The following is a 72,089-nucleotide window of genomic DNA, read 5'->3' as shown; positions in this document are numbered from 1 at the left end:
GGACAACAGGGAGCACAGAGTCAATCAACTCAGAGGTATGTACCCACAGTCTACACAGAACACCATTCATACACAAAATGTGGCCTGTATGTGTGTTTAGACTAGGCCTAGGTATGTGTGACGCAGTTGGTAATTAGGCCATGTGGGCCCCTGAAATGGCGGCTGCCTGACCTCTAAAGTGGGACAATGGGATGTGAGGTAAGTGCGCTGGCTTTGTACACGACACTATGATTATTATTATTAGTATTTTGTAACACTCATGACACAATGATCGTGCCAGTCCTTTTTCTAAAAAATATCTAAAAAATGTTTGAAAATGTTTATAAATATTTGGACCCGACTTTTATGACCAACGCTTACACTTTATGATCACAATCACAGTATTTGATTAGTGGTTTTTTGACTTTTTTGTTTATGTCGTTTTTGGGCAACAGACTTTCTCTTTTACAAAAGAATAGGTTCTGACATATGTTCTACTAACACTATGGATGTCGTGAACTGATCCTTTGACTGCTTTTCATTTGTGGATGTTTCTTTCTTATTTTTTGCCTTTGTACATTGCATCCAGTAATTGTCCGCGTCCTGTGAACGCACTTACCAAGGAGCCTGATCCTAATTTGGGGGCGGTAAGCTCATGTGCTTTGTTGGAAATATATTTTTCTCCCCCTTTTCTTCTCTTTTGCATACCACCATATAATATATATTTTTATGATACATTCGTTTGCATGTTGACACTTGTGACCACTGTTGGGTACATTGTGGTGTTATGTTGTATTATCTATTTCTTTTTCTAGGGCGACCTGACCACGACGTAGCTTGTTTACTATAATGTAAGTGACCAGCTGATATCCCTTTCTGTTTAGAACTTGTGCATTGTCACATGTTTAGGATTCAGGAGAAGAGCTGACTAAATTTTTGTATTGTATTTTTGGTCCTGATGAAGCGTCACCGGATCCCCTGGGACCACATGACGCGAAACATGTCGACCTAGTTCAGGGGACATCTAGAATGACATCCCCTTGAGTTTATTGTTTGTGAAAGCAATTGAGCATTGATACTCAACTGATGACTTTCCCTTGTTTTTAACCTTGGTCTCATCACTGGCTATTGATTAAAATTATGAAATATGCAGTGATGTAGAACCAATTTTATTTCGATTTCTGTGTTCTCTCCTTTGCGCGTCTGTGCCTGAATTAGACACAGTCGTCTAAGATAGCTGATATTTATCAGTTACCAGTTAGAACAATACGGCTGGCTGCTCCCTGATTGGGGAGCCCGTCAGGCATTGCATTGCCAGCCTGACGTGGAGTATTACCCGATGATGATGCGAGTCATCCATTGTGATGCTTGAGGGTTTCACTCCTGACTGTTCAGGTCTTCCTATTGTCTCTGATATGGAACAGTGTACTTTTCATGTTTATACGGTGGGTGCATAATGCCACATGGCAAGGATAGGGATGGGGGCCACTCACTTTGACGGCGCAGTTGGTAATGACTTCTCTTCTTCCCCTGTACATTTCATGTAGGTCAGCGCCCACCAGAAGAAGGATATTTGGCGTGCCATCGCCAAGGACGTCCGGACCCTGGGGCTCCATCACAGACGGAGCACCCACTGCGGGAAAATATGGGAGGACATTCGCCGCTGGAGCAAGAAGACGGCGGAGGCTCAGCTGGGGATGGCCTCCCAACGTGGGAGGGGTTCCCGTCGAACCATGACCCCCCTGATGTTCAGGATCCTGGCGGTGGCCTACCCTGAGTTGGATGGGCACTTGAGGGCATCACTGCAGACACAAGGGGGTGAGTACACTCTCATTCACCTCTCATTCACCTGACTTTGCGCACACTGGAGGTGTCTGGGTGGGGGAGGAGGGCTGTGGGTTTCCCTAGGCCAGGGCAAGTTCCGTAGGCTAGGCCCCTCCGTGAGGCATGGCCCTGTGGCCCCCCAGCCCACCTCTGTAGAGTGCCAAGTACAGCTATTCATGCACCTGTGTCATCTATGTGTGCAGATGTCGTCCATAGCCTTGTAGGCCATTTCCCAGGAATTGCACTGTAGAGCCCAACAGCGCGACGTAGTGCAGGGGGCTTCTGTGTCTGTCTTGTCCGCCAACGGTAGCGGTAATCCATGCACTCAACATGTCTTTCTTCTGTTCCCCCCCCTTTTTTTGTGGTCTCCCTGTTCTTGTGTGCATTAGCATCATCAGGCGGAGGAGCAGTGGCACCGGAGTACGAGGGAGCTGCATCCCACATGGCAATGGAGGGCCACACTACGGACTCAGAATACACCAGTGGGACGGAGGGCGAGGGGGGCACGTCCTCTGCTGGGAGCTCCCTTGTGGTGGTGGCAACATCAGTGCCCCCCGCACCTACAGGTACAGCCGCCACCCCCCCCTGTCAACACCAGGACAGTGCGCGCTCTAAAGGCATCTAGAATGCAAAAAAACAACACTCGCAAGATAATGTAATTTATGCATTGTGATGATATGTTATTGTTTAACCTTTTGCATTGCAGAATTCCATCCAAAAGATTCATTTTTAAGGTGCTTATAAATACTGCAATATAACAAAAGTACACTGTTCCATAAAGCAGAAAAAGAGTTAGAGAAGACCTGAAATATCAGGAGCAAGGACCCTCAAGCATCATAATAGATGTCTGGCATCATCATTGGGTAATGCTCCTCGTCAGGTCGTCAGTGCAATACCTGACGGGCTCCCCACAAGGAGGAGCACTGAACCGTAGTGTTCTGATAGTTACAGATGACCACGAACTATCTAAGGGGATCAGTATTATCATTTGAGCATCTGAACCCAGTGGAGAGAACAAGAAGGTTAAGGGTAAAATTGGTAAAACAGCCCTACATATATCATCATTTTAATCAATAGTCAGGGATGTAACCAAGATTAAAAACAGGGGAAAGTAATATAATGAGTATCAATGCTCCATTACTTTCGATAAGCAATAAACTAAGAGGAAAAACTACTAGGAATCCTCCTAAAGCAAGGTCAACATGTTTCGCGTCGTGTGGTCCCTGCGGATCCAATGACGCTTCATCAGGACCAAAATATTAATGTGCTCTTCTCCAATCAAACAAAATCATACTCACAAAATCGTTTGCTTGCTTAGTGGAGTAATAGGTTAAGTCACGGTCAGGTCGCCCTAGGAAATATAATTAGAAACAAAGCACCAAATTGTGCCCAATAGTGGTCAAAAAAATATATATAATAATTCATGCAAACATTGTGCAATCAATCAAGAAAAGAAAAACAGAGAAATATAAAAAGTTATGATGACAGTAAGATAGGCTTACCACCCCTAAGTCGGGAACGGGCTCCTTGGTAAGTACGTCCCCAAGACTCAGCTATCAGCTAGACATAGCAAGTAGGTGTCATTAGTACAAGTGTTCATCAATGATCTGGTGTAGAAGTTTACAAATGCATTGGAAAACAACATGTCGTTCTAAAAATCTTATTCAAGTATAGTAAATATTATTCACCGTTCATCTAGTAAAAGTAATATTAGTACTGTGTCGAGTTTATAATGAGCTGAACGCTATTAATATTAACGATGTGTAGAAAAACGGTTTATGACCACCAACGGTCAATGAAATATTCAAGCGTAAGTAGAAATGATGTTAATCGGTACGTAATAGAATCACCAAATCAGATAAAGTGCCATTCCGCTTGTAGAGGCATCGTCAATGCCTTAAATTAGTTTAGGAAATAGGGGCTCGTCCAAGAGAAAGCGCGTTCAAACAACAAGACAGGAGCGCGAGGGAGCCCGTAATAATATCACCAGGTCGAATGAAGTGCCATTCCACTTGTAGTGGCACTGTAAATGCCTTAAATAAATTAGAAAATTAGGGGCTCTTAAAAGGGAAAAACGCGCTCAAACAGTATGACAGGAGCGCGAAGGAGCCCGAGCGTGACATGTAGGTTAAAAAACCAGACCTCCACAGAGGTCTTACAATTTACTCACTGTGTGCGCCGAGAGTCCAGTATCTGGACCTACCCAACGGGACGTCAAACCGTAGACAAACGCGGTCAGACTTTCTCGGTGTATTTCAAAGTACCGGCGACCCGGAAGTGAGGTCCGGTCTTGAATCTCATAGAACTTCCCACAGTGGTAGAAATATAGTTGACATAGAAGAGGGCCTCAGAAAATTTGGCGGCCATCTTAAATGAGGAAAAATTTCGATCGTTTTTAGCCGAAGCAACAATCCCATACTGTAGGTCTATTTCAAATATAGATCGAAAAAAGCACTGACCATTACTGTTATCAGTCACCAAAGAGGCCTCTTTGAAAAAGCCTATTGTAAGTCCAGCGATGTAAGCTAGTGGGTCTGTAATAAAATATCTGGAAAAACAAGACAAAAAGCATCTAAATGTCTTCTGGATGCAGTATATGAAAAAACCGGTTACAGAGTGTGTGTCTATTAATCAATACATATAAAGATGTCGCAGGTACCTAAAAGGGCCAAACAAAATGTTAATGAGGTCGGAATAAATACATATGATTTATGCTAATGATGTCCATGGGATGTCATCATTAAGACCCCGTATGTTAGTTCCCAATTTGAAAACCCATCTTTGTTCTGTCCTAAAAAGATGTCCAGGATCGTTAGGTTTTATTTTAGGTGATTCCAAAACTAGCCACCAAAGGTCGTCAGGGGAATGTTTTACCACTAGGTAATGTGTACTAAGTTTTGTAGTGATCTTATTGCACCTGATGTTACTGCGGTGTTCATTAATACGGTTTTTAACCGGTCTAGTCGTCATGCCAATGTAGCGTAGATCACAAGGGCAAGTGATCATGTAGACACAATTCTTAGTGTTACAATTGGTGTGTTTTCTGAGGTGCCAAGTACCTATGGGATCTAGGTTTATTGATGATACATTCTTAGTCAATGCACAAACGTTACAGTTTCCACACGGGTGGTGTCCTATAACTGGAGGAAGCCCCCACAATGTCTTCTGAGTGTGGGTGTCGGTTGATGGTCGTGGACGGCTGTGAATGACCATATCCTTGACATTGGTTGACCGTTTAAACGCGAATATGGGTCGTGAAATGTCATGTCCACCACTGGTCAAAATAGACCATCGTTTGTTAATCAGTTTCTTGATTGAATTGGATAAAGGAGTGAAAGTTGAAACACAAGTAATTCTCGACTCGGGTGTTTTATCAAAAGTAGCCAGTAGAGACTCCCTATTATTATTTCTTGCCCGTTTTCGTGCCTGACTCACAATTCTGGAGGGATAGTGGCGTTCCAGAAGTTTATCTTGTAGAGTGTCAGCTTGGTGGTCAAATTCCAAAGAGGAGCTACAGTTCCGTCGAAGTCGTAAGAATTGACCAATCGGTAGATTATCTCGTAATGTTTTTGGGTGGTGACTTTCATACAATAACAGAGAGTTCCGGTCAGTGGGTTTATGGTAGATGGAGGTAGACAGTTTACCATGATGGATAGTGATCATCAAATCAAGGAACGGTAACTGAGTAGCAGAAACGGTAGACGTGAATCTGAGAAAAGGATCAAGAGTATTGATCCAGGTCGTGAAATGGTCCGCAAGAGACAGGGGACCATTCCATATGATCAGGATATCATCGATGTAACGGCGCCATAATGTTACATGGTTAGAGAATAAATTGAGCGATGACAAGATGAATTTTTTCTCAAAATCGTACATATATAGGCACGCCAAGCTTGGAGCAAAGGTACTGCCCATCGATGTACCCCGGACTTGATGATAGTATTGGTCATCGAATTGAAAGTAATTTTCAGTCAGAGCCAATCTTGCTAGTTGCATTATAAAGCCGACTGGAGTAGAAAGTGTATCAGATACATCATACAGGGCTGACTCTATAACTTGTAGAGTCGCTTCCTGTGGAATGTTGGTATATAATGCTTCAACATCCATAGTGATTATGCCTTGTACAGTATCAGAGTTGTTAACCGACTCAATCAAGTTCAGAACATCTTTGGTATCCTTCAAATAAGTGGAGGAATTCTTAACAAGAGTCTGTAGAAAATGATCACAGAACATTGATAATGGTTCTAAGACCGAACCTATCCCCGAGACAATAGGGCGTCCTGGTGGTGGTATAATACCTTTGTGAATCTTAGGCAGGCAATAAAAATACGGGACACGGGGATGAGAAGTGTCAAGAAAATCAGCCTCCTTAGGTGAGATCCACCCATTATTCTTAGCTTCTTCGATCAGGATCCTAATCCGAGTCTGTAGTCTGGTGGTGGGATCATCCCTAATCTTAACATAATAGGTGGCGTCACTTAACAAGCGTAAGCACTCTTGCTTATAATCAGACGTATTCATAATAACAATGGCGCCTCCTTTGTCAGCCTGTTTAATAGTGATCTGTGGATCAGAAGCTAGATCAAGTAAGGCCGTCTTCTCTTTATTGGGAATGTTAATGAATGGGTGTTTAGGGCATAATTTGTTTAAATCAGTAAGTACTGCTTTTTCAAAGGTTATAACTTCACTAGGCATAACCATTTGTGGAGGTACAAAGGTGGAAGGTTTTTTTAGACCTGAGTCACCCTGTATTGGTTCTGCTCTCTTGTCCTTAAAGAAGAAATTCAACCGGATTTTCCGGAAAAATCCAGCCATTTCAATATGTAGTCGAAAGAAGTCTTCCTCAGGTGTGGGGACAAAACCCAAACCCTTATTGAGTACGTCTGTTTCTGTAGATGTAAGTGGTCTAGATGATAAATTGACCACTAGGTTCTCACTGAGGGGCTCCTTGTTTGGCTCCTGGTCACCATTTGGGGTTCTTCTCTGGACCACTGAACCCGTCTGCCCCTTCCTCTTCTTCTGCCTCTGCCCGTGCCCCGGCCGTGGCCTAAAAAAGGCACATATGGCATCATGGGGCGGGGTTGAAAGAAGGGATAAGGAGGTTGCCAAGGCATAGGTTGGTGTACTGGATAAGGTGGATAAATATAGAAAGGTTGTGGTGAATTTTCATCCGTACTCCAACCATCTGAAGAAGAACCACTACTAAAAGAACGGGTTTTCTTGAAATTTGTTGTAGATTCATCAGAGGATCTGGACTGATTATCAGCCTCATAGTCATCCTTAATGTAAGGGTATACTTTTTCTCTACTGAATCTAACTATATCTTTTTGGAGTTTAGTTATTTTCTGTTGTGTCAAAAACTCCTTGGTCTCATTTAATTCTGTGGTAATTTCTGCAAGTCGGCTCTTAAACGCAGTTAATGATATGGTGGTCTTCAGACTGTTCTCAATCGTATTGATTTGAATGATGATTGTGTCAGCCAAACGCTTAGAGGTATTGATAATTAGGACCAACCAATCCCTGGTACATTTCCAGGCTATTTGAGCCCAGTCTCTTCTAAAGGCTAAATCTTGTAGAAATATTCGTGGTATATTGGAGACCAAAAGCCCATTGGGAGCAATAGTGGCTCGTAGGTATTCTGTCATGATGGTCCCATGCATGACAGTCTTTATAAGTTCTTTTTTCAAAGTTGAAAGTTTATCCCATTCCGGTTTTAGACTACCTGTTGAGGTAGACCCCTCATTGTTAAGGATTGAGGGTGCCTGTAGAATAGCTGATACCATGTCATCATCGTAGCTAAGGCCCTGAAAGTCTTCCATTGTGAAGTCTCAGGAGGTTAGTTTACAAAAATTAATAATGATAGAAGGTCCCACAGCAAGCAGCTGTACTAACGTATAATATAAGAGGGGGGGAGGGACCGGGAGATTGATTGGTCCAGTGTACACTCTCCCTACAATAATGCAATATAACAAAAGTACACTGTTCCATAAAGCAGAAAAAGAGTTAGAGAAGACCTGAAATATCAGGAGCAAGGACCCTCAAGCATCATAATAGATGTCTGGCATCATCATTGGGTAATGCTCCTCGTCAGGTCGGCAGTGCAATACCTGACGGGCTCCCCACAAGGAGGAGCACTGAACCGTAGTGTTCTGATAGTTACAGATGACCACGAACTATCTAAGGGGATCAGTATTATCATTTGAGCATCTGAACCCAGTGGAGAGAACAAGAAGGTTAAGGGTAAAATTGGTAAAACAGCCCTACATATATCATCATTTTAATCAATAGTCAGGGATGTAACCAAGATTAAAAACAGGGGAAAGTAATATAATGAGTATCAATGCTCCATTACTTTCGATAAGCAATAAACTAAGAGGAAAAACTACTAGGAATCCTCCTAAAGCAAGGTCAACATGTTTCGCGTCGTGTGGTCCCTGCGGATCCAATGACGCTTCATCAGGACCAAAATATTAATGTGCTCTTCTCCAATCAAACAAAATCATACTCACAAAATCGTTTGCTTGCTTAGTGGAGTAATAGGTTAAGTCACGGTCAGGTCGCCCTAGGAAATATAATTAGAAACAAAGCACCAAATTGTGCCCAATAGTGGTCAAAAAAATATATATAATAATTCATGCAAACATTGTGCAATCAATCAAGAAAAGAAAAACAGAGAAATATAAAAAGTTATGTTGACAGTAAGATAGGCTTACCACCCCTAAGTCGGGAACGGGCTCCTTGGTAAGTACGTCCCCAAGACTCAGCTATCAGCTAGACATAGCAAGTAGGTGTCATTAGTACAAGTGTTCATCAATGATCTGGTGTAGAAGTTTACAAATGCATTGGAAAACAACATGTCGTTCTAAAAATCGTATTCAAGTATAGTAAATATTATTCACCGTTCATCTAGTAAAAGTAATATTAGTACTGTGTCGAGTTTATAATGAGCTGAACGCTATTAATATTAACGATGTGTAGAAAAACGGTTTATGACCACCAACGGTCAATGAAATATTCAAGCGTAAGTAGAAATGATGTTAATCGGTACGTAATAGAATCACCAAATCAGATAAAGTGCCATTCCGCTTGTAGAGGCATCGTCAATGCCTTAAATTAGTTTAGGAAATAGGGGCTCGTCCAAGAGAAAGCGCGTTCAAACAACAAGACAGGAGCGCGAGGGAGCCCGTAATAATATCACCAGGTCGAATGAAGTGCCATTCCACTTGTAGTGGCACTGTAAATGCCTTAAATAAATTAGAAAATTAGGGGCTCTTAAAAGGGAAAAACGCGCTCAAACAGTATGACAGGAGCGCGAAGGAGCCCGAGCGTGACATGTAGGTTAAAAAACCAGACCTCCACAGAGGTCTTACAATTTACTCACTGTGTGCGCCGAGAGTCCAGATTCTGGACCTACCCAACGGGACGTCAAACCGTAGACAAACGCGGTCAGACTTTCTCGGTGTATTTCAAAGTACCGGCGACCCGGAAGTGAGGTCCGGTCTTGAATCTCATAGAACTTCCCACAGTGGTAGATATATAGTTGACATAGAAGAGGGCCTCAGAAAATTTGGCGGCCATCTTAAATGAGGAAAAATTTCGATCGTTTTTAGCCGAAGCAACAATCCCATACTGTAGGTCTATTTCAAATATAGATCGAAAAAAGCACTGACCATTACTGTTATCAGTCACCAAAGAGGCCTCTTTGAAAAAGCCTATTGTAAATCCAGCGATGTAAGCTAGTGGGTCTGTAATAAAATATCTGGAAAAACAAGACAAAAAGCATCTAAATGTCTTCTGGATGCAGTATATGAAAAAACCGGTTACAGAGTGTGTGTCTATTAATCAATACATATAAAGATGTCGCAGGTACCTAAAAGGGCCAAACAAAATGTTAATGAGGTCGGAATAAATACATATGATTTATGCTAATGATGTCCATGGGATGTCATCATTAAGACCCCGTATGTTAGTTCCCAATTTGAAAACCCATCTTTGTTCTGTCCTAAAAAGATGTCCAGGATCGTTAGGTTTTATTTTAGGTGATTCCAAAACTAGCCACCAAAGGTCGTCAGGGGAATGTTTTACCGCTAGGTAATGTGTACTAAGTTTTGTAGTGATCTTATTGCACCTGATGTTACTGCGGTGTTCATTAATACGGTTTTTAACCGGTCTAGTCGTCATGCCAATGTAGCGTAGATCACAAGGGCAAGTGATCATGTAGACACAATTCTTAGTGTTACAATTGGTGTGTTTTCTGAGGTGCCAAGTACCTATGGGATCTAGGTTTATTGATGATACATTCTTAGTGAATGCACAAACGTTACAGTTTCCACACGGGTGGTGTCCTATAACTGGAGGAAGCCCCCACAATGTCTTCTGAGTGTGGGTGTCGGTTGATGGTCGTGGACGGGTGTGAATGACCATATCCTTGATATTGGTTGACCGTTTAAACGCGAATATGGGTCGTGAAATGTCATGTCCACCACTGGTCAAAATAGACCATCGTTTGTTAATCAGTTTCTTGATTGAATTGGATAAAGGAGTGAAAGTTGAAACACAAGTAATTCTCGACTGGGGTGTTTTATCAAAAGTAGCCAGTAGAGACTCCCTATTATTATTTCTTGCCCGTTTTCGTGCCTGACTCACAATTCTGGAGGGATAGTGGCGTTCCAGAAGTTTATCTTGTAGAGTGTCAGCTTGGTGGTCAAATTCCAAAGAGGAGCTACAGTTCCGTCTAAGTCGTAAGAATTGACCAATCGGTAGATTATCTCGTAATGTTTTTGGGTGGTGACTTTCATACAATAACAGAGAGTTCCGGTCAGTGGGTTTATGGTAGATGGAGGTAGACAGTTTACCATGATGGATAGTGATCATCAAATCAAGGAACGGTAACTGAGTAGCAGAAACGGTAGACGTGAATCTGAGAAAAGGATCAAGAGTATTGATCCAGGTCGTGAAATGGTCCGCAAGAGACAGGGGACCATTCCATATGATCAGGATATCATCGATGTAACGGCGCCATAATGTTACATGGTTAGAGAATAAATTGAGCGATGACAAGATGAATTTTTTCTCAAAATCGTACATATATAGGCACGCCAAGCTTGGAGCAAAGGTACTGCCCATCGATGTACCCCGGACTTGATGATAGTATTGGTCATCGAATTGAAAGTAATTTTCAGTCAGAGCCAATCTTGCTAGTTGCATTATAAAGCCGACTGGAGTAGAAAGTGTATCAGATACATCATACAGGGCTGACTCTATAACTTGTAGAGTCGCTTCCTGTGGAATGTTGGTATATAATGCTTCAACATCCATAGTGATTATGCCTTGTACAGTATCAGAGTTGTTAACCGACTCAATCAAGTTCAGAACATCTTTGGTATCCTTCAAATAAGTGGAGGAATTCTTAACAAGAGTCTGTAGAAAATGATCACAGAACATTGATAATGGTTCTAAGACCGAACCTATCCCCGAGACAATAGGGCGTCCTGGTGGTGGTATAATACCTTTGTGAATCTTAGGCAGGCAATAAAAATACGGGACACGGGGATGAGAAGTGTCAAGAAAATCAGCCTCCTTAGGTGAGATCCACCCATTATTCTTAGCTTCTTCGATCAGGATCCTAATCCGAGTCTGTAGTCTGGTGGTGGGATCATCCCTAATCTTAACATAATAGGTGGCGTCACTTAACAAGCGTAAGCACTCTTGCTTATAATCAGACGTATTCATAATAACAATGGCGCCTCCTTTGTCAGCCTGTTTAATAGTGATCTGTGGATCAGAAGCTAGATCAAGTAAGGCCGTCTTCTCTTTATTGGGAATGTTAATGAATGGGTGTTTAGGGCATAATTTGTTTAAATCAGTAAGTACTGCTTTTTCAAAGGTTATAACTTCACTAGGCATAACCATTTGTGGAGGTACAAAGGTGGAAGGTTTTTTTAGACCTGAGTCACCCTGTATTGGTTCTGCTCTGTTGTCCTTAAAGAAGAAATTCAACCGGATTATAAATACTGTACATTTGCAATGTATTGCTGCAGACATTCAGAGTGTGTTAGGGTGTGGTCCCTTTCCAGGGCCTTCTAGAGACTTTCCCTGCAACATGCCTGGGCGTGGTTCTAGGCTGGGCAAAGACTCTAGAGTCAACTTCCAGTGCTCACTATTCAGAGGTCCCGGTGCAGAGCAGCAGCTTCTTCCTGAGCTCCTGTCCCGGCGGCCTATTTGGATTTTCCAGTCTTCTGCACTCATCTCTCATTGGTGATCACTGTTTCCAGGTGGTAAGACGGTGTTTGGACATTTTCCAACACCGTAATTGAGAATTTTCATATTCTTGATTTTAATTCTTAAATGAATAACAGATTACTTGTGCGCTGCCATTTTTTGACATTTGTATGGTGGTTTGCAAATAGGGAGGACGTGCAATTTATTCCATAAAGATTTGACTTCGTTATTACATTGTTGTTCATTGCGCGCTGATATTTCTTGACATTTACATGATGTTTTACGAGTTGGCAAGACGTGCAACTCGTTTCATGAGCATTTAATTTTGTTGTTCATTGCGCGCTACCTTTTCTTGACATTTACATGGTGGCTCACTTCTCGTGTGTAATTCATGCTGTTCATTGTGCGCTACCATTTTCTGGCATTTATATGGTGGCATTCGAATCAGCAACACGCGTGATTCTTTCCTTCAGTGTTTTTTCATGTTATTCATTCTGCGCTACCATTTCTTGGCATTTGCATGGTGGCATTTGAATCGACAAGACGCACAATTTTTTTCCTGAGTGCTTTTCATGTTGTTCATTTTGCGCTACCATTTCTTGGCCTTTGTATGGTGGCATTTGAATCGGCAAGACGCGCAATTCTTTCCTCGTGTATAAATAATGTAAATTACTGTGCGCTACCATTCTAAGACATTTTCTTGGCAGCATTTCAAGTTGACACGTCGCGTGATTTATTCCTTGAATCTACGTTGTGTGATTTCATGGTGCACAATCCTTTACGGTGTTTAATACTCATATAAAAATCTGCAATGTGCGCAATTTACTTTCCAATGTTTTTTCTGAGATGAACACAACAATACCAGAGTTCTAGATGTAATGCTGTGTGTTCCTGATATGTATTCTTAAAAGGAGATTCATATGGTTGTTTAGAAATTGCTCAGAGTGTTTCCTGATTCTCATGCTAAAGAAAGTACTTGAATCTGAAAGTCCTATTTAACTTTTCCTGTTTCCTCCTCAGGTATTCGGTCATCTAAAGCCTAGTCAGTTTTAAGACTATTCTAGGGTTGTTCATGTTTTTTCGGAAAAGACGAAGCTTAGAGTTGTAGAATGGTACTGATTTCATGAGATGTAATTTTTTTGGTTGTGTTTTAACCTTTTGCTTCCTACAGGTCTCCTTCCCAGCTGTTCCCGTCCTAATCCCCTTTTCCCCACTTGGACTCTCTTAGACTCTGTGATAAATCTAATCAGAGTATTGGAGCTGTCTTGTGGTGGAAGTGTTGGGAACGTGCACAGAACCCAAGGATCTGGTTACTCTGACAGAATAGTGAGCCCACAAATTATTATCCTCCTGGTTTGTGTATGTTCTCAGCATGACCACACTGGACGAGCTAGTCAAGGCTATCACCCAGCTCCAGTCAGAAGTGGTATCATCAAAGGATTTGACAAATAGTCTAGCTGAGAGGGTGAGTTAGTTACAGAATAAGGTTGAGAAGAAAGAACAAAGTCCCACAGGTGTGTCTTGGCCAGGTACTTCTTCTCAGACTTCTGGAGGTAATCCGACTAACATTTCCCTCAATGTTCCTTCAGCCATTCCTTTAGCTCCCCCAGAATGCTTCGCAGGTGATCCCTTGAAAGCACAATCTTTTCTGGTTCAAGTGGAACTTCACTTCACTTGAAGACCATATACTTTCCCCAATTCCCAGTCTAAAGTAGCTTTCTTGTTGTCATATCTGTCTGGAGATGCAGCTACATGGGCTATTCCTCTTGTGCGTAAAAATAGTCCCCTGTTGTACAACTGGAAAATTTTTGTTCGTGAATTTGAGAGAGTTTTCGATCGTAGAACTGTAACACAGTCAGCAGATCGTGAATTATTAGACTTACGCCAAGGGAATCAGGACTTAGGGGGTCATTCTGACCCCCGCGGCCGGCGGAAGCCGCCCGCCTGGCGGGAACCGCCAGAAGACCGTACCGCGGCCAAAAGACTGCGGCGGTCATTCTGACTTTCCCGCTGGGCTGGCGGGCGACCGCCAAAAGGTCGCCCGCCCGCCCAGCGGGAAAGCCCCAGCAACGAGGATGCCGGCTCCGAATGGAGCCGGCGGAGTTGCTGGTGTGCGACGGGTGCAGTTGCACCCGTCGCGATTTTCAGTGTCTGCCAAGCAGACACTGAAAATCTCAATGGGGCCCTGTTAGGGGGCCCCTGCAGTGCCCATGCCGGTGAAAACCGCCAGAAACAGGATGGCGGGAAGGGGGTCGGAATCCCCACGGCGGCGCAGCGTCGCCGTGGAGGATTCCCTGGGGCCGCGGGAAACCGCCGGTTTCCCTTTTCTGACCGCGGCAGAATGGCCCCAGAAGCACCGCAAGCCTGTTGGCGGTGCTTCCGCGGTCGTTGGCCCTGGCGGTCCATGACCGCCAGGGTCAGAATGACCCCCTTAGTGTCATATTTAGCCAATTTTAATCGGCTGGTCGCTGAGACATCCTGGCCTGAAGAAAAACAAGCGGCCTTGTTTTACAGGGGACTCAAAGAGGAGCTAAAAGACATCTTAGCGCAAATCGACCCACAACCTGCAAACTGTCAAGATTTAATAAACCTTGTCTTGAGGCTTGATCATCGTTTAAATGAACGAAAAGGAACGCGTAAAAAGACTGAAAAACATTCTTGGCATGCTCATGATAACAAAGACTCAAGAACTCCGAGAGAAAGAACGCCGGAACTGATGGAAATTGGAACCATCAGGAGACCTTTGACCAAAGATGAAAAGGACCTACGCAGAAAAAATGTGCAATGTCTCTATTGTGGGCGGAAAGGTCATTTCGCCAAAGATTGTCCAATCAAAACAAAGAGCAAGCGAGGCCCAGTTCAGAAAGTTGCAACCAATGCATCAGTCGAGTCGGAAAATCTAAAGCACCCAAGTTGCAGAGAAGGGTTGCTCTTGGGTGTCACCGTGGATCCTTCACAATCCAAACATCTAAAATTGGGAATAAGAGTTCAGGTCAAGAAAAAGACCTATTTCAAGAAGGCTCTAGTCGACTCTGGGGCTACCGGAAACTTTGTTGACGCCCAATTGGTTCGTGCATGGGGGATCCCATGTATTGAAAATAAGACCCCAGAAACCATCCAGGCAGTTGATGGAAAACTCTTGACTGGAGGTCCGATAACTCTTCAGACTGCCCCCTTGACAATAATTTGTGAAGGTAAAAATCAAAGAAAGGAACATAAAGAGGAACTCATCCTTGCCGTGATCCATGCTCCCCAGTATGGGATCATCTTTGGCTTGCCATGGTTAACTCATCACAGTCCAGAGATTAATTGGGCAGAACTAAAGATTGTGTTCTCATCAGTGCTATGTAAAGAACATTGTCTCCAAAGGACTCAAGAATCGGAAGTTCGCCATTCTTACATAGCTACCGCCGCAGAGAAAGAAGTTCAGTTGCCCAAACAGTATTCGTCTTATGAAGATGTATTTGATGAGAAGGAAGCAGAGAACTTACCTCCTCATAGATCTTATGACTGTCAAATTGATCTAGTCCCAGGGGGGATACTTCCCAACTGTCGTGTGTATGCCTTGTCAGAACATGAAAATCAACATTTACGAAAATTCTTGGATCAATTCTTAGAGAATGGTTTCATCCGCCCCTCTAAGTCTTCCACAGCTTCTCCTTTGTTTTTTGTTCCAAAAGCGAACGGAGAGCTTCAAACTTGTATCGACTATAGGGGTTTGAATAAAATCACCATCAAGAACAAATATCCTTTGCCTCTAATTCCGGTCTTACTGGAACAAGTAAAGAAAGCAAAAATCTACACGAAGCTTGATCTTCGAGGTGCTTACCATTTGGTCAGAATGAGAGAGGGTGACGAATGTAAAACGGCATTCAAAACAAGATATGGCCTTTTTCAATACACCGTCATGCCTTTTGGTCTGTGCAATGCTCCAGCAGCATTTCAGTTTTTCTTAAATGACGTTCTTAGAGAGTACCTCAATATCTTTGCCATAGTTTACATTGATGACATTTTGATCTACTCAGACAATGAGAATGAACATGTTCAACATGTCAAGAAAATTTTGGCAGCCCTTCGTAAACACCATTTATATTGCAAGCTAACCAAGTGTGAGTTTCATGTTACCACAGTTGGGTTTTTAGGGGTTATCCTTACCCCTCAAGGTATGGTGATGGCAGAAAGGAAAGTAAAATCCGTATCTGAATGGCCCATCCCAAAGACTGTTCGTGATGTACAATGTTTCCTGGGCTTTGCAAATTTTTATCGGAGGTTCATCAATCATTTCTCCCAGACAGTGGCTCCAATTACTAAGTTATTAAGAAAGAAAGAAAAATTTGTATGGTCCCCAGAAGCAGACCAAGCCTTTTCAACTTTGAAATAAGTTTTCTCCACTGCCCCAGTCTTGACTCATCCAGATGCGGATCGACCTTTCATAGTGGAAGCTGATGCTTCAGATGTGGCGATAGGAGCAGTCTTGTCACAACGAAACAAAGACACTGGTCAGCTTCATCCTGTAGCTTACATGTCTCGGAAGTTGAACAAAGCCGAACAGAACTATGAGGGTCATTCTGACCCTGGCGGGCGGCGGGAGCCGCCCACCTGGCGGGAACCGCCAAATGGCCGCTCCGCGGTCAGAAGACCGCGGATGACATTCTGGCTTTCCCGGTGGCCCGGCGGGAGACCGCCAAAAGTGCACCCGCCGGCCCAGCGGGAAAGGCCCTGCAACAAGGAAGACGGCTCCGAATGGAGCCGGCGGAGTTACAGGGGTGCGATGGGTGCAGTTGCACCCGTCGCGATAGCAGACAGTGAAAATCTTTATGGGGCCCTGTTAGGGGGCCCCTGCACTGCCCATGCCAGTGGCATGGGCAGAGCTGGGGCCCCCAGGGGCCCCACGACACCCGTTCCCGCCATCCTGTTCCTGGCGGTAAAAACCGCCAGAAACAGGATGGCGGGCCATGGAGATTCAGCCCATGCAGGGGAAATCCGGCGGGAAACTGCCGGATCCCCTTTTCTGACCGCGGCTTTACCGCCGCGGTCAGAATGGGCTGGGAAGCACCGCCAGCCTGTTGGCGGTGCTTCCGTGGTCCCAGGCCCTGGCGGTCTTGGACCGCCAGGGTCGGAATGACCCCCTATGTCATTGCTGAAAAAGAGCTTCTGGCGATTCGTGACGCCTTTAAAGAATGGAGACATCATTTGTTGGGAGCTAAATATACTGTCACAGTATATACTGATCATCGCAATCTTCAATTCATGAGTTCTGCCAGACTTTTGACTCCTCAGCAATTACGCTGGATGCTGTTTTTTGCCAAGTTTGATTTTGTGGTAACCTTCCGGGCTGGTAAAGATAAGCGCAAAGCTGACGCCTTGTCCCGCCAAGAGTCTACCACATTGCCTGCAGTTCAAACCTCCAGAGCTATCATTGCTCCTGACAAGGTCCTATGTATCATAAAAACTGAAGATTTCTTTGAAGACATCCGCAATTCATTCACTGTTGAAAAATGTCAGGCGTGGGCCCAAGCAGATCCGAAAAGATCAATCAAGCAAGGATTACCCTTTCACAGTGCTCGTTTGTTCGTGCCCACTACCAAACTTCGCAAGATAGTGTTTCATTGGTTGCATGTTATACCTACAGCAGGTCACCCTGGTACTCCTAAAACTCTTGAATTAATCCAACGCTATTTTTGGTGGCCTACCTTAACAAAGGATGTAAAAACAATGGTAAACAACTGCGAAGTCTGTGCTCGCACTAAAACAAGTCATTCAAAACCGAAAGGGTTGTTACACCCACTCCCAACCCCAAGTCGTCCGTGGGAACACATCTCTTTAGACTTTATTACAGGTCTGCCAGTGGTTCAACAGCATTCAGTAATTCTGGTGGTAGTAGATAGTCTCACGAAATATGGACATTTCATTGCCTGTAAGAAATTACCCACCTGTAGTGAACTGGCAACTATCTTACTGAATAGAGTGGTTCGTTATCATGGACTGCCAAAAGTGATCCTCTCCGATCGGGGATCGCAATTTGCCTCCAACTTCTGGAAGATGTGGTGTAAAACACTCCAAGTGACATCTACCCTATCTACTAGCCACCATCCTCAAACAGATGGGCAAACGGAGAGACTAAATCAGACTTTGAAGCAATACCTACGTGCTTTCGCTGAAAAAGCACTTAATTTATGGACATCAATGCTCTGGTTAGCTGAATTAGCCTACAACAACTCCTTCCACACTTCTACTGGCGTTACACCCTTCTTTGGTTTGTTTGGCTATCATCCTGACACCTTGCCCATCATAATTCCTCAAGAAAGTTCTCTCACTCCAGCTGTGTCAGAAATCATTCAACATTTGCATCAAACTCAGAAATCGATTCAACAACATTTAGAAAAAGCCAAACAAAAATACAAAAAGCATTATGACAAGAAACATTGTGAGGGACCGCAGTATCAACCTGGTGACAAAGTGTGGCTTTCCACAAAACATATAGACTTCAAGAAGAAGCACATGTTCAACCCCAAATTTATAGGTCCTTACACTGTTCTTCAGCAAATCAATCCTGTGACCTATAAACTACAATTGCCAAAATCATTACGGATTCATCCAGTGTTCCATACTTCCCTCTTAAAAAAGGCAGTCCAAAAGGTCCGCCCTCATCCAACTCCTGTTCTAGTACAGGGGAAGAAGAATATGAAGTCAAGAAAGTGTTGGACTCTAAACTGAGAGGGTGTAACCTCTGGTACTTAATCTCATGGAAAGGTTATAGCCCTGAAAGTAATTCATGGGTTTCCGCATCTGATGTTCATGCTCCAGTACTTGTGAGACGCTTTCATCGTCTGAATCCAGATAAACCAGGCTCTAGAGCGCGCCTGGGAGAGGGGAGTACTGTCAACACCAGGACAGTGCGCGCTCTACGGGCATCTAGAATGCAAAAAAACAATACTCGCAAGATAATGTAATTTATGCATTGTGATGATATGTTATTGTTTAACCTTTTGCATTGCAGAATTCCATCCAAAAGATTCATTTTTAAGGTGCTTATAAATACTGTACATTTGCAATGTATTGCTGCAGACATTCAGAGTGTGTTAGGGTGTGGTCCCTTTCCAGGGCCTTCTAGAGACTTTCCCTGCAACATGCCTGGGCGTGGTTCTAGGCTGTGCCAAGACTCTATAAGATAGAATCAGCCCAACTTCCAGTGCTCACTATTCAGAGGTCCCGGTGCAGAGCAGCAGCTTCTTCCTGAGCTCCTGTCCCGGCGGCCTATTTGGATTTTCCAGTCTTCTGCACTCATCTCTCATTGGTGATCACTGTTTCCAGGCGGTAAGACGGTGTTTGGACATTTTCCAACACCGTAATTGAGAATTTTCATATTCTTGATTTTAATTCTTAAATGAATAACAGATTACTTGTGCGCTGCCATTTTTTGACATTTGTATGGTGGTTTGCAAATAGGGAGGACGCGCAATTTATTCCATAAAGATTTGACTTCGTTATTACATTGTTGTTCATTGCGCGCTGATATTTCTTGACATTTACATGATGTTTTACGAGTTGGCAAGACGTGCAACTCGTTTCATGAGCATTTAATTTTGTTGTTCATTGCGCGCTACCTTTTCTTGACATTTACATTGTGGCTCACTTCTCATGTGTAATTCATGCTGTTCATTGTGCGCTACCATTTTCTGGCATTTATATGGTGGCATTCGAATCAGCAACACGCGCGATTCTTTCCTTGAGTGTTTTTTCATGGTATTCATTCTGCGCTACCATTTCTTGGCATTTGCATGGTGACATTTGAATCAGCAAGACGCGCAATTTTTTTCCTGAGTGCTTTTCATGTTGTTCATTGTGCGCTACATTTCTTGGCATTTGTATGGTGGCATTTGAATCGGCAAGACGCGCAATTCTTTCCTCGTGTATAAATAATGTAAATTACTGTGCGCTACCATTCTAAGACATTTTCTTGGTAGCATTTCAAGTTGACACGTCGCATGATTTATTCCTTGAATCTACATTGTGTGATTTCATGGTGCACAATCCTTTACGGTGTTTAATACTCATATAAAAATCTGCAATGTGCGCAATTCACTTTCCAATGTTTTTTCTGAGATGAACACAACACTACCAGAGTTCTAGATGTAATGCTGTGTGTTCCTGATATGTATTCTTAAAAGGAGATTCATATGGTTGTTTAGAAATTGCTCAGAGTGTTTCCTGATTCTCATGCTAAAGAAAGTACTTGAATCTGAAAGTCCTATTTAACTTTTCCTGTTTCCTCCTCAGGTATTCGGTCATCTAAAGCCTAGTCAGTTTTAGGACTATTCTAGGGTTGTTCATGTTTTTTCGGAAAAGACAAAGCTTAGAGTTGTAGCATGATACTGATTTCATGAGATGTAATTTTGATGTTGTGTTTTAACCTTTTGCTTCCTACAGGTCTCCTTCCCAGCTGTTCCCGTCCTAATCCCCTTTTCCCCACTTGGACTCTCTTAGACTCTGTGATAAATCTAATCAGAGTGTTGGAGCTGTCTTGTGGTGGAAGTATTGGGAACGTGCACAGACCCCGAGGATCTGGTGACTCTGACACCCCCCTACCAGCACCACCCTCCCAGCAGCCCCTCAGCCTTCGCCCGTGCCCACTCACCCAGGAGGGTGGGCATCACCTTCGCCCCAGGCACCTCAGCCCCTGCCCCAGTCACCCCTGCTGCCCTTAGTGAGGAGGCCATTGACCTCCTCAGGTCCCTCACTGTTGGGCAGTCTACCATTTTGAATGCCATCCAGGGTTTAGAAAGGCAGTTGCAGCAAACCAATGCATTCCTGGAGGGCATTCATTCTGGCCAGGCGGCCCTTCACCGAGCCTTTCAAACTCTGGCCTCAGCACTGATGGCAGCCATTGTCCCTGTGTCTAGCCTCCCCCCTCCAACTTCCTCCACCCAGACCCAATCCCCTGTACCTCTGCCCATCCCAAGCACACCATCAGACCAGCCTGCACACACCTCACCACACAAGGGAAGCTCAGGCAAACATAAGCACCACACATCCCACAGACACTCACGCAAGCATCACACACATACAGACACACCAACATCCACTGCCTCCACTGTGTCCCCCTCCTCGTCGTCTCCCTCCTCCCTCCCAGTCTCGTCTACACTCACACCTGCATGCATTACCTCTACAGCCACTATGTCCCGCACCAGCACACCCACCACCACACCCGCTCACATGCAGTCACCACCCCCACTACCATACACGCGTCCCCTGTGTCCTCTCCCAGTGTGTCTGTGACGCCCCCTCCAAAGATACACAAATCCAGGCACACACCCACCCAACAGCCATCCACCTCACGACAACCTCCAGCGCATACACCTGCACCCAAAGCCACAAAACGTACACCTCCTACAACCACCACCTCTTCCTCCACTCCCACACCCCCTCCAGCTACCTGTCCCAGTATGTCCAAACAACTTTTCCTGGCCAGCCTTAACCTATTTCCCACCCCCACCCCCCGACCAACTCATAGGTCTCGAACTTGCACCTCAGCCACAACATCTCTGGGACCAGTGCTGCCTGTGGTCACAGGTATGTGGAGTGCACCGGCCACCAGGACAGCCAGTGTGGCACGGAGCCACAGCACAGCCAGTCCCCCCCGTGAAGCACCAGAAGTTGGCCAGTGCCCGGCGGGAGAGGGGGAAGACTCCAGCCACCCAAGCCGCTCCCAGGTGGCCCGGTGGGAGTGTGGACTCAGCTGTGACTCCTCCCAAGGTGGGGAAGGGCCGCAAGAAACCCGGCAAGTGTGGGAGGAGCAGCACGGCGGAGAAGACCGCCATCATCCCCGCTGCCCAGGAGGGCCCCGCCAGCCCCATCCTCGCTGCCCAGGAGGCCAGCGCCAGCCCCATCCTCGCTGCACAGGAGGGCCCCGCCAGCCACAGCCCAGCTGCCCAGGAGGCCACCGCCAGCCCCATCCATCCTCGCTGCCGAGGAGGCAAGCGCCAGCCACATCTTCACTGCACAGGAGGCCAGCGCCAGCCCCATCCTCGCTGCCCAGGAGGCCAGCGCCAGCCCCATCCTCGCTGCACAGGAGGGCCCCGCCAGCAACAGCCCAGCTACCCAGGAGGGCCCCGCCAGCCACAGCCCAGCTGCCCAATGAAGGACTGCCAGCCACAGCCCAGCTGGGCAATGAAGGACCGCCAACTCAAGCACCGCTGAACAGGGCACCGCCAACTCAATCACCTCTAAACAGGGCACCGCCAACTCAAGCACAGCTGAACAGGGCACCGCCAACTCAAGCACCTCTGAACAGGGCACCGGCAACTCAAGCACCGCTGAACAGGGCACCGCCAACTCAAGCACTGCTGAACAGGGCACCGCCAACTCAAGCACCGCTAGCCCATGAGCGGCAGGGGCACTGATGTAACTGGGACCGTCACGGGGTGCGTGATGCACTCTGGGCACCAGTCCCCCTCCAGAACCAGTGGAGACATGCATCCACTCCGTCTGTCCTTAGCAGGATGAAGCACTCTGGGCACCAGTCCCACTCCAGAACCAGTGGAGACATGCATCCACTCCGTCTGTCCTTAGCAGGATGAAGCATTCTGGGCACCAGTCCCCCTCCAGAACCAGTGGAGACATGAATCCACTCCGTCTGTCCTTAGCAGGATGAAGCACTCTGGGCACCATGCCCCCTCCAGAACCAATGGAGACTGTTATCCATTTGAGAGACTGTGGCTTTGCACTCCCCAGGATGGAACAGTGGGCAACCCACCCACTGTAGAGACTTGTGAGACTGTGGCTTTGCACTCCCCAGGATAATGCAGTGGGCAACCCACCCACTGGAGAGACTTGAGAGACTGTGGCTTTGCACTCCCCAGGATAATGCAGTGGGCAACCCACCCACTGTAGAGACTTGAGAGACTGTGGCTTAGCACTCACCAGGATAATGCAGTGGGCAACCCACCCACTGGAGAGACTTGAGAGACTGTGGCTTTGCACTCCCCAGGATTGAACAGTGGGCAAACTACCCACTGTTGAGACTTGAGAGACTGTGGCTTTGCACTCCCCAGGATTGAACAGTGGGCATTGAGCCCCCTCGTGGATCTGGTGTCGTGTACTCATCCGGCTGAGGTGCCCCCCTTCCCTTCCCCCTGAGGTGCCTGTTGTATTTCTATCTGATGCCCCTGCAGTGTTCTCTCTGTTTTGATCGGGTATTGAGTGTGGGTCTCGCCCATGCATTTTGGGCCCAGTGGTCCACGGACTATAAATGGTGCAATACCTGGACTTGTATTATTGGTGTGTATATTTGTTTATAGTGTATATATATTTTTGAGTACTGGATTTTAATAGATTACAATGGTTACACTCATTTCCTTTTGTCTTTGCATTCTTCCGGAGGGCTTGGGGGGTGTAACTGTAATGTATCAACATGTATTAGTGTGTGTGTTGCAGTGGGTGAGGGTGGGGGTGGGGGTGTTGCGTGTGTGTGTCCCTGTTTTTTGCCTCCCCCCTCCCCTGTGTCGTAGGTGCAGTACTCACTGTGGTCTTCGCCGCTGGCATTCGTGCTCCTGGTAGAGGAGCAGGAAGACTATCGCAGGTAGAATTTGGAGTTCCGGTTCCATGGTGTCCTCGTTCCTCGTGGGGTGTGTAGAGGTGAGCGTTTTCCCTTAGGAATTCCTGTTTCCGCCGCGTTTTTATCCGCGGTGAATCGGCCCCGGAAAAGGTGGCGGATTGGCCTGTCATAATAGTGTGGGTGGTACATTGTCTCCCGCCTGTCTGTTGGCAGTGACCGCCGCGCTGTTTGTTTGTACCGCCGTGGTGGTCGGAGTGTTAAAGTGGCTGTCTTTGTTGGCGGTTTCCGCCACGGTCGTAATTGCATTTTTTTTACCACCGGCCTGTTGGCGGTCTTACCGCCGCTTTAACACCGTCCGCCAGGGTTGTAATGACCACCATAGTGTGCACAGAGTCCAGGGGTTCCCCAAGAGGCTTGGCAGAGGCAATAATGGATAATATTAATGCTCTATTTGGGGTAGTGTGGTAGGCTTATCAGAGGGTAGTGCTGGGGTTCCAAGAGATCCCTATGGGCTGCAGCATTTCTTTTGCCACCCATAGGGAGCTCTGACAATTCTTACACAGGCCTGCCACTGCAGCCTGAGTGAAATAACGTCCACGTTATTTCACAGCCATTTACCACTGCACATAAGTAACTTATAAGTCACCTATATGTCTAACCTTCACTTAGTGAAGGTTGGGTGCCAAGTTACTTAGTGTGTAGGCACCCTAGCACTAGCCAAGGTGCCTCCACATTATTCAGGGCAAATTCCCTGGACTTTGTGAGTGCGGGGACACCATTACACGCGTGCACTATACATAGGTCACTACCTATGTATAGCGTCACAATGGTAACTCCGAACATGGCCATGTAACATGTCTAGAATCATGGAATTGTCACCCCCAATACCATTCTGGTATTGGGGGTGACAATTCCATGATCCCCCGAGTCTCTAGCACAGAACCCGGGTACTGTCAAACTACCTTTCTGGGGTCTCCACTGCAGCTGCTGCTGCTGCCAACCCCTCAGACAGGTTTCTGCCCCCCTGGGATCCAGGCAACCCTGGCCCAGGAAGGCAGAACAAAGGATTTCCTCTGAGAGAGGGTGTTACACCCTCTCCCTTTGGAAATAGGTGTGAAGGGCTGGGGAGGGGTAGCCTCCCCCAGCCTCTGGAAATGCTTTCATGGGCACAGATGGTGCCCATCTCTGCATAAGCCAGTCTACACCAGTTCAGGGATCCTCCAGCCCTGCTCTGGTGCGAAACTGGACAAAGGAAAGGTGAGTGACCACTCCCCTGACCAGTACCTCCCAGGGGAGGTGCCCAGAGCTCCTCCAGTGTGTCCCAGACCTCTGCCATCTTGGAAACAGAGGTGTTGGGGGCACACTGGACTGCTCTAAGTGGCCAGTGCCAGCAGGTGACGTCAGAGACTCCTTCTGATAGGCTCTTACCTGTCTTGGTAGCCAATCCTCCTTTGTTGGTAGCCAAACCTCCTTTTCTGGCTATTTAGGGTCTCTGCTTTGGGGAATTCTTCAGATAACGAATGCAAGAGCTCACCAGAGTTCCTCTGCATCTCCCTCTTCGCCTTATACCAAGGATCGACCGCTGACTGCTCCAGGACGCCTGCAAAACCGCAACAAAGTAGCAAGACGACTACCAGCAACATTCTAGCACCTAACCCTGCCGGCTTTCTCGACTGTTTCCAGGTGGTGCATGCTCTGGGGGTAGCCTGCCTTCACCCTGCACCAGAAGCTCCGAAGAAATCTCCTGTGGGTCGACGGAATCTTCCCCCTGCTAACGCAGGCACCAAAAGACTGCATCACCGGTCCTCTGGGTTCCCTCTCTCCTCCTGATGAGCGTGGTCCCTGGAACACAGCAACTCTGTCCAAGTGACTCCCACAGTCCAGTGACTCTTCAGTCCAAGTGTGGTGGAGGTAAGTCCTTGCCTCCCCACGCTAGACTGCAAACCTGTCTACTGCGTGATTTGCAGCTGCTCCGGCTCCTGTGCACTCTTCCAGGATTTCCTTCATGCACAGCCTAGCCTGGGTCCCAAGCACTCTGTCCTGCAGTGCACAACCCGCTGAGTTGGCCTCTGACGTCGTGGAACCCTCTTTTGTAACTTTGCGTGGACTCCGGTTCACTCTTCTTCTAAGTGCCTGTTGGGGTACTTCTGCTGGTGCTGCCTGCTTCTGTGAGGGCTCTCTGAGTTGCTGAGCGCCCCCTCTGTCTCCTCCTACAAAAGGCGACATCCTGGTCCTTCCTGGTCCTCAGCAGCACCCAAAAACCTCAACCGCAACCCTTGCAGCTAGCAAGGCTTGTTTGTGGTATTTCTGTGTGGATACACATCTGCAAGCTTCATCGCGAAGTGGGACATCTGTTTTCCAAAGGAGGAGCTCCTAGTCCTCTTCTTTCTTGCAGAACTCCAAGCTTCTTCCACCCAGAGGCAGCTTCTTTGCACCTTCATCCAGGGTTTCCTGGGCTTCTGCTCCCCCTGGACACTGTCGCGACTATTGGACTTGGTCCCCTTGCCTTGCAGGTCCTCAGGTCTGGAAATCCGTTGTCAGTGCAATGCTGGTGTCTGTTGTTCTTGCAGAATCCCCCTATCACTACTATTGTGCTCTTTTGGGGTAGTAGGTGTACTTTGCTCCTACTTTTCAGGGTCTTGGGGTGGGGTATCTTGGACACCCTGACTGTTTTTTTACAGTCCCAGCCACCCTCTACAAGCTCACATAGGTTTGCGGTCCATTCGTGATTCGCATTCCACTTTTGGAGTATATGGTTTGTGTTGCCCCCATATCTATGCTTGCCTATTGCAACCTATTGTAATTCTACACTGTTTGCATTACTGTTCTTGCTCTTACTTAACTGATTTTGGGTTTGTGTACATATAACTTGTGTATATTACTTACCTTTTTACTGAGGGTACTCACTGAGATACTTGTGGCATATTGTCATAAAAATAAAGTACCTTTATTTTTAGTAACTCTGTGTATTGTGTTTTCTTATGATATTGTGCATATGATATAAGTGGTATAGTAGGAGCTTTGCATGTCTCCTAGTTCAGCCTAAGCTGCTTTGCCATAGCTACCTTCTATCAGCCTAAGCTGCTAGAACACTACTAATCTACTAATAAGGGATAACTGGACCTGGCACAAGGTGTAAGTACCTTTGGTACCCACTACAAGCCAGGCCGGCCTCTTACAGTACACACACAAGCAATAAACACACACTAAGGGGGTCATTCTGACCCTGGCGGTCTTGGACCGCCAGTGCGCAGAATGACGGAAGCACCGCCAACAGGCTGGCGGTGCTTCAAAGCCCATTCTGACCGCGGTGGTAAAGCCGCGGTCGGAAAACCGGGGCCGGCGGTTTCCCACCGTTTTTGCCCCGGCTGGGCAAATCCGCCAGGGCAGCGCTGCAAGCAGCGCTGCCCTGGGGATTCTGACCCCCTTACCGCCAGCCTGTTTCTGGCGGTTTTCGCCGCCAGGAAGAGGCTGGCGGTAAGGGGTGTCCTGGGGCCCCAGGCACTGGCATGGGCAGTGCAGGGGTCCCCTAACAGGGCCCCGGCCAGCTTTTCATTGTCTGCCTAGCAGACAGTGAAAAGCGCGACGGGTGCAACTGCACCCGTCGCACAGCCGCAACACCGCCGGCTCCATTCGGAGCCGGCTTCTGTGTTGCGGCCTCATTCCCGCCGGCCCAGCGGGAATGTTGGAATGCCGGCAGCGGTCTTTTGGCCGCATGGCGGCCGATTGGCGGTTCCCGCCTGGAGGGCCTAAATGACTTAACTCCAGGACACTAGGTTTTTACATAGAAAAATATACTTTTGTTAATTTATTTCCCAGTTAATTTATTTTTAGAACCACAAGATTCCGGTAAATGAAAGGCACTTTGCATAGCAATAGTTGGGACTTTGAATAGATTCAATATTGTACACAGTTTTCAATAAAATGTAAAAAAGCTATTTTACAAGTGGACACAGTGCAACTTTCAACAGTTCTTGGGGGAGGTAAGTACACTACAGTTTCAGAGGTAAGTACCACACTTATGGGTTCAATCACCTGGGTATAGGTAGACCTTCATTGGGGGTTCAAGGCAACCCCAAACACCCAGCACTAGCACTGCAGTGCCGGTCAGGTACAGAGGTCAAACAGGAGCCAAAATTACGTGGGCACCTAGGAGATAGGGGATACTCCGGTCCCAGTCTGCTGGCATGTAAGTACCCGCGTTCTCGGATGGCAGACCACGGGGGTTTGGAGGAGTAATGGATGCACAAAAACCACACCCTTAGTGGCACGGGGCAGCCGGGTGCAGTGTGCCAACAGGGCATCGAGTTCTCAAAAGAACTCTATGGAGGGGTCACTTAGGCGCTGCAGGCAGGGCACAGGGGGGCCTCTTGGGCAAGCCACTGACTGGGCAAGGATGAGGGCCGCCTGCTGGTCATTGCTGCACCATTGGTCAGTTTCTCACAGGCCTGGGGGCTGCAGGTGCAGTGCTTCTACCAGGCGTCGGATATCTTTGTTCAGGCATTCGCAGTCAGGGGGTTCCTTAGGATTCCCTCTGCAGGCGGTGTCGTGGGGGTGCAGGGAGGTCAGCCCAGGGTGGACATGTCGTCAGAGCCACCTGGGGGTCCTCTCTGGATAATTAGTTTCTCGGGACACGGGCCAGGGGCGTCGGGTGCAGAGTGTTGGGGACTCACGCTTCTTGAGAGAGATGGGAGTCCCTTTAAAGATGGTTTCTTCTTTCTTGGTTGGAGAGGTCCACTGTCAACGGGAGTTCTTGATCCTTCTTAGGTGCAGGATAGTCCTCTGAGTCAACAGAGGTCACTGGGCCCACAGGATGCATCACTGGTGCAGGTTCTCTGAAGTAGGAGACACGCCAGCAGGGCTGGGATCAAAGCAGTTGACGTCTTCCTTCTTCTCTGCGGGGTTTTTCAGCTAAGCACTCCTCCTTCTTTGCAGGTGACCAGGAATCTGAAGTCCTGGGTTCAGGGTCGTCCTTAAATAGTAAATTTAGGGGTGTGTTAGGGTTTGAGGGCAATAGCCAATGGCTACTGTCCCTGAGGGTGGCTACAACCTCCTTGTGCCCACTTCCTCTGGGGAGTGCACCACATCCCTATCCCTATTGGTCCTAATCCTCCAAAGCAAGATGGAGGATTTCTCAAGGAGGGGGTCACTTCAGCTGTGGTCACCTTAGGGGTGGACCTGGCTGAGGGGGTGACTCCTCCTTGTTTTTCTCATTATCCCCCTGGACTTGCCGCCAAAGTGGGAGCACGTCCAGGGGGAGGGCATCTCCACTGGCTGTAGTGCCCTGGGGCCATTGTAACACCAGGCCTGAGCCTTTGAGGCTCACCGCCAGGTGTTAAAGGTCCTGCAGGGGGAGGTGTGAAGCACCTCCACCCAGTGCAGGCTTTGTTTCTTGCCCAAGAGAGCACAAAGGCCCTCACCCTAGGGGGTCAGAAACACATCTCTCAGTGGCAGGCTGGCACAGACCAGCCAGTCCTGCACTGAAGAATTGGATAAAATACAGGGGGCATCTCTAAGATGCACTCTGTGTGCATTTTGTAATAAAGCCAACACTGGCATCAGTGTGGGTTTATTATTCTGAGAAGTTTGATACCAAACTTCCCAGTATTCAGTGTAGCCATTATTGAACTGTGGAGTTCGTTTTGACAAATTCCCAGATCAAATACTTAATATGGCCTGTAAGGAAATGGCTCCTTGGCATGGTTACCCCCTGACTTTTTGCCTTTGCTGATGCTAAGTTTTGATTTGAAAGTGTGCTGAGGCCTGCTAACCAAGCCCCAGCACCAGTGTTCTTTCCCTAACCTGTGCTTTTGTTTCCACAATTGGCACACCCTGGCATCCAGGTAAGTCCCTTGTAACTGGTACCCCTGGTACAAAGGGCCCTGATGCCAGGGAAGGTCTCTAAGGGCTGCAGCATATCTTATGCCGCCCTGGGGACCCCTCACTCAGCACAGACACACTGCTTGCCAGCTTGTGTGAGCTAGTGAGGACAAAACGAGTAAGTCGACATGGCACTCCCCTCAGGGTGCCATGCCAACCTCACACTGCCTATGCAGTATAGATAAGTCACCCCTCTAGCAGGCCTTACAGCCCTAAGGCAGGGTGCACTATACCATAGGTGAGGGCACCAGTGCATGAGCACTGTGCCCCTACAGTGTCTAAGCAAAACCTTAGGCATTGTAAGTGCAGGGTAGCCATAAGAGTATATGGTCTGGGAGTGTGTCATGCACGAACTCCACAGCACCATAATGGCTACACTGAAAACTGTGAAGTTTGGTATCAAACTTCTCAGCACAATAAATGCACACTGATGCCAGTGTACATTTTATTGTAACATACCACATGCCACACACCAGACAAGTTGCTGGCCACATGGGGAGAGTGCCTTTGTCACTCTGTGGCTAGTAACAAAGCCTGTACTGGGTGGAGGTGCTTCACACCTCCCCCTGCAGGAAGTGTAACACCTGGCGGTGAGCCTCAAAGGCTCACCCCCTTTGTTACAGCACCACAGGGCAGTCCAGCTAGTGGAGTTGCCCGCCCCCTCCGGCCACGGCCCCATTTTTGGCGGCAAGGCCAGAGGAGATAATGAGAAAAACAAGGAGGAGTCACTGGCCAGTCAGGACAGCCCCTAAGGTGTCCTGAGCTGAGGTGACTCTGACTTTTAGAAATCCTCCATCTTGCAGATGGAGGATTCCCCCAATAGGGATAGGAACGTGACCCCATCCCCTTGGGAGGAGGCACAAAGAGGGTGTACCCACCCTCAGGGCTAGTAGCCATTGGCTACTAACCCCCCAGACCTAAACACACCCTTAAATTTAGTATTTAAGGGCTCCCCAGAACCTAGGAACTCAGATTCCTGCAACCTAAGAAGAAGAGGACTGCTAAGTTGAAAAACCCTGCAGAGAAGACGGAGACACCAACTGCTTTGGCCCCAGCTCTACCGGCCTGTCTCCCCCCTTCTAAAGACACTGCTCCAGCAACGCTTTCCCCAGGGACCAGCGACCTCTGAATCCTCAGAGGACTGCCCTGCATCTAGAAGGACCAAGAACTCCCAAGGACAGCGGCTCTGTTCACCCAAGACTGCAACTTTGTAACAAAGGAGCAACTTTAAAACAACTTGCGTTTCCCGCCGGAAGCGTGAAACTTGCCACTCTGCGCCCGACGCCCCCGGCTCGACTTGTGGAGAACAAACACTTCAGGGAGGACTCCCCGGCGACTGCAAGACCGTGAGTAGCCAGAGTTGACCCCCATGAGCCCCCTCAGCGACACCTGCAGAGGGTATCCTGAGGCTCCCCCTGACCGCGACTGCCTGCTCTCAGATCCCGACGCCTGGTAAAGACTCTGCACCCGCAGCCCCAAGGACCTGAAGGATCCGAACTCCAGTGCAGGAGTGACCCCCAGGAGGCCCTCTCCCTTGCCCAGGTGGTGGCTACCCCGAGGAGCCCCCCCCCTTGCCTGCCTGCATCGCTGAAGAGACCCCTTGGTCTCCCATTGATTTCAATTACAAACCTGACGCTTGTTTGCACACTGCACCCGGCTGCCCCCGTGCTGCTGAGGGTGTACTTTCTGTGTGGACTTGTGTCCACCCCCGGTGCCCTACAAAACCCCCCTGGTCTGCCCTCCGAAGACGCGGGTACTTACCTGCTGGCAGACTGGAACCGGGGTACCCCCTTCTCCATTGAAGCCTATGCGTTTTGGGCACCACTTTGACCTCTGCACCTGACCGGCCCTGAGCTGCTGGTGTGGTAACTTTGGGGTTGCTCTGAACCCCCAACGGTGGGCTACGTTGGACCCAAACTTGAACCCCGTAGGTGGTTTACTTACCTGCAAAAACTAACAAACTCTTACTCCCCCCAGGAACTGTTGAAAATTGCACTGTCTAGTTTTAAAATAGCTATATGTGATTTATGTGCAAAGTATATATGCTATTTTGCTAATTCAAAGTTCCTAAAGTACCTACCTGCAATACCTTTCATTTGAAGTATTACATGTAAAATTTGAACCTGTGGTTCTTAAAATAAACTAAGAAAATATATTTTTCTATGCAAAAAACCTATTGGCCTGGAATTGTCTCTGGGTGTGTGTTCCTCATTTATTGCTTGTGTAAGTACAACAAATGCTTAACACTACTCCTTTGATGAGCCTACTGCTCGACCACACTACCACAAAATAGAGCATTAGTATTATCTCTTTTTGCCACTATCTTACCTCTAAGGGGAACCCTTGGACTCTGTGCATACTGTTCCTTACTTTGAAATAGTGCATACAGAGCCAACTTCCTACATGGCCACACTGTACTTACAATGTCTAAGAATGGACTTAGACACCGTAGGGGTATACTGATCATGCAGCTATGCCCTCACCTGTGGTATAGTGCACCCTACCTTAGGGCTTTAAGGCCTGCTAGAGGGGTGACCTACCTATGCCACAGGCAGTATTTTGTGTGCATTGCATCCTGAGGGGGATGCCATGTCGACTTTGCCTTTTTCTCCGCACCAACACACACAATCTGCAATGACAGTGTGCATGTGTTAGGTGAGGGATCCCTTAGGGTGGCACAACACATGCTGCAGCCCTTAGGGATCTTCCATGGTAACAGGGCCCTTGGTACCACTGGTACATTTTACAAGGGACGTATCTGTGTGCTAGGGGTCTTCCAATTGTGGAAACAATGGTACATTTTTACTGAAAGAACACTGGTGCTGGGGCCTGGTTAGCAGAGTCCTAGCGCACTTTCATTCAAGTCAGCATCAATATCAGGCAAAAAGTGGGGGGGTAACTGCAACAAGGAGCCATTTTCCTACATGGCCGTTATCCTGAAAACCAGGGGAAAATCGTTCCCACTTGTCAGTCTCTGAGTTACCTGCTGGGAGATGCACCTACCACCAAGCAATCAGATGGGCAAACTGAAAGCAATCAGAACTCCTGCTGTGGAGATGCCAACCCCAAAGACTCCTGAGATAACAGACGGGACAACACATGCCTTGCAACAAATGGAAGCCACCCTTCAGAATCACTCCTCTCAATTTGATAAAGTGTTGCAGGCCATATTAGACACTAAAATATCCCTAGAATAAAAAACTGATGCTGTCCCGCAGGATGTTAATTTACTATGAGCGGACCACCGTAAACTGGCCGCGATGGTCAGAGAAGACTAATCAGACATAGCAGTATGTCGCCCAACAATCCAGGACCTGCAGGACCACATGCGACAACTGAGCACGGAGGTGACTTCACTACAACGTAGAGCCGAAGATGCGGAAGGGAGATCAAGGTGCAATAATATCCGGTTGGTGGGGTTTCCGGAGCGAGTGGAAGGGCCTAACGTTGAACTGTTCTTGGAAAAAGGATCCTGCGAGATAAAGTGCCCAAGTTCTTCTCTATAGAAAGGACCCACATTGTGCTGGGCATACTGCCTCCACCGGGTGCCCACCTGAGACTGTTGATAGCTGCCTCCTTAATTATCGCGACAGGGACCTGGTGGTCCAACTCTCCCGGTCACATGGGCCATGGAACTTCGAAGGAGCAAACATTACTGCCTACCGTGATTTCACCGTGGACGTCTCCGTGACCACAATCTCAAGTATGCCCTTCTATACCCAGCAAAACTATGAGTACAAGATGGTGTAAAAACTCACACATTCACGACCCCTGAAGACGTCTGGACTTGGCTCCACGCCAGGGGCCTAGCCGAGCCTCCGCATAAGGAAGACAATGTGGAGCAATGGCTGACTCCCAAGAGGAAATGTAACTGCTTCACGGGGTCGGGAACCAAGCCCACGCCAGCACAAGTTGAGGAGGAACAATCCCACGCACTTCTCAAGACCACACAGCTTACCTCCAATCTGTTTGTGACACTGCGGGAGTCCCCGGATTCAGGCTCTGAACATGAGCTCACAGTGACTCAGAGAGCTTTAATCAGGGGCCACCACTCACTCCGCGATCAGCCAATGACCTTTGAGAACACATGCTCTTGTTTCAGCTCCAAGTTTGCTGGTGCCTGTCTGGTCAACCTCATGGAAGAAAAGCATGGACCCTCAGCTCGCCTGCATTGACATAAACCCTAGGGGAATGCTGATCCCCAGAGGTTGATGACGCTTTGTAACTGATTTGACGCGGACACCACTACATTATTTCATAGTGGATGCTCTGCAGCCTGAGGCGCATCCCCGGTAGCTGGCTGGTGTGATCCGGGCACCATAAATACACACAGAGGGGCAGGAGGGCTAAGCTCATTATTCACTGGGCTGAGCACTAGGGCCAGCATGCAGGGCAATCACTCTTTAGGGCCCTTGTTCGAGCATCCTTTGTACTTATCTCAATCTGTTGCTTTTATTTTGTAACTGCAGCCACCCACTACATGTGAATTGAGAGAGGGGAGAGTAGGAAGACACATGTTAAGGTGTAACGCATCATGTAGAGTGCAATTTATCATCATTAGAATTGAGCAGGGGAGGGGGCAGGTGAAATCAGGACACCTCTGGATCATTATACACACATGGATACACCAGCACAAACATTCACAACACATTGCAATGTGATGACATGGAACGTGCGGCAAAACGTATGGCAAAACGACGTAAAAGACATTGCATTCACACATATCTGAAACGCCATCAGGTCACATAGCCATGCTGCAGGAAACACACATCCTGCCACATCGGAGGCCACCCTCAAGAAGCTGCACTCCAAGCGGTACGTTGTAATTGAGGGCCATCTAGCTGGTGCACCCCCGACACTTGTAGGATTATACGTGCCCAATGTCAATCAGGAGAGTTTCCTAAACACACTGAGACCTGGTACGCTTTGCGATCCTGCTGGGGACAGTCTATGGGGAGGTGACTTCAACTGTGTACCTGATGTCATATTAGATCGTTCCTTCCCTCCACTACCGAAGAGATAACACTCAAAAGTTTACAGCCTGGAGGTCAGAAAGCAGATTATGTGGGTCATTACGACCTCGGTGGTCTTGGAAAAAGACCGCCCAGGCCGCGGGAGACAGAATACCGCCATTGCCGGCGGTATTCCTGGCTCCCTATTATGACATTTCCGCTGGGCAAGCGGACAGTAACAGTGTTACCGTCCGCTGGCCCAGCGGAAATGTCACATCAACATTGCTGCCGGCTCATAATAGAGCCGGCGGCAATGCTGATGTGCAGCGGGTGCAGTAGCAACCGTCGCGCATTCCACTGCCTGAAATTCGGGCAGTGAAATGCGCGATGGGGCTATGCCTGGGGGCCCCTGCACTGCCCATGCCAAGTGCATGGGCAGTGCAGGGGCCCCCAGGGGCACCCCAAGTCCCCTTACCGCCAGCCTTTCAATGGCGGTGTGTACCGCCACGGACAGGCTGGCAGAATCCTGGCGGGAAAGTGGAGGGGCCTGCGGTATGGCCGTGGCTTTTCCGCCAAGGTCATAATTGCTGGCGGAACACCGCCAGCCTGTTGGCGGTGTTACCGCCAACTTACCGCCGCCCGCCAGGGTCGCAATGACCCCCTATATGATTTATGGTGGCAGGGATACCCAAATGGACGTGAATACTCCTTCTACTCCCTGGTCCACAACCTACACACTAGAATAGATTTATTGCTTGCGCCGGCGAACATGATTCAGAGAGTACACTGCTCTGCTTATCTGGCTTGCACCTTGTCTGATCACTGCCCCTTGAGGGTGACTTTATGCTTGGGACGGACGATTTCGAAAATACCGACTTGCCGCTTGCGTGTGGAGATGTTAGCATACCCCCTTTCGTGGGGAACTAGCCAAATGCATATCCACATACTTTGCACAGAATAATAACTCGACACCCTGCCGTGCAATTGAATGGGATGCGTACAAGGTAGTGGTGTGTTGACACTGCATGGCTGCCTCCTTGGGCATTAGACAGGTATTGCTCCGCGAGGCGTCTGCATTGGAGGTTAAGCTGCACAACAAGGAGATGGAAATAGCCAACAGAAAAGATGACCCTGAGGATCTCCATGATATCAGAACTGCGTACAAGGAAGCAGATATTTGCCTGGGCACATATGACTACAGGCACTATCTGATGAAACAGTACGCAGAGGGAGCAAGATTGGGCCACCTGCTGGCATGGCTGTTGCAGGATACGCCACAGCGCTCCCCTATTAGGGCTATCAGACAGGACTCGGGCACACATAGGGGGCCATAAACACTGCCTTTTACACCCCTATCAATCACTATACGCAACTACCCCATCACCCACACCCGGGCAGATGTCTGCCTTTATAGAAACACTACCCCTTCAACGTTTACATCCAGGCCAGGCACAAGCACTGGACAAACCCATTAGTATAGAGGAGATCCGAACCGCTTTAGATTTAGAGCAAATGGCCTGTGACAAAGCCCCAGGCACAGATGGCCTGCCCTTCAAAAATGATGCAGCAAATGTGAACCACCTTTTGCAGTCCAGGCTTGATGTGTTTAGGGAGGCGCACACACTGGGCCGCCTCTCAGAGTCGATGCGTGAGGCCCTCATAGTAGTTTTACCAAAGGCTGGCCGCGACCCTCTGTATGTGCATTCTTATTGCCCACTCTCCCTACTTAACATAGATTGCAAAATACAGTGGAAAATACTGGCTAACAGACTTGTCCCCTTAATCCCTCATCTGACACATGAGGACCAGTCTGGCTTCATCCCTGGACGGAGAACCTTCCAGAATATGAGGAGACTGCTCCTTAGCTCCACAGGGACAAACTGCCACAGTGTGGCCACATCCCTAGACATCGAAAAAGCATTTGATATCCTAAATTGGACTTTCTCACCACAATCTTACATAGGATGGGCTTCGGTTCAGGGTGCATATCCTGGCTCACAACTCCATACTTAAACCTGATGGCTCGAGTCAAGATAGGGCAAATTACATCAGACAGATTTTCCACACACCGGGGCACCTGACAGGGGGTGCCCGCTCTCTCCCTTACTGTTCGCAATAACAATGGAACCCCTGTCAGCCCGGTTGCGGCAGAGTGCACGTCAATGGGGAATATCGGAACTGAATATGTTTCATATCATCTCCCTATACGTGGATGATGCCTTAATATATTTGCGGGACCACGCTGCCTCAGTCCCGGTGGTTATGTCCTTGTTGGACTCCTTTTCTGCAATCTCTGGGCTAAGTGTAAGCTGGACTAAATCTTGTATATTCCCATTATCATCTGTCCCAATGGATAGACAACTTACTCTGCCCAACTATAACCTGCAGTGGTGCCACACCACCTTTAAATACTTAGGGATACAAGTATATCACTCCATTAAAGACCTTAAGGAGGGCAACATTGATCGGACCACCTGCTCTATATGCGGCTCGCTCGCATTCTGGGGATCGTTACCGCTGTCACCCATGGCCAGAGTAGCCATAGCCAAAATGTTGGCTACTTTGAGGCCTACTTTGAGGCATTGCCCAAAATACTCCCTTGATCACTTTTTAAAACACTGCAGAACTTATTAACTGATCTCCTATGGGGTAAGGACAGACGACGTGTGGCGTTTGCCATGACGCAGTGTCCACAGGATAGTGGTGGTCTGAGCATGCCAAATCTTGAACACTATTATGCTGCTGCACAGCTGCAATGGCAGCTGCAAGCCAATTGCACAGCTCAAGAACGTTTAATACACAATTCCCTGGCACGGATACAGATATACACTTGGTTGACTGATAGGACACGGACCCATCTTAGTGTCAACATCCTAATGGATGCCGCCAAAACATGCTGGTTGAGATATATACACAGTAATCAGCCCAACATACCTTATTCATCACTGACATTAATATCCCATTTACCTTAGGCCCGCGCTGTGCTCGAGCATCACAGTATGGTTACGTGGAGGGCGGCAAACCTTGACAGGGCGGGGAATTCTTTTCAGCAAACACGCTACTGACGTCTGATGAGCTGAAGCACAACTCAGACTTACATGCAGGCACTTTTCTGACATACTGCGCAATCAGACACCTAATACAGGATACATGGAACATAGGGGACACGGAACCACAATCCTCCCAGCTACTCACACTGATACTAACCACAACTGAAACCAAACATGTGATATCTAGGCTGAACAGTGCTCTGTTGACCGTAGCTTGCCCGAGCTTAGAGCCAGCTCGAGCTTAGTGGGAAGGCGTACTCCCCACCCCCTTATCACAGAGGGCCTGGGCCGCGACGCTCTGTACCATTAAACACGTTTCACGCAACCCTAGGTTTCGCTAAACCCAATTCAATTATTTACATCAATCCTATCTCTCTCCACTAAGAATTAAGTGCATGTTCCCCAAGACGGATCCTACATGCCCCAGATGTACGGCACCAGAAGTAACTTTTTATCACATTGTATGGGACTGCCCACCACTGCTCACAGCTTGGCAACAAATAATCAAATGTACATCCGAAATAACTCATCACGCTCTAGTGTCCAGCCCGGAGTCCTGTCTACTAGGACTGCACCAACGTGCTAAAGGTGACAAGCAAATCCACAGATTCATTGACCTTGCATTTATCACATTTAAGCACCTGAAAGGCGCCACACACCCCAACCCATGTTAAATGGCTACAAGACTTACTACAATGGTCTCAGGCGCAGGCACAGACGCTGCGCCAATTGCAGTCTAGAGGCTTAACCAGAGGGAGTTGCAAAATGTGGAACACATTCATTGTAAAGTTGGAAGCCAAAAACGACATAAGCGCAACCACAACATATCCGGTATATATTATAGTAATTCGGTTGGTCAGGTACACACAAGCCCTCATCCTGCTATGTCACGGACCCCTGCTGCTAGCAGGAGAACCTAGTGGACAAGATCTAGATTTCCGAGACACTGTTGCACACGCTCCTCATGAATAGCAAGTAACACAGTGCGCTTACCAGATTTGTGCCTCCCAATGGGTATGGATCACGCAGCTTATAGTACGCTGCTGATTTACACACTCAGCTCTCCCTGACCACATAATCCTATACTTATGCAACAATCCTAACCACATAATCCTATACTTATGCAACAATCCATTGATGGTAATACTTTCTCTTACTACAGTAGTCTAACCATGGCGGCATTGTTCAATTGTATTGTCTATTGTATGTTTTTCCCTGTCATTGCATGTCACTATATGGATGCATTAAAACCAATAAAAAAAAGATTTTAAAAAAAAAAGACTTGTCTAGTGTCTAAATATAAATATGGAGTTATGTTTGCACCAAATTTACTTAGAATAAATGATGCAAATTAGTCACAAACATAGTATAAATATGCCCCTAAGTACTTTAAAAAGCACTTTAAAATATACTCATCAAAGTTACTACAGATCAATGCGAAATTATTTTAATCATGAGTTACGTTTATAGAATTGTAATTGCTCTAACCTGAAAAATCAATAGATTGCCTTCTTGCTGGTGCCAGGGACTCTATAAATAGGGAAACGGAGAAGGAGTAGCAAGCATTTGTAGCTGGGTCCTCTGCTATGTGTTCTATTTCTTGTGTTTGAGTGACACTAATCATATATTCCGCTCACTACATCAACAAACCTTTTTACCAGATTATATTGCGTATAATACTTCCTAGATGAAGCCCCATTGGTCCCTCCCACATGATTTTTGTAACTCATTTCACCGTAACCAATGTAACTTACCAAATGAGTCTTAATGCCAAGGTCCAAGTAAACTAAATGTGAGATAAATGTGAGGTGGGGAGTGAGTGCCAAACACCAAGAGACACTGGATCCTGAACTGGGGATTCAGCCTTTTAGAAACTGTCCACTACCGTCCCACCCAGCCATTATGTTTACAAAGCTGTTAATGTGGGGCCTAAGTGGGGCATTACCAAGTTTTGTAAGCATGGCTAGCTTGTTGTAAATGGTGTTTGGCCATTTGCCGTCTGAATAGACTTAGCGTTGGCAATAAACCCTTTAGAGATGATAACGTTTGAGCACTCCTGCAATGCCCTGGTGAATATGCAAATCCAGCAGTAGAACAATATCCACCTGCAGGAAGAGGACAATTACAAAAAGACGCTAGTCTATTCAATGGGGCCGAAATCTTGCCTTTAATGAATATGTTAATTAATGTGTTTAAATAATAAGCTAGATCTCATAAACCTTTGACAAGGGATAGCAGTAGAAATGAACAAATCTATTGCAATTGTGAGATCCAGCATCACTTCAGTTTCACCTGGGCTAACTTACAAATTAGTTTAAAACTAATGAGAAGATGTTTGACCAGAGTTCTATTGTGTGCAATAATACTACACTAATCTCCACATTGACTTTCAGCCTACTGTTTGATGGTGACTGATTATGGTCTAAGGGGGGCAAACAAGGAAATTGAAATATCAAAAAATGTCGCCATAATCTATTTACTGTTTTCTTTAGCAGAAACCATGAAAGATATGTTTTTAGACTGTGGTCACTAACCAGCTGTAGCTGCGAACTAACAAGGTACCAGGACTGCTCACATGGGAAGGACTGTGGCGAGGGAGATAAGACAGAGGTAATCTATTTATTTCTTAATTTAACAATTTTATAAAGCGCAACTGTATCAAGTGGTATTAGCACACTTTACATGAAACAACAAACATTCATAGGAATTAAGGGCCAGATGTAGCAAAGGTTTTTACCCATTCTGTGTCTATGGGAAAAAGTGTTCGTACATAAGGCCCTAAATGTCAGGTATGGCGTACGTGACTCAAATTCAGAGCTGCAGAAGGGGACCCAACAGTTATCATTGAGCAAAACATCACTTATTGTTACACACTTGCTGGTTAGGGAATGGATTTTAATTTCAAAGAACACAAGCTGTAGAGGTGAAAGTTAGTTTAAGTACATCTTAAAAAGATGAGTTTGTAATCTCTTTTGATGGAGAGTAGAGTGGATTAGATTGTCAACCGCATGGAGAGTGAGAGAGAGAGAGAGACAGAGAGAGAGAGGGGGGGAAAGAGAGAGTGACCCAACAGTTATTCTTTACTTTGAAAATGGTACACTTCTTTCTGGGGCTAAGGGAAGCCCGATAATATTAGGAAAACATTTGGGCCAGCATTGCTTATGTGAAGTTGTTGGAGAGAGTGCCAACTAATATCACATAAAGGTCATTGATCCCACGCCAGCAAGGTGCAGTGGGCTCTAGATGAATATTTAGAGAACGATCACACTGCAAGTAATATTTACGGGAGTGGAGCTAACGTTAGAAGTGGTCCTATAATTCATAACCACCAAGGCTTAGATAATAAGTTCTAGCAAGTCCCTAAAATGGCCTAACCAGGTCAGGCAAAATAGGCAATAATGGAGTATGGTGTCCAACGTATTTTTACAGAAATATCAGAGAGATGATTTGGGTCATCTCTCAACCCAATTTTTGTAATGTAAGAAACAGGGAGGAGTCCATGCTGAAATGTAAAAGAAAACATTTGCTATTCATTTTTATGCCCACCCCAAAGGAAATATGGTTCAACAGCCCAATTGGTCTTTGAAAGAAGATATTCCATAATTCTGAGCTTGTGTTCATGTTTTCATAATAATTGACCAGTAAACTACCTTGAATACTGATCCTTGAGGACAGAAATCACGTTGACACCTATTGACCAATAAGTAGCCCTGGGCAGAATTTTAAATTCCGCTCACAGAATTGGAGGAATTTGGTGAATGGGCTTTGCTCTACTAATGTGGGGTTCCAACCAAAATCCGCCAATCCCCGTGTGGTGGAACTATTTTCCTGTGGAACAATGCAAGGACAACTGGAACAATGCAAGGCTCCAGCAAGCAAGCTAGGCTTGGTGTCCCATAGCACGATTTCTGGTCACTAGTAAGCCTTCAACAAGCAATTGCAGCAGCGGTAGCAGTCAGGTGGCTGCTTCTCAAGTACATTTTCTACTAGAAGGGCAGCAAAATCAATTGTTTGGCTGCTCTATTTTTCACAGCTCATGTCATTTGTGCTGATTTTTCAGCACAGAACCATCTATCAGAACTAAATCCAAGTGCAACATGCATTTTTTTCTGTCCAGTGGCGGAACTCTGCAAAATCTCACAGAGTTGCTATGTAACTACACAGAATTTCACAGAGAGAAATTCTGCTACTTCCACCAACCCCTACTGATAATCAGTCAGTTTGAATGCCTAGGTTGAACAACATTGTGGTCAACAAAAAGAAACCAGAGTGAAAATAGGCATCTAAGGTCTTCCATGAGACCAAAAACATCTGACCTATAATTTTGGTTTGCAGGACCAATTCTGCACTTTACCCACTAGATCAAGGATTTATTGCTAGCTGTAGGAAATGGGTTCTTCCCATTTAATGCCCCTGGATTTTTCTCTTTCTGACTACCAGTTTTGAATCTTTACTATGAGTGAGTCTCACCAATTGAGTCTCAATCACTGTAAATTCTGTCTAAATGACCTGAGAGTGCTAACCACCAGTGCCTGCCTTTTAAGATAAAGCTGTAGTTGCACAACTGGGGTAAGAGGCTCTAGACTGCTAACACAAAAACATGTAAGCACACGCATATGCAACTGTGTGTGGGCTGAGCATGTAAGACTACAGTCTAACTCAGCTCAGTACATGTGCACAGGTATCCTATTGCAAAAAGGAACCTTCAGGGATTGGTTCTGATGTGGTATAGGCCTATGTGAGTCGGCGTTTGTGGTGTACGTCTGTGGTGCTTAACTATTAATAGTGGGTACTTCATTGAATTACAAATTATGGGCAAAATCTGTGCCGGACAACAGTTTCACTCCACTTACTCCTAGAGAGACGGGTCAGATATTACGATTAGGGTAAACATGTACCTTGAGTGCAGATCCAAAGTCACCGTCACCATATTTGTACCCATTATGGCATTTGGGGAATTTTCATATTTCCCTGGGTCAGCTCATAAGCAGATTCCAGGCCTTTGTCCAACCAACTGGGCCAAAGTAACTACTCTGCTGGCAAGCAGGATGATCAAATGCCTCCCCACACAAAAGACTCAATTGACAGTTTTGGAAATGGCCCTTTTTTCAGGGTTGTCCCCAAACGTTTTGCCTCTTCCTCCTATTTTTTCAGATCTGTTTTTGCTGGTTTATTGTCTCTGCATACTTTACCACTGCTCATCAGTGCTAAAGTGCAAGTGGTCCTTATGTAAATTGTATTGGTGATTAGTTTATCCATAATTGGCATATTTGATTTACTGGTAAGTCCCTAGTAAAGTGCAGCAGGGGTGCCCAGGGCCTGCAAATCAAATGCTACTAGTGGGCCTGCAGCACTGGTTGTGCCACCCACATGAATAACCCTGTGAACATGTCTCAGACCTGCCACTGCAGTGTCTGTGTGCTATTTTAAAACTGCCAGTTCGACTTAACAAGTGTGCCCACTTGCCAGACCCAAACCTTCCCTTTTTATACATGTAAGGAACCCCTAAGGTAGGCCCTAGGTAGCCCCATGGGGAGGGTGCAGTGTATGTTAAAGGCAGGACATGTACTGATGTGTTGTTACATGTCATAACAGTGAAATACTGCCAAATTACGTTTTCACTGTTGCAAGGTCTATCTCTCTCATAGGTTAACATGGGGCTGCCTTTAAATAACCTTAAAGTTAAGTTTTCCTTTGAGAGCAGATAGACATTGAGAGTTTGAGGTCACTGAACTCACAATTTTAAAAAACATCTTTTGGTAAAGTTGGTTTTTAAATTGTTTGTTGGAAAATGCCACTTTTACAAAGTGGCATTTTTCTTGCTGAAACCATTCTCTGCCTCTGCCTGCTTGTGTATTCCACGTCTGGGTCAGACTGACAGGTGGGACATGGGGTGTAGCCTGCACATCCTGATGGGCCATCTGGGCTAGAGTGGATGGAGGAGTGGTCACGCACACCTGAAAGGGCTGTGCCTGCCCTCACACAATGCAGTCTCCGACCCCCTGGTGTGTGTCTGGGACGAGGCCTGGGCAAGACAGGATCTTGTTTGCCTACTTTTGCCAAAGGCAGAAGGGGGTATAAGTAGTGGACCCAAAACCTTTCTGGATCAAGAGGAATCTCTGCCAAGGAGAAGAGCTGAAGAGCTGGAGGAGGAGTACTGTTCCTTTGCTGTGTTGCTTTGCTGGGTTGGCCTGCAGTTGCTGCTTCTGCCTTAAAAGAGAGCAAAGGGTGAACTTTGCTGTGTATCCTGCTTGAAAGAGTTATCCAAGGGCTTGGAGTAGAGCTTACTTCGTGTTGTAAGGCTCAGGGACTCCAAAGACTTCAGTTTCATGTGCCTACAGCACTGGGAACTGTGTGTTTTGTGCTGCTCAGGAAGAAAAAAGACTACGATGCCGCTAGCCTGCACCATGACCTGCCGATGATGAAGAGAGCCGCACTGCAACCCTGGTATCACCGATGCTGCCATCTGATACCACCACTGAGCCGCTGCTTGCACCGTGACCTGTGGGCCCTGCACTCTGGCATCTCCGATTCTCCTGCTGACACAGGCACCACTGCCTGCACCGTGGCCTGTGAACACCTCTTGTGAGGTACACGAAGCACCATCCCATACGCCCCACAGCCCTGGTCCACCGATGCCAGCACCATCGACTCCAGTGTCATCACTAGGCGTCCCTGTATACACTGCAACCTGTGGATGCCGCAAGGAGCCCGTCCTGTACTGGACCACCGACTTTGGCCTACCGTTGACAGCACTTCAGCAATGATGACACTGCTGTCTTCACTGTGACACCGCATATTGCACTGCCCCGCTTCACACCACGGCCCAGGTCTCACTGTCGCTGCTGGACGCCATCACCAAGCCGCTGCCTGCACCATGACCTATGGGCACCACACGTCCCATCGTCCCACTTCGCACTGCAGTCCCGACGCCATCCATGCCAGTACTACTGACTTCATCAGCCCGGAGTTCGATCTGCAACGCTTGTGATTTCAAGGGCCGATGGCCTAGGCACCAGCCTCTGGAACCGACACTGCAACTTCAGCGACACCGCTCTCCAGATCTCATCGTGAGAATCACAACAGCCTGCAATTCCAAAGGTACTGTTTGCAGGTCTTCCCAACACTGTAGCTGGCCCACGATGTGGTGGCTGGACTGAACTGTTGGTTTTGTTGATCACGACGTCGTGATAGCCCCAAGTGGAGCTATCGACTTCAAGGAACTGTCTTTTTAGGTAATTCTTGTAAAATGTGTATCTTATTTATTGTATGTTGGATTTTTATCATATTTCATCTTCTTTTATGTAGATACATATTGGCTATTTTTCAAAAACTGGTGTGGTGTTCTTTTGTAATGTTTTCACTTATTACTATGTGTTATGTGCAAATGCTTTACACATTGCTTCTGAGATAAGTCTGACTGCTCATGCCAAGCTACCAAGGGGGTGAGCAGGGATTATCTGAGCTGGGTATATCCCTTATCCTGACTACTGTAGAGTGAGGGTCCCTACTTGGACAGGGTGCAAACCGACTGCCTACTAGAGACCCCATTTCTAACATTGGTGGCTGCGGTGGGATAGGATTTGCATTTGCACTTGACCTACAGTGATTGGTGTACACTACTGCCATATCTCAGACCACTACGTGCCACATACAGATTTTTTTACATTTTTCCTTTGGTCTATTTTAGGGCTTGAGTGAACTCCAACAACATCATGTCTCAATCAAGAGCATCATCAGTTGCATCCCAGGATTTGGTTTTTGAGGAGGATAAGTTGGAAACCTACACTGTGAAGGAACTGAAGGCAGTTTGCAAAAACCTCAAAGTCCAAGTCAGAGGTCTCACCGACAAGGAAGAGCTACAAAAACCACTGAGGGCCTGAGTAGAAGCCAGAACTGCCAGTGGGCAGCCCGAGGATCCAATTGGGGAGTCAGTTGACCCAAATCTTAGGGAAGATGTGCTGAGGGTACAGAAGCTGCTGGGGGGGAGGTACTCTCCGGGTCCGGCAGCAGTGGTGGTTCTAAGGGCCTGACTCCAGAGAAGCTAAAGGACAGGAGAAAAGCCAGGAGGCACCAGATAGAGTTGGAGTGGTTAAAAAAGGAGGACCGAAAGGAGAAGCGGGCCATGGAGGAAATCAAGTTGCTTTTAGACCATGAGCTCAGAATGAAGGAGCTGGATCAGAGGAGTAGATCCAGCAATGATGGTGGCAGCAATACCTCATTGCAATCAGATAGAATCATACACATTCCCAAAAATGAAAGGAAAGAGTACAAGAAGGGAGATGATGTTCAAAGGTGGTTTCAGGGGTATTAGGCATCTATCCAAATGAATAGGGTCCCTGAGACGTATTTGGGAGAAGGATTGTGGAACCACTTCACAGAGGTTGGGAGGGGCATTTTCTTAGCTTTGGGTAATGGGTATAACCTCACCTATGCTGACATGAAGGAGGCCCTTCTCACCAGGTACAGTCTCACTCCTGAGAAGTATAGGGATCAGTTTAGAGGGAGTAAGAAAACTGAGTCCCAGACCTGGTTAGAATGCGTAGATTCTTTTTGCAGGGCACTGGATGGTTGGGTGAAGGGCAGTAATGTGACATATTTTCAGGTGCTATATAACTTAATTGCATGGGAGCACTTGTTTAGTCTGTGTTTTGAGGGCTGCACCAGCACTTGACTGATAGTAAGCTGGCTGACCCCAGCAAGCTTGCTGGGTGAATACCAGGGTCCACAAGAAGGTGTATGGGGGCGACTTTGCCAAAAGTGGGCAGGGTCCTCAACAGAAGACGGAGAGGGAGGTCAAGGGAGACACAGACAGGTCTCGGGATAGGGGAAGAAAAAGGGCCGCAGGTCCCTTCTGAGAGGAAGGAGGGCAGGTCTGGTGGGCAGTGGCCATGGGCACCCCATTTTCAACGCCAGTGCTTTGTGTGTTCCCAGTTAGGATACATGAAAGTGGGCTCTGTCCGTACTAAGACAACTCCCACTGGTGGCGCCTCTACTGAGGTGGCCAATGTGGCCTTAGGGGAGGTAACCCCCAGGGGTCAGTCATAGACCATGCCATGTTGAGAGGTGGACTCAGAGGGTGAGTTGGTGATCCCTGAGGATGGGGGTCTTCACTTCCACTAGGTGACAGTGAATGGGGTCCCAGTCACTGCTCTCAGGGACCGTGGGAGAAGCCATACCATGATGGTGGAAAGGCTTGTCTCCCCAGAGCAGTACACTGGCCAGGTGTTTAGGGTGACACTAACCCATGTACAGGACGTCTTCCACTCAATGGCCCTGGTATCCCTAGAGTGGGGGTGGGGAGGTGACCCAGAGGCAAGTCATAGTCAGTCCCCAGATGCCCATGACTGCCTTCTGGGGAATGAGTTGCCACAGGTGTCAGGGGAACAAGGAGGGGCGGCCCCAGAGGAGCCCTCCCAGATCAGTTGTCTTGGGATACCACTCTAAGGCACAAGGTACAAGGTCCCAGCAAAAGGGATAGGAGGAGGGAGAGCCTACCCCTGTCCCCTGCTCAGTCATAGGGTACAGATTCTAAGGTGAGTGGCTAGTCTCATGATAACACCCCTGAACTGGTGGGAGGTGAAGTGGAAAAAGGGTACAAGTCACCTGTGGTTAATGCCTCCCACTTTTTGAAACCACAGAGGCTAGAGACCCTAGGATGGCCTGGGGCCTCCTGCCACTGACAGCTGTCAGTGGCCTCTGAGGGTTGTTATCCTTTTGGTCAGAGTTTTCCTTGGGAGGGGAACTAAAGTCAGACCCCAGCGGTCGAAGGGGCCACATCACACTGTTGGCCATGGTGGTAGAATCTGCCTACTGGGATGCATCTGTGAGCAAGGTAACGTTAGGGCGTGCCCAGATGAAGTCTTCAGATGAGGAGAAGGGTTCCCCCAGGGTTAGGCCTGAGAGTGCTAACCGAGGGATCCACTTGGGTTCAGAGAGGCGTAATACTGGCAAGAGCCCCTGCAGTAGTGGGCCATTGTCCAGGTTCTAACGCCCTGAGCAGGGAAGTCCAGCAAGATATTGATTGGCCTACCTTGGCTTTAGGCTAGGAGGGGGTTGTGTCGGAAATGGCCTTTTTTGATGGGTTATCTGCACACTTTTTGTATCTTCCTCCTATTTTTTCAGATCTGTTTTTGCTGGTTTATTGTCTCTGCACACCTAACCACTGCTGATCAGTGCTAAAGTGCAAGTGTTCCCTATGTAAATTGTATTGGTAATTGGTTTATCCATGATTGCCATATTTGATTTACTGGTAGTTCCCTAGAACAGTGCACCAGGGGTGCCCAGGGCCTGTACACAGTGCTTGACCCTGTTCCTGGGAAAGTAATTGGTGGAAAGGAAATCAGCATGTATTAATTAGCTCTTCACACTGCACCTGGCTTACGAAGGCTCATTCCCACAGAAAGAAAAGAGGACAGCCAAACCTCTAGAGCCAAACACAAGAGATGTTCCACTTTGGTGTAGTTTTGGTGGGAAGAGGACAGGGGCTCTCATGGAAGCTCTTTTTATAGACTATTTCAAGTCACCATATTTAAATGCCCTAGAATGCTGTTCAAGGGGGTTGTGACAGTGGTGGAAGAATTATGTGTTAAGCTAGGATTGCACAGATTTGCCCAACTTCTGGAACTTTACACTCCCTCTTAAAAAACCATTCACAATGGAGAGACAGTTGAGAACTAACTGGAAATGGGGGCAATAACTGAAACAGAATGCTCACCTGGAATGAGAAGCCATCACACCACATCAAGAAGATGTACTGAAGGACTTTGACTACAACTGGCACCCAAGGACTGGAAGACTTTCTCCAGGGCCAGTGGCACTGGCCCCCTTATACTTTCTAATGGATAGCAGCGGGTTGGATCTTAACGGGAGACCCTGGATGGTTATCCTGGATCTCTTGGCACCCCTCCCACAAGCAAGAGCAGGAAATCCAACTTCAGGATTAAAAATGAAGTTTGAAGGCAGAAAAATGCTTCTGTTGAATGGAGCTCACCACCAGGAGAAAAACAACCCCTCCTCTGCCTAAATCAGCCCAACAGGACTTGAGAAGGCAAGGAAGATATCCTGGCCCCCAGTGGGATGGGTAGAAAACCAATTGTGTAGTGCTCTGTTGGATTTGCAGCATATTGCACAGGGAAGGGCTAAACCCCCATGGGTCGGTGAAACCTCAATTTTGTATTTTTAATGTGGAGGGATCATGTGTGGGGTCCCTTTCTCAAAGCATACCTTCACATCCGGTAGGCCCCATGCCTCAAGACAGCAACATACCAAGATGAACAATGTTGTACTCCAGCATCAAGGTGGTGTGCCTCCCCGCTCAATGTGTCTGTGTCTGGGGGAAACAGGGAGCACACCACCACCGCACCTGCATAGACGCAGACTGTAAAAGATAATGCAGCCTGCTCACTGTTCTTCCCAGATGTCAGTACATTCTAAGTGCCTCAACAGAGTGAGAATGAAAAAGTGAAGTAAATCCACAAATGAAAGGCATTCTTTTATTTCCCACAGCGGCTCATTTAATATCCATCCTTGGGACAAGAGCATCCCAGAGGCCTCTTTAGGGGTTCATATTTGACATATTGTGCCTTATGGCGTCCGAAAGAAGGCAGGGGAACCATAGATAAATTCAAAAATGTGTTTAATGGCTGTCAGTTTCATCCCCTTTCCCAAAAGTGTTTCCTCCAGAGGCAGCCTTCAGTCTCTCAGAGGAACTTATTCATTATCCGGGGGAGGATTTTCATGTTTTAATGCACACTTCATTCCTGGAGCTTGTGCTTTTGCACATGGCTTTAGCGTGTGGGGCTCCCTGTTAGCTGGTCCCAAAGCTGCAGTGGCATCCTGTTAAAAGTAGAACAGAAACTCATGTATACATTGATTTGAATTGGTAATGCTTTATTAACAATTACTATGTTTGCAATGGAATGCTATATGAGTTAATCAATGTCATTCTAAGGTTTATTGATAAGCAGAAAGGTAACAGTCAAACATTCTGTGTTTTTCAAGATGGTCATCGCCATGATCTGAAATGCTTTATTAAAAAAAACACAATTAACAGTTAATAATGAAAAGCCCTTAATGAATGTGATTGTGAGCTGGACCCCCCACCCCTATTCACTTCAGTGGTTCTGTAATGGTTTATTATGCTACTAAACGGAGAGGGACTGGGAGGATTAATGGTCCAGTATACGTACTCCCTACATATAGACCTATATAACAAAAGTATACTGTTCCAAAAGTGTCTGCCTACGCAAGTTTTCACGAGCGAGTGATGTCGTTAGGAGTACCCTCAAGCATCAATTCCGACGCTAGGCATCATCATCGGGCTAACTCCTCGCCGGACCGGCACTGCAATGTCCGACGGGCCACCACTCAAAAGGCGGTGGCTCTTTGACCGAAGATGGTATGTGATAACGTAAGGCGAAAAAAGGAGAGTAAGTGGCGTATTAAAATTGGCTCTGGACCCCAAATGTCTTTAATACTATACAGTATATAGGAGTCAGGCCAAGCTTAAAAATGAATCAAGGAGTCCAAAGGGGAATAATGTACCCTATACTCCTAACACGAAGTGAGGGAAGAAGGAGAAATACTCGATCCTAGCACTGAGAGGTCGACATGTTTCACGCCTGAACGGTCTAAAAACAATCCAGCGGCGTTTCTTCAGGACCTTAAAAAACAACTTCTCCTTGAAAACAGATAACAATAAGTGCTGGAGAGTCACTTACAGTATATGGACTAAATAGTCACAGTCAGTCATCTATTGGGTCGCCCATCCCATTTCGAGATAAGGCATCATGAGGACGCTCAAACCTCCGACCAGAGAAGGAACCATTCTGTACGTTCTCTGATCCGTTATGCACCTACCCTGGGGCGCGTCCTCGAGAACACCCCTTACTCTCCTTTTTTCGCCTTACGACACTAATGGTTTATTATGCCACACTTCTGCTTCTATTAATTTTGTTGACACACTGACAAAGCCAGTGGGCCTACATTTTTTATAACTACACCCCCCTATATTGAGTCTGGTATAGCTGAATGTAAAATATTATGAGAGTGTCACCCTAGGTATTTTGACCTGCCTCATTGAAGATAATTTTAAATTAATGTGTGGTATTTAGTAATGTGTGCTTAGTAAAGTACTTTTTTTAAATAAGAAAAATGCTAATAGGACAGTGCTTTACTGAGTGTTGTTTGTTACATACCATCAAAGTGGGGTACCAGTCCACACCACCTCTCCTGAGTAATCCTTGGACTGCTGTTCTTTACTACCATGGGAGAGTCAAGTGCTACAACGCACACCTTGGTTCCCAATAAAGGTACATTTGTGGACTTATTACATAGGAAGACTGATATCATTCTAAGAAAGGAAAGAGAAGTCTCAAAATAATCAGACAGAGTCTCTGGAGCAAAATGTAAAGTTGCCCGAAAAACCTCTCAAACCAGCAGTTTTTATACACAATTTATGCACAGTAATTAATAAAACTGCACATTCAGCACGGTATGGTCATGGTTAGGTCACATTGGCAAATCAAAAATAACTATGCAAGAATTAAAGTTTCTTAGCACTAACTCATTTTTTAAGGTAAGAGAAATCTTCTGTTTGTTTCCTCAGCAACTGCACTCCAGAGATATACAACATAATACGACATATTTCTCAAACAATAGCTCACTGAATTATGTTCTTCTGGACTGCTGCATTGGAACTTCCAATGGGAATTCTTTAAAATGATACATTAGGTACATGATGGAAGCTTCATTAACAATGCAAGTTTTCTAATACTATCACCTCCCCTTTTACGTCATAACATTCTGTATTACACGGAAACTGTGGGACCAATGACTTGCAGCAGTACACTGACTAGGAGAGGGAATGGTAGGAGCACCATAATCAAACACCAAAAACGGTGTCCATTTTAAATAAATGATATCTCACACGAAAATGTGGCATAACTAAAATACACACTTCTAAGCAAAACAATCAAATAGTTTCAAGTGCAACCTCACTGCACCTCAATCTCATAATTCTTTACTCACTGTATGCATCATAAAAAGGATTATTTCACACAAGTATTTTGCACATATATTTCATAAACAGTTATGCTCCTGGTTATATGTCTTTGCCCCATTGTCTGCATAATCAACTGCATTGTGTTACTGGAGAACATTACTAATCATAATTCAGTGTCATTGAATGGCAAGTGATATTTTAGTTCCATCCAAGTAGTCCTGCTGATTATCCTCCTCAGTAGTGATTGTTAACGCATATCAACATCCTTCTTTCCTTCGAAAAAGTGCAAATGTCCTTCCCACATTTATACTAGTCCAACCCCACCATTATAGAAGAATCACAAGGTATAACTGGATTATAGATATAGCAGAAGTGCCTGCAAGTAGGTAAATGCCACTCTCTCTGGTTTGAGCAAAATGCATATGGAAATGTAGCCCACTCTGCCCATCCCTCATCATCAACATGCCTAGCACCCTCCACCAACCTATATATAGGAGAGGTGCTTTCTTCAGGGTCCCAACCAAGCACAATGTGGTGTGTATTTTTCTACATAATGGCCCTGAGGACTGAAAGAAAAAGATAAACAGAGAACGGTGAAAAAACACCCAAAATGCACTGAAAATGTGGCCCTTCTTCAATTAGTACAGCAACATTAGCAGCTGTGTCATTCTATGCCCAGCTTGCGACTTCGGTCTTGCTGGTCATTATCTCATGTGATGCAGAACTGTGCAAACTATACTTTATACTCACATGGCAGACCTGTGTTGAAAGAGATGTTTATATTGGAGGGCACTGTGTTTATTTTATAGTGAAAGGGTAACCCTTCTGTAGCAAAGTTGCTTTATCTGCATCATTACCCGGGATTTTATGCCTTTTTCAGGGCCTTGTTTTTGCTGATTATTGGATTCTGTGCATTGTGAGACTGCTATTCAGTGCCACGTTCATGGGCCCTAGGCCTCAAATGGTATTGGTAAAATTGTAGATGGTGTAAATAAAACACCAATTGTATAAGAGTTTGCTTTTACAAACATGTCTTCCCACATGGCAAAGGCAAGTTTCCTTGCCATCTGTTTGCAGTGCCTTTAAACTGCTGCTCAGCTGAAGCAAGTTGTTGTTCCTGGCAACTATATATACTTGGCGCATATATATATATATATATTAGATAGATAGATAGATAGATAGATAGATAGATAGATAGATAGATAGATAGATAGATAGATAGATAGATAGATAGATAGATATCAGCCATACATAGTTGCCAGGAACAACACTGTTGCCAATCATTTTGAGACATTAGCTATCGGAGAGGGATGCATAGCAGCTGGCAGAACAAAGTGCAGCCGCAACTACTTTTTTGACTTGCCGATCCCTAATTGAGTTCATAGTATTTACTCACAATCATTTCAAGAGCCCTCCAAGACCATTTGACTCTAACCCCTTCAGGAGAAACAACCAGTTCTGACCTTTTCAGGCAAGAGTAGAGCTCATCTAATAAGGTTGTGGATAGGGAGCTGGAGAGAGGCACTTCAGGTGGCAAAAGTGTTCTGCCATCTTGAAACTAGGGCTCTCGGGTAATTTTACAGTAAGACAAAGAACAATAGGTGCAAAATGAGGTGTACATAGGGAAAGAAAGTAGCCAGGATTGGGTAGGGAAAATTCTACAATCACTGAATAGAGCACAGGATTAAACTGGTATGTCATCACTACCTCCTCAGAACATTCCTAGATCTGGAAAAACGACACTTAAAGAAGAAGGCCCTGTTGGAAGAAAGGATACTCCTGACTCCTGCAGGGCGAAGGTGGCTGAAGGACTCCTGACTGTTGCTGGCACCCAAATATTTGAACTTCTTTCCAAGTGTCTTGTGTCTTGAGTGATAAAATATATGAGATCATAAGAAGTTCATGGTGGGTGCACAGGTTATAGTTATTTCAGTAAACCATAACCAGAACAGGGTATTTTTTTTAGTTTAAAGTTTTTAGTTTAAAATAGTTTTTTCAACTAACATTTTCACCTAACTATAACCTCACTTTATCCTTTTTGTTTTAATATAAAATACGATATAGTAAACAGACCTAACTATAACACCACTTTATTCTCTGTTTCTTTCACTGAATGTTTAGGGTATTTTCTAACATAAAGTAAGGAAATATTACTACTCTCAACTATAGCTTGACATTGATGTTTTGCAGTGAATTTTTACAGTTTTTTTTTTCTTTAAAGTAAAATATTATTTACATACCGCTCTGTACATTGTATGCCATTGTCTACATAAGAAAGGAGTCTTGATTATGTGGTGTAGTGAGCTCACTATGGAGAACTGCACAGAGAGCACAGCCTCTCTGCAGTAGTTGCACAGCCACCCAATTAGGCTTCGGTGGTTCTCCATGAAGAGCAGTGCAAAGAGTGAAGACTATAGGCCAGACTTACAAGGCCCTAGCACCAATGGAGCATCACGTTTTGTGACGCTCCGGTGGGCTAACCACTTCTCCATATTTACACTGAGGTGTAACACCACTTTTTGTGACTTTATACCTCCTCATAAATATGGGCCCCTCGGCCTCAGTTTTCTGCGCCAAAAGTGCGCCATGGGTGTTGCAATGGGAGTTCTACCACAACACCCATTGCTTTTGGTGCTCCCCCAGATTTACAAGAAAATTTAAATCTGAGGTAGCGCCAAAATCTAATGCCACCCTAAGGGTGGCGTTACGATGGCGCAACAAGGAGGAATACTTTTATTCCTCCTTGTTTTTTGCTTTTTCTATGTGTGCTGCATTCTGCAGCACACATAGAAGAAGCAAAGTGCCTTGGATGATTATTTATGTGCAGGAAAAGACACGTTCCTGCACATAAACAATCACACCCCTCAACGCAGACACCCTTCCACTATGGTTCAAGGATGCCTGCATTGGTGCAAGCTGCTTAATTTAGTGCCGGTAATGGGGGAAACACGGGGATGCACCATATTCTTGTAAATATGGCACATCCATGCATTTCAAAACTGGTGCAGTGCTGCTAATTTTGGTGAGGCAATTTCTTGTAAATCTGGCCCTATGATTTATATAAGCTTTATCACCTAACGGTGCTTGGGTCTCTACAGGGAGTGGGCTCTAAACACAATCTGCACACTGAGCGGAGACTGTGTGTACTCGGAGAGTGCCCATCTATTAGCTCTTGCATGTGTAGAGAGAGTGGGCTCTACACACAGTTTATGAATTGAGCACAGACAGTGCACAGTAGAGGCTTGTCCACTTAATATGGCTTAATTATCTATAGGGATGTAACTATAACTACAAAGTGGTGACTGCAACTGTGTAGTACACTGAGGCCTGTGGGAGTCCTGTGGGACCATAGTGACATGTCTCAGCATCTCTCCCAACAATAATGTTTTACAAAGACCTTCACAAAACAAGTATTGCCAAAGCCAAAAGGCTGGCAGTTAATACTAGGCCGATTGACATGCCATAGCTTTTTTTATGTGTTTGGGTTTGATCATGTGCTAAGAGACCCCTTATGTATGTTAGGCACAGTCTCTCGTACTATGTTAGGAAATCATCGCACAAATCATCGTCAATCCATTTGTGTAAATATGCAGCCCATTACATGTAAACCACCTGGGAGGTGTGCACCTGGGAGGGTATTAACCTGCCCACTCTCTTAGGTTGTGCCTGTCAGTGCCTCCTCCCCATCCAAGTTATAGTTCTCTAGTAAACAGGAGTTCAAAAACCCTTGACCAACTAGGTTTACAAATGGTCTTTGACTCTTTACAGATCTGTGAGGACAGTTTCCGCTCACCTGAACTTCTTATGAGACATAGAATGTCTGATTGGATGAATGGGACAATGTACTCTAACAGTCTGTAAGTTTGGTATATATGAATGTGTATGGTGTTGACAGGTTATTGTAAGAAATTGGGTTATTGATTGAGAGGGGTGAAAATACTACTGAAGCAACAACCAAAATCTGTGTTATGGTGAACCAAAAAACTTACAAAATTAACCTGTGTTTAACCCTCTGGTACCTTGGTACAAAGGCAGTCAGGCTTAACTTAGAGGCACTATAATAAAGTGAATACAAAACACAAAAACATCCACATTAATTTAGTAAAATAGAGTAAATTTCTATAAATAAAATTACATAAAACCAAATTAAATCCAATCATTAGAACCAGAGTTATGAATTTCTAAAGTTTAAAAAAAAAATAGTGCCTAAAATATTAAAACACCAACCACAGGTATCTGGTCGAGCGAGATCAGGGTACATCATAAGTTAAAGCTGACCACAAAGGAGTGTCGCTAGATATACAAGATGATTGAGCCTGGTCTTGGCTTACCTTTGGACTTAGAATACATTTTGAAGAGAAATCATGGAGAAGGTAGACTTCATCAGGGCAAGGCAGCAGGCTGTGTTCGAGGAGGAGTCATTGTCAGGTGAAGCTGTAGATGATGGTAAGGAAAGGCTTCATACTGGAGAAACCAGACTTCCAGGGCATTGAGCCTGGTGAAGATTTTTCCCTTCAGACTTAGGCAACTTTTTGGACAATGCTGTGAACTGTAGAAAAGGAGGGCCCCACGAGACCAGGTACTGTTGCTTGGTGGTCCTGCTAAACAGGGTTTGTTGCTACTGTGGAGAACATAGCTGGAGCTAATGCAAAAATCGGCCCAACCGATGATGCATCTTGGGTAGATCAGCTGGCTAGTAGGTCCTAGTCCTGTTGGGTCTTTTGGCACTTTTTGGTGAAAATCTTTTTAAGTCCCATTATTAGAAATTGGGTTTCTGGTTGTTAGAGGTATGAACACTGTCCAAGCAGGAAAACCAAAATTCTAGTCAGGGTAAGTCAGATACACCCCATAAATTAACCTGTGCTCACACTCAGATAGCTTTGCACAGAGTAGGTAGGCTTAACTTTGTAACACTTAAAACAGCCAAAAAAACAAAAATACTACACAAACAATTACCTGGTTAGAAATATAGAGCTTAATTTAATAAATAAAACAACAAACCAAGACCAAAAATGACAAAAATGCAATAAGTAGAAGTCTAAATATGATTTTTTAAAGATTATTTTGCAAATATAGTGATTGACAGCAAAAGGTGCCAATCGGGGATAGCTGGTCGTGCTTGACTGATGTAAATCCAAAAGTTCAGATGGACCATTATGGAGTGTGGGCTGGCTACTAGGACCAACCGTGTCCCACTGAAATAGTACCTTGTTGAAGGTTTGCATCGAAGTTGAGTGGCTAGATGCGGGGAGCAGAGATGCATGTGTCACTTCCGATCTGTCAGGATTCATATGTGATGTATTATCGTCATAATGTGCACTCAGGAATGCATCGTCATCGAACAGCCCTGGACGTAGGTGTTGTCATCAAACTGCTCAATGTCCTTGTCCTTGGCGCAGCAGTGGTGATGTGTCAGCATCAAAGGGTGATGTGTCGTTTCTCACCGCTGCAAGAGGCAATGCAATGTCCTTGTCCTCAGCAGCAGCAGCAATGTGTTGGCATCAAGGGGATAGGCGTTGGTTCTGACCGGCTCAATCAGAGATGTGTAGGTTCTGGCAGTTGCAGCACTTTATACCCACTTCCAAGGTATTAAGACTGGATTGGCACCACTTGGTAGGGCAAAACTTGCAGCAAGCAAAGTCCAGGTGCTGTTGCAGGATGGAGTAAAGTATTTGCTATCCCTGACACATCAGAACAGCAGGCAAGCCAACAGGCCCTTGGAGCCACTTTGGTTCTTGTGCTGTAGAGATGCAGGTTCAGTCATTCCTACTCCTAGGCAAGGAGGGCAGCAGGCAGCAGGGTAGGTACCGCAGAACAAGAGTCCAGTTAAGTCTAACAGAGTCCATCAAAGTGACAGTCCCTTGAGCAGCACAGTAGTCCTTCTTGGCTGACCATCCTCAAGTCCAGAGAGTGTCTTGATTTGGTGGGGTAAGAAGTCCAGTTCTTATACCCATTGGTACCCTTGAAGTGAAGTAGGGGTGATTTCAAAGACAGACCTTTGAAGTGCATAGAGTCCTTGCCCGTCTTGCCTTAGCTCTAGTATCACTATAGGGGGTTATGCAGCCCTTGGTACGGGATCAGTACACAGCCCATTAAGGTGTGGGTGTCAGATTCTCCTTCCTATCCTGCCCCAGATGGCCACTCAGTCACACCTAAGCTTCCTTTGTGTGTTGCTGTCTGGAGGAAATGCACAAGAGCCCAGCTGTTACCCACCCAGACATGTATTCAGACACAGGCAGAATGCATTAGAAGATTTAAGTTAAGAAAATGTCAACTTTCTAAAAGTGGCATTTTCAGAATTAAAATCTGACTTTACCATCAGTTGTGATTTTCAATTGTGATTCCAGAGACACCAAACTTAAACTTATAAAATGCAATTAGCCAAGCCCAATGTTACTCTATGGGAGGGATAGGCCTTGCAGTACTGTCTTTCACTACCTGGACTTGTAAAACATAACCTTTCCAACATTTTAAATACACTGTATCCTGTCCTTGGGGCTGTCCAGGGCCTACCTTAGGGTTGACATATGTATTAAAAAGAAAGGTTTGGGCCTGGCAAGAGGTTTAACTTGCCAGTTCGACATGGGAGTTTAAAACTGCACACACAGGCTCTGCAATTCGCAGGTCTGAGTTATGTTTAAAGGGCTACTGAAGTTGGTGGAACAATCAGTGCTGCAAGCCCACCAGTAGCATTTAATTTATAGGCTCTGGGCACAGGTAGTGCACTTTACTAGAAACATATCAGTAAATTAAATACACCAATTGTGTACAAGCCAACATTACCATGTTTTAAGCAAAGAGCACCTGCACTTTAGTGCTAGTTAGCAGTGGTAAAGTACCCAGAGTCTTAAAGCCAGCAAAAATGAGGTCAGCAAAACAGGAGGTCAGAGGGTAAAAAAGGGAAACCACACCAAGGATGGCAGGTCCAACACACAGCTCTCTGGGTTAGGCAGGAGCAGCACCTCTAACACCACTTCCAAGATTCAGGACCTGGAGTACCTCTTTGGGGAGGTATTATGTTCCGATAGCTCACCCAGGAGGCCAGGCAATTAGATTTTGGAGTTACTTTGGTAGTCCTGGGTTCAAGGAGATAGTATTCTCTCCTGTAAGCAGCAGACCTCAAGAAGCAGGGCAGTCTTCTGAAGTCTTCCCCAGGTCCAGAAGTGTACTAAAGTGGTGGTTCAGGAGAACCAATATTTTACCTGGTGCCAGTCTTTAAAGTGGGGAGGACATGCTGGCTACCCGCAAATCTGTTTCTGGAAAGTTCTTCCCTTTCCCTGTCAAGGCTTGAAGAAGTCAGTGCACCCTGCCCTCGGGGCTGTTTAGGGCCTAACTTATGGGTGACTGGTATGTTTTTAGAAGAAAAACTAAGGGCTGGTAAAAGCTTTATTTTGCCAGATGGAATGAACAGCTTAACAACTGCACACACAAAGGCTGCCATGGCAGGCATGAGACTTGTTTTGGAGCTCTATTTGAATGGGTAGCACAATGAGTATTACAGGCCCGCTAGTAACATTTAATTTACAGGCCCTGGGTATTATGTAGTGTCACATGCTAGGGACTTACAAGTTAATTAAATGTGGCAGTTAGGTATAGGCTAATTGTAGCAGATCTTGGGGAGAGAGCACAAGCAGTCCTGGTTTTAAACATAAGGGAGCACTTATTTTCCTTCCTAGCATCATCCATGTTTCAACCTTGCTCAGGCACCCTGCAAAAAATTAAAACTTAGGTGAGGGAGCACAAGACAATTTTGAAGTTTCTCAGATCCCACAAATAACAATCCAAAAAGAGTTCTTTTGATGTCATGATTGAACCAAACTAGACACAGTAGGTATCTGGATGAGGACTCAATGAGGAAGCAAGCCACTAGAAACATCTAGTGGGTAAGAGTTGTTTTTAAATATAGAAAGGATTCTCCTCCAGAAGGGTTGGGGGACGAGTAGGATGATTTGAGATAAGTAACTCGAACAACCAGTGTGTTCTCTCTATATTGATTTGATTTTGAACAATGGAGTGCTAAACACAATAGTTAAAAGTTGTTCCCTCAATGTGAAAAGTGAAAGGCTGCAAGTCATCCCTTCAAAAGGATGATAAAGAAGCTATTTACCATGGGCCATGGGGGGGGCAAACACCCAAAAAAGGGAGGCCGTTGAAGAAAAAATAAAGAAATTAGAATGAAATAGAAGGTCCACCAATGGTAAGCAAGGGGCTGGCCTATCCAAACTAACTAGAAGTATTGTTCTTGTCCAGACCTTTGACTATTGACATTTATAGATGTATGTAGATGATACCAAAAAAGGAATGGGTACAGGCATGGGTACAGCATCAGACATAGAAAAGAAACAATGGAGACAAAGATTTTAAGGAAAATCTCAGAAAGGGACATCCCAGTCTGTTGATGTATGCCATTGCTAAACGATTCTCTAGCTGAACAAGAACATGGGGGTGTTTCAGAAAGTACTGAAAGGTCTTTAAGGTTATTTTAGACTGATGACATTTATTTCCAGTTTGGACTGCAGTTTCTGTTTCATAGTCCATCTTCCCTGAGCAATGTTATTTTCCAGAGTTGCCTCCCAAGCCTGCTACAGCTGGAATTGGTTGTTAGGGTATTGAGGCATGGGGTATATGGATGATTGGGATTCAACAGAAACCCCTGGTCAAAGAAGACATCCTAAGCCTCCATAGAAGTTGCATTAAGATCTTCATTGGCACTCAAAGATCTCGGTGATGGAGAAGAGCTATCAGAGGCATCCTCATTTATGTGTAAATATTGCTGATCCTAAACGGCAACACCTGGAAGTGATAACGAATGCAAAAATGCAGACCCACAGAAATCCATGATGCTTGGCTGCAATTGGAATGTGAAAATACACATCCATTAGAACCACTCTAACCATGAAATACCTTAGAGCAAAAAAAGTATTATATTTTAAGTTGCCTCCAGTGTATACTCCTTACCCATCTGGATACTTTCTTCAAATCTATCACTAGATGGAAGCCTCCCATCACTGTTGGAACCAGAAAGAATCTTGAGTACGACCCCAATCCTTGTTCTTGTTTCAGTACCTCCAGTGGTAGATGTTGACCTTTAAAAGTGGTGAGCCATAATCTTGGGCTTGCATTCCTGTAATCAAGCTTGACTTTTCAGTGGGGCTGGTACAGGAGCTACTTGCTCAGTCCCACTCTGACCTCTCACATGTACACTTACTTTCATTCTTCTCCACAGTAACACTGTAATCCTCCCTCATGGTTACCCTCACTGTAATTTGTCTTCACAGTAATACTTGAGAGCACACAGGTGCATGATGTACAATCTCCTATCTGATGGATATTTTTAAGTTGATTAAGATGCCAAGGGAGTTAACAATAATAAAACACAATAAGGGACAGGAGTCGGTGATTGAAGTTAAGTAATTGTATTTCAAATTAATAATCAGTACAATACTTAGGCATATCAGGAGAAAATTAAAAAGACACAAGGTTCAGTCTCAGTAGAATAAGATACAAAGCAATAGTAGCTACTGGAATACAAAAACAGAATTAGACATAGGCGGTCATTCTGACCGCGGCGGGCGGCGACATGCGGTTACCGCCGAATGACCGCACCGCGGTCAAAAGACCGCGGCGGTCATTCCAACTTTCCCGCTGGGCCGGCGGGCGACCGCCAAAAGGCCGTCCGCCGGCCCAGCGGGAAAGCCCCTGCAACGAGGAAGCCGGCTCCGAATGGAGCCGGCGGAGTTGCAGGGGTGCGACGGGTGCAGTGGCACCCGTCGCGATTTTCACTGTCTGCAAAGCAGACAGTGAAAATCTTTGTGGGGCCCTGTTAGGGGGCCCCTGCACTGCCCATGCCAGTGGCATGGGCAGTGCAGGGGCCCCCAGGGGCCCCACAACACCCGTTCCAGCCATCCTGGTTCTGGCAGTGGACACCGCCAGAAACAGGCTGGCGGGAAGGGGGTCGGAATCCCCATGGCGGTGCTGCAAGCAGCGCCGCCATGGCGGATTCCCTGGGCCAGGGGAAAACCGGCGGGAAACCGCCGGTTCCCCTTTTCTGACCGCGGCTTTACCGCCCCGGTCAGAATAGCCCAGGAAGCACCGCCAGCCTGTTGGCGGTGCTTCCGCCACCCTCCGCCATGGAGGTCATGGACCGCCAGGGTCGGAATGACCCCCATAGTGTTCTATTAAGAAACTCCAGTTCTCGTCCCTAAACATGAAATGATTCTAAAATAATCTAATCAGAGTTCTAATTAAGGAATGAGGATGGTTTGAATGAAGTCTGAAAATGCAAGAAGGTGTAAGCATAGTGAAAACTCGGGTAGAAGTCCTCAGAATTGGAATATGTGTTTATCATGAAGCTCCACAAAGCTGAAATGATTGTACCCCTCAAAGTCTAAGGGAATCTGCCCTAACGTCTGACAAAGTGAACATGAATTAAAACAAACAGAACCTTCAGCAACTATTGTATTTATTTTCACCCCACCAAGAACCAATTATTTCACTTCCTGTAGCATACATTTGCAGCATCACCTGAATTCCGCATCCCACAGAACTTGGACAGTTACCGCAACCTTGAGCATCCCCTGTTCCTGGCACACAACGAATAGGAGGCTTCCATCTGCTCATTAGGTCTTCCAGTTTCTTGTAAAGATTTCTCTTCTCAGGCCTTGCTATCAATAAAGTAATACCTACAACAATACTCCTTTCTCTAACACATGCAGCCTAGAGAATGCACCTACAAAAAATGCCCATGCTAACCAAGCAAAATACATTTCAAACTGAAGGCCGTTAGTCAGGCTAACTTTAACTAATCATTTGGGCCCATAGTTATACTTTTTTGCACCACATTTGCGTAATTTTTTGACGCAAAAGCAGAGCAAACTTACAAAATACAATGATATTTTGTAAGTTTGCATCGCTTTTGCGTCAAAAAAATGAAGCAAATGTGGCATAAAAAATATAAACATGGGCCTTAACGTGCATTTTTGAATATATGAGTACACATGCACATATGTAACTTTCACAATAAATGCAAAGCATGAATGAAAGAAGTGTATGTTACTTCTGCAAATATCACTTAAAGTGTGAATGTGAAAAGTAAATAAATATAAGCATTTTAAGAGAACATTATTGCACACGTCTCTAAAGCTTCAGATTCTAAAAATGTGCTTAAATGTTCACACACTTTAATAATAAGGTACACTGTAAACATGTCAAAAATAAATGTAAAACTGTGCAATGATGATGTGTAAAAGGATGGAGTCTAAATTGCGCTACTCCAAACTCACTGTAATTCTACCTCACAGTTACACTCAATGTCCTTCCTCCGCACAGTTACACTCAGTGTTATTCTCCCTCATTCACTTTCACTCATTCTCGCTCATTATCACTCTTCTTGTCTCTCATTCTCACCCACTCACCACATCCACTGATTCTCTCACTTTCTGTCTAACACACACATAGCACATGCACCTGTTCTTCCTCAATGATACACAATTACCCAAAAGCACACACTCTTACCCATATGCTCACACCATTTAAAAGATGTAAAGCTTTTTTTCTTGCATTGCTGCAGGTCCCATTTGGACTTCTGCTCTTTTCAGATTCCGGCGCTTGGGTATGAAACTGAAACTTTAAACCTGCTCTGCTACAGGGACCAGGTTTCAGTCTCTTTTTCACCCCATCCTTTCCAAACTCTGTGACGAGTTGGTAAAGGGTGGGGTGACAGGCTGATTGGCATTTAGTCACAGGCATTACACGGCTTATATCTGCAGCATCCATGTCTACCTTTAGCAGTGACTCTTAGCATGTCACAAATGGGGAAAGCACAGAAGCCTATCAGGGCTCCAAGGCCAGGGATGGGATTTTTCTAGCCCTAATAATCTCAAGAAGGCTGGTGCAGGGGCCTTGTGCACCTGCACCAGCTATCAAGCAGAGACTTGCTGGACCCAAAGCAGGTCAGCATTTTTATTATACCAAGAGTGAATCATAGATTATCATATACTCTTGCTTTTAATAAAAACAAATAGACCTGAAAACAAGGTGAGCTTAGTCCCTGAGCCCATTTAGAGGAGCTGCTACTGAGTACCTCCTTAGAGAATTCCTGTGGATCTATGGATGGATTGATGCTCTCGGCGAACCCGATTCTTGCTTGCAGGATGGATTTTACATATGAATGGTCCCAGTATCTGGGAAAAGCATTTCTTTACTATTTGTAAGATCTAGAAGTCTGACATGCATTCCTGTCAGTACCTGCTAAATCCTTCCTCCAACTGCCCAACCTGAAATATTTTTAGGTCTCGCCTACACAGTGCATGTGCTGAGCTTGCAAGGGGTTTTGTTTTGCAATAAAGGGCTTGGAGCCTGCCTTTGCTTCCCATTTGTTGGCTCCATTGTTCCTCTTCCTTGCTGGCTCCTGATTGACCTATCCAAGAAAACAAGCCAGAAAAAGGGCATGGTATAATCATAGGGAGTTTTTACTTGGACCACACATAAAAGATACCACAATGGACATAATTGTTTGTGTTACTACTTTTTGTCCAGTGAGCAATGAACTAAAGAAGATTATTAACAGACATTGGGGCCTTCTAGAGGGGCAACGCACAATTAATGAAGCAACTCTATTTTCTTTCAAACAAGGAAGGAATCGGAAGATGTCCTAGCAACAGCAGCAACAACTTCACCCACAATAATGTAGATATTACTCTTACCTGTTTCACATGATGTCATGTATGCAATCTGGTGTACATTCAAACTCATCTACATTGGGCAGACGACACAGAAGGTGAAGTGCAGAATTCTAGAACAAAGGAAGCAGAATAAAATGTGTCACAGCAGGAGCCCCAATGATGGAATACTACTAGAGACTTCAGCACAACACCAATGATTTGAAGTGGCAAGTGATTGAGCAGGTTTCACTGGGACCATGCAGAGGAGACAAAGCTAGTCTGCTGTCCAGAAGGAAACTGTGTTGGATTGATAAGTGTGATATGGTGACCCAGGGTTTGAATTCCCTTGATTGGCAACATGCTGCTCTAATGTGATTGGTACCAGAACAATATTTTCTAGACCTAGGGCATTATTAGGAGACCCCCCATTTTGGCGGTGGCGGTCATACTGCCAACAAGCTGGCGGAGAAGACTGCCAAATTATTACTTTGGCCGTAATCCCTACAGAACACAGCCAAAGCACCTCCAGCACTGCCATTGAGGTTAGACCACCATGGACAACTGAAGGCACCGGCAGGCCGACAGAGACCATGTTACCGCCGGACAAATTACGAGGGTGCACACCGCCAAGATTTCTGCCGCGGTCGCACCACCACAGAAACCTAGGCAGAAACGAGCTCTACAAAAGGAGACACTCACATTCAGGAAGCCATACTCTTCCAGAGCCACCATGAAACCACAACTAGATGTCCTCCTGCTGCTCCTGCTCGCCCAAAGACTTCTGAATCTTTTCCGACGACGACAACATCAACCGTAAGTACGCACACTTACCTGTTATTGTTGTATATATTTATTTTTTGTATACTTGCAAAACATACCGTCGGGAAGGGGTTGCGTGGGCAAAACTCACACATAACTGTACACTGACACGCACACTCACATACAGCCAACGCACAACAGCACATATGCAGTACACACACTACAGCCACCACACATACACACACGTCACAAACCTGCACTTACCCCTGGAAACACAGCACAGGTCCAGTCTCACAAAATACCACACAACACCTCACAACAACCCCACAACCACACCATCATCAATACGTTGGCAAGCACTCACAATACGCACTACCCAGGGACACATCACACATACAACACAATGTACAACCAACAGGGAACAAACACACACAATCACACAACCATACAACTTACCAATTGACACACACATCACACACACAGCACATCGTATCTATCATACCATGCACAAAACATGCACACTCACACAAAGCACAGAAAGCCTCACACCACAATAACAAACACATGTCAACTCAAACATCACTCAATACTATGACATGTTTCCTACATACACCTGCTCATCACACACCACACACCCTATCCCTGAGAGACAAAAGCACTGCACACACCCTCACATACTACGCAAACAATGCAGGAAGCATAAACAGCACACACAACCAATGTCAGCCAGGAACAACTCTAACCTAGGAAGAGAAATGTAGGACAAAGATGTAACCAGGAAGCAAACAACTGGTTGGTTTGACTAAATATTGTAAAAAAAATATTTAAAGTCAAAGGCTTTAGGCCAGTCAATACAGTGTGGTCTGTGGTCTTAGGCTTGGGAGAAGGGGTTTGAGATTTGGCTGGGGAGGAGGGTTTAGGTTTAGGCTTGAGGGAGCATTGACTATTCTTGGGAGGGGTAAACTACTTGGTGGGGGAGTGGCATGGGTACTTGCAGAGGGGTTAGAGGAGGCCTTGGAGGTGGAAGGGACAGGCTTGGGGTGGCAACCAACACATTTGGGAGATTCACAGTGTAGGAGAGAAGTTGGAAAAAGGGAAAACTCTGAAAGGGAAGATTTCTTACACACATGGGGAATGTCATAGCAAAAGGGTTTGGGTGTGGAGTGAGAGGGAGTAGTGGTCAGAGGTGTTGGTGTGGATGTCATGGGTGCATGTTTGTGGGAGGTGTGCTTGTGGGTGGTGGGTGTCTGTTGGGTGGGTGAGTTAGGGTGTTTATGTGTTTTGGGTGGAGGAGGGTGGAGGTGCTGGGGGATGCTATGGTGGGTGGGTGACTATCTGTTGGGGGTGGTGACTGCAGGCATGGTAGAAGTGCAACATGTATGAGTGTCAGTGGTTGTGGTGTCTGCAGCTGTGGTGACTATGCTGGATGTCTGAGGGTCTACTGGGGTGGTGTCTGTGGGTAGGATAGATATAGTGGCTAGATTAATAAATGTTGGAGTGGTGTCTGCAGGTGTGTCAGGTGTGCTGTCCGTGATGCTGGTGGTGGTGGGGGTATCAGGGCAGGTTGTGACTGTTGCTGTATGTGCATCTGAATGTTGCTTGTGTACATGCCGGTGGTGTGTCTTGTGGTGCTTATGTTTGTCTGAGCTGCCCTTGGATATTGAGGTGGATGCATGCCTGTCTGTTTGTGTGCTTTGGCTGGTTCTGGGAAGAGGTGTTTGGGATAGGGAAGAGGAAGGTGGAGAGGGGACGGACGACAAAGGGTAACTTGCTGCCATCAGTGTTGAGGCCAGAGCCTGAAAGGATCTCTGTAGGCCAGTCAGTTCACCATTAAAACCCTCCAGGAATGCATTACTCTGTTGGATGTGAGTTGCCAGTGCCTGGATGGCATTCACGATGGTCGACTAACCCACATAGATGGACCTCAGGAGGTCAATAGTCTCCTCACTGAGGGCAGCAGGGATAACAGGGGCAGAGGTGCCTGCGGCAAAGGGAACTCCCACCCTTTTGGGTGAGCGGGCACGGCCAACTGGGTGGGGAGCTACAAGGAGAGTGGTGGTAGGGGGTGGTTGACAGAGATGGGGCTGGGGTGGTCACAGATGGGTTTACCACCACCAGGCAGTGTCCACTGGAGGAGGGTTCTGAAGATGATGAACTGGATCCTCTCTCCCCCGTGGCACTGCCCTTGCTCTCTGGGCCAATGGGTCCCTCTGTGTTGGTGGGCTCATGACTTGGGGTCCCGTGGCCAACAGCCTGCCCACTCAGCTGTGCCCTATCTCTTTTGCCTGCCGATGCTGATGCTGGAAAACAGAGAAAAAGGTAGAGTCATCACTTCTTTTCATACACTAACAGCACATTGTGCACATCATAAACATGACATCTAGGTGTACTATAATCCCAGGTAGAATGTGGTTTATGCAAACATCATGTCACAACAACATACAATCCACAAACCTATATATCAACAGTGTCACATACCACATAAACCACCTATCTCACATCTACAATACCATCCTATCAGTACAGCCAGCACACTAACCGTTCCATCACAAGCCGGCATGGCAACATGAATTTGGGTCCCTATCCACAGCAACATTGTCAACCAACAACCAACCTATAGAAAATAGTGGTAACATTGTTTTCCACATATCACATACACCAGATCTGCACATACTTACAACATTACCTGATGTCATGTACCAGGAAAGGTACCTTATCATATGCTAAATGCAAGACAGTATGTTGCATACAAGCCAAAGACATTTCATGTCACGGAGTTCACACCCTAGGGAGCGTGGCCTCACGCCAATGGTGACAGCATCAGATTGAGGAGCTCCTGATCTGCGGGCCCCAACATAATGACATCCTGTAGTGCAACCGGCCACAAAATGCACCCAGGGAGGTGGAAGACTCTCAGGGATGTGGGCCCCCCAACTGAGCAGAAAAAAGCAGTGGTGTGGGCCAAACAGATTTGATGGAACCGAGGAGGCAGCACAAGATGGTGGCCACCGTGGCTGAGGCCGGGGCAAAGTGAGAAAGCCCTGCGTTGTGCAGGCAGTGGATGGTTTGCTGAAGAACTGGCCGCTACAAGTGGAAGAGCAGGAGGTATGAGAGGGCTGCAGCAGCACCAGAGAACAGCCCCTACAACAGAGGAGAAAGGCAGGAATAGGTGAGCGGGCCCCAATTGGCAGAGGTGGTGATGGTCAGCCCGCATTCTGGCTGTAAAGATGAGTGAGGGCAGAGGTGCTGCCCGGACTCCAGCGGACCGACTGGAAAGCTATTTGGTCCTGCCTGGAGCCAAAGGCGAGGACAGGAATTGAGCTGCACAGAGGAGGCAAAGGTGTCTGCAGGGGAAGGACAGAAGCTGGGCTACCACGCTGATAAGATGGAGCGAACTGACGGAGTCAGCCCGGGGCGGTAGGAGCTGAGGCACCGCTGGGATCAAAGGGGAGGCTATGGAGGGGGCTGTGGAGATAGCGGTGCGAAGTGAGCCCCTTCCTGACCTCCCCTTGTCGTATGCTTCATCGATGGGAGCCCAAGCACAGAGGAGCTGCGGGGGAAGTGGGGGAACCAGTGGACCCTCTCCCCTCTTTACTTAGAGGCCTGTGCTGGAGGTCCCTCATCCCCCACGACTAAGCAGCTGTGACTGGGCTGCTGTTGACTGTTCTCCGGTCTACTGTTTCCTGGGGACTTGGCCCCTCCAGGGAGGAGAGAGGAGACTTTGAGTCCTGTGGTGATGCAGAATGCAGCGTAACTGGGGAGAAAACGAAAACACAACTGAGCTGTGGACATTTCCCTTGCTGTACTGGATGTGGCTGCCCTTTGCGTCTGATTGAGAGGTACTGGAGGTGGAGGACAGTATCTCAAGGTTAGAGCTGGAGACAGAAACTGCAGTGAGGTGCCACTGGAGAGGAGTGATGGGCTGACCCTGGACTTGGGACTCCTGTGCCCTGACCCTGCATAGGTGACATATGTGAAGGGCCCAGGTGTGACAGCATGAGAAGACATAAACAGAAGATATGGGCAGTGTGGCTCCTGGGGGCCTCCGAAGAGAGGAGGATCCACTGGAGATTTAGAAGTAAAACTAGGGGGAAGGTCATGAGAAAGAAAGACACTACCCCAACGGCAGATGAGGAGCCAAATCTGGAGGAGAATACACAGCAGGGTACAACACTGTGAGATGTAATACAAGCGATAACAGCCACAAGGGCCGAAAAAGGTACTCTGGGGACAGATCTGAGCCTGCTTAGAGATGACCATTACAGGCTGGCAGAGAGAGTTACCACTACAGAATGAGAGATGGTGGAAATACCCCCAGCGGTGGCAGATGTGACAATTTGACTGGCTACCATGGAAACAAAAGTGAAGACCCTAGAATTGCGGGCTGAGGATACAGAAAATAGATCCCAATGCAATAATATTCGATTGGTGGGATTGCCAGAGTGAGTGGAAGAGGATAGTATGATGCATTATTTAGAAAACTTTATCCAAACTAAGCAGCCGGTTGTGGCCAAACTCCTTTTCTGCAAAGATCATGATTATATTCTGGCTCAGTCCCATAGGCGGGGTGACTTCATCATAGACAATAGCAAAGTGAACATCTTCCCTGACTTCTCTTGAAAAGTCCAAAAGCTGTGATCTACCTTTAATGAATCTAAAAAAAACCTGCAACAAATGGGGGTGCAATATGACATGTTGTTACCGGCCCAGCTCCAAGTAGCAACTGCTGACAGAGTTCTATTCTTCAAATCTCCACAAGAAGTCTAGAACTGGATTGACACCCATCTGCAACTGGAGCCAAGTGGAATGCAGGGGATGCAGCGCCCTTCGGGATCTCGGAGAAGAAAGGGGGTCTGTTCGCAGAGTGTGATGACTCCATCTGGAGAGGAATCCAAAAATGAAAGGAGATGAGCAGTTGAAGCAGTGGCTTATATGGGAGAGTCTGACCCTGGCTCCCTGTTTGCGCCGCGAGAAGCTAATACAGAAGATTCAGAATCGGATTCAGTCTCAAACAGGTCGAGCACCTCTAGTACACTGCTGTCTCATGTTCCTGGAACCACAGACGACATCATTTAATGCCCTGTCCACTACAATTGGATCACCTATTAAAGACTGGGGGCTCTGAAGACACTACCCTGCACTTGCCTGGGTCAGAAATTATCGGATGAACACAGCTGTAAGATGCACAACATTGTCTGTCATAAGTTTCTAGGTGGGGCTCGGGATTAGGGGCTAGAGTTGAAGCCCCAAGTTGTTTATACATGGGAGTTTTGTGGATCAGTCCACATCTTATGGTTAGACATGGCCTGGTTTGGACAGGGGCTTTGCTCGATTTGTGGTTAGGGGGTAAGGTTGTTTAAAGGTGGGGAGTTGGGTTATTGGGGGTTTAAAAGATTGCATCAATACCTGAAATTCTATAACACTACCGGAGGCACTGGGGACACACAACAAGGAAGGGAGGACAGGGTGTATGGGCACCCATACTATCGGTACACCACATAAACCCGCAAATGAGATATAAGTCAATTTCCTGGAACATCAGAGGTGTGCACACCATCTCAAAGAGATATAAAGTATTCTCATTTCTGAACAGGAGAGGCATACATATAGCGTTTCTCCAGGAGACTCACCTAACTGCCCAGGAAGGGGTAGTGCTACAGCGTAGATGGCAAGTCCCGGTAGACTAGACAACTTACTCTGCATTTGCAAGGGGGTTCTTATCTGGGTAAGAGCGGGGATTCCTTTTCAGCATGTGGCTCGCACGATAGACCCCGAGGGGAGATACGTTGCGTCGAGTGGGCAGTTGGAGGGCAGGGACTTGGCCCTTGTTAACATCTATGCTCAGAACACAGATCAGGGCCCCTTTATTACTGGAAACGCCCTGAACCATGACTCCGTAACAACGAAGTCGTGGACACCGAAAGCAGAACAACGTTTTTTTAACCACGACTTTGTTGTTTTGTGCCTTAACCACGCATGTGCTGAACCATGCACATGCGTGGTTAATGCACAGAAGAAGGGAGTTGGCTGAGGAGGACGACGCGATGAGTCAGGTAAGTGGGGCTGTTTTAGGGGCTGGGGGTTGGGTATTTTTAGTTTTCGGGGTGGGGCGGGGAGTTGGGGTTTTAGTTTTAGGGGCGGGGTGGGGGATTGGGGTATTTTTAGTTTTGGGGAGTCAGGGTGGTTTTGGTCGGGTTATTTTTTCTTCTGGGGTGGTTTAGGTTTAGGGGCAGGGGAATGGGGGTCGGGGTATTTTTAGTTTTAGGGGTGGGGTGGGGTGTCGAGGTATTTTTAGTTTTAGGGGAGGGGCGTCGGGTGGTTTAGGTTTAAGGGCAAGGAGGGGAGGGGTATTTTTAGTTTTAGGGGTGGGGGTCAGGCGGTTTAGGTTTGGCGGAGGGGTATTTTTAGCTTTGGGGGTCGGGCGGTTTAGGTTTGGGGAGGGGTATTTTTATTTTTAGGGGAGGGGTGGGGGTCGGGTATTTTTAGTATTTGGTGGTGGGGTGGTTTAGGTTTTTAGGGGTGGGGTGGGGGATTGGGGTGGTTTAGGTTTTTAGGGGTGGGGGTTGGGGTGGTTTTAGGGGTGGGGTGAGGGGTTGCGGTAATTTTAGGGGTGGGGGTTGGGGTGGTTTTAGGTTTTAGGGTTGGGTTGGGGGTCGGGTAATTTTAGGGGTGGGTTTTGGAGGGGTTTTAGGTTTTAGGGGGAGGGGTGGGGGGCTCTGGGTAGTTTTAGGGGCAGGGGTTTTGGGGTGGTTTTAGGGGTGGTGGTTGGGGTAGTTTAGGTTTTAGGGATGGGGTAGGGGTTGGGGTGGTTTTAGGTTTTAGGTTTTAGGGGTGGGTTGGGGGTTGAGTGATTTTAGGGGAGGGGGGTGGGGGGTTTAGGTTTTAGGGGCGGGGTGGGGGTCTCGGGGTAGTTTTAGGGGCGGGGTTTTGGGGTGGTTCTAGGTTTTAGGGATGGGGGTTGGGGTATTTTAGGCTTTAGGGATGGGGTGGGGGTTGGGGTTGTTCTAGGGGTGGGGGTTGGGGTGGTTTTAGGTTTTAGGGGTGGGGTGGGGGTCTCGGGGTTGTTTTAGGGGCGGGTGGTTTTAGGTTTTAGGGGACAGGCCGATGCCTTCAGGCCCGTCCGAGGAGGCGACAGGTGCTGACGACTCCAACCCAGAAAGAAATAGCGTGCCATCCAATCCCTTTGGACTTCTGTGGATA

The sequence above is a fragment of the Pleurodeles waltl genome, chromosome 3_1 (genome assembly GCF_031143425.1).
Source record: "Pleurodeles waltl isolate 20211129_DDA chromosome 3_1, aPleWal1.hap1.20221129, whole genome shotgun sequence".
In the NCBI taxonomy this organism is placed as follows: Eukaryota; Metazoa; Chordata; class Amphibia; order Caudata; family Salamandridae; genus Pleurodeles; species Pleurodeles waltl.
The sequence above is the reverse complement of the archived record's forward strand: the minus strand, read 5'-3'. Positions refer to the sequence as shown.